The 69056-nt window shown below is 56.1% G+C and overlaps 1 protein-coding gene and 2 long non-coding RNA genes across 11 annotated transcripts; 2 read left to right on the top strand and 1 right to left on the bottom strand.

Moving 5' to 3' along the window:
* Positions 1-11502: 11502 nt before the first annotated feature.
* On the bottom strand, positions 11503-62613 carry FOXP4 (forkhead box P4). Of its 9 annotated transcripts, none has more exons than XM_042938710.1 (18): positions 62521-62613; positions 44323-44551; positions 32001-32090; positions 26038-26160; positions 25338-25424; positions 23883-24030; positions 23540-23753; positions 23187-23291; positions 22297-22384; positions 21213-21296; positions 20923-21130; positions 20764-20840; positions 19764-19865; positions 16865-16915; positions 16107-16228; positions 14543-14609; positions 13884-14053; positions 11503-13407 (listed from the first exon to the last, which is right to left on the bottom strand). In XM_042938710.1, exons 2-18 carry the CDS (start codon positions 44533-44535, stop codon positions 13260-13262), a joined length of 2097 nt encoding a protein of 698 aa, XP_042794644.1. In that variant the 5' UTR covers positions 44536-44551; positions 62521-62613; the 3' UTR covers positions 11503-13259. The 9 variants fall into 9 exon arrangements, with proteins under 9 accessions (XP_042794644.1, XP_042794647.1, XP_042794645.1 ...); XM_042938713.1 differs by having other exon boundaries at positions 20923-21094; XM_042938711.1 differs by having other exon boundaries at positions 23540-23750.
* On the top strand, positions 24983-28417 carry LOC122219896. The gene is made up of 3 exons (XR_006202601.1): positions 24983-25071; positions 26008-26119; positions 28237-28417. It is a non-coding gene; the product is annotated as an uncharacterized LOC122219896 (long non-coding RNA).
* LOC122219897 lies at positions 34766-37424 on the top strand. The gene is made up of 2 exons (XR_006202602.1): positions 34766-36262; positions 37225-37424. It is a non-coding gene; the product is annotated as an uncharacterized LOC122219897 (long non-coding RNA).
* Positions 62614-69056: the final 6443 nt, after the last annotated feature.

Genomic DNA, 69056 nt, shown 5'->3' with positions numbered 1-69056 from the left:
TGCTCACAGATCAGGTGGTAGAAATGTGCAGTTTTTCGGCAACACTGTTCCAGGCGCCTTTCTTGAGCTTCCTGCCCGTTGACAAGCAGGTTTGGCCGCAGCGGTGGCCTCTTCCTGATCCCTGGATGGCAGCCGTGGGGAGTGGGCTTGAACTCTGAGAGCCAGTGGGGCCTCAGCGGGGAGGAGCGCCCCGGGGGGTCCCCAGCGGCCACCTCCTCTTCTGGGAGATGCTCTTCTCCCTGCTTGGCAACATTACACAATGCCGGTAGGAGCCGTGCCTACTGTCTAACCTCTCCTCCTGGATGGCTTGTCTCCCCTCTGCACATTCCCGCTCCTCTCTCTTTAAAGCCTCTCCCCTAGAGAGCTGTCAGCTCCCAGAACGGTGGCCTCTATGCAGATGAGAAGGCAGTCTCTGGCGTTGCCGGAGCAGTGGACAGAGCATCCGGAGGTTGACAGCATCGCCCTGGAGCTGCCACTCACCCTCGGAACAATTGGGAACATGTCATTTCTTCTTTGTGGGCCTCCGTTTTCTAACCTGTAAAATGATAGACGCGAAATGAGAGGTCCCTCCCAGCTTGAACCTACCATGATTCATTCCACAAACCTGTAATTGAGGGCTTGCTGTCGGACAGGTACCGGGCTAGGTGCTGGGGCAACAAGATGAGTGGGGCCTGTCCCTGTCCCTACAGAAGTCACCTTCTAGAAGACAGGCAGGCGGAGAGGCATGGAATGCAACACAGAGGGCTATGGGCTGCAGTTGAAAGAATCAGCGGGTCGTAGCAAACTTGTTAAGAAAAGCAGCAGTCTCCTGGCCTCTCGGCCTTCCCTTCCCACTCCCTAGGCATGGCCGCTCTGAATTTTCTAGAGGATTCCTTTGAGTCATCATACCTGTAGAAAAGAGACGTGCATGGCTACTTCTGGGTTTTTCAGTGTTAAGTACCAGTTAAGTTCTTCTCACTCTATAAGGTGTAGATTAAATTCTCTTTCAGCTGCTTTTCCCCAGTGGGAGAGCAGTGCGGAAGCAGGGGCGGTGAGGAGGGACAGAGAATCCGAAGGAGGCTCCAGGCTCTGAGCTGTCAGCACGGAGCCCGACACGGGGCTCGAACCCACGAACTGCAAGATCATGACCTGAGCCGAAGTTGGATGCTTAACCAACTGAGCCACCCAGGCGCCCCAGGTTTGCTTAGTTTTCTTTATCCATGTGAGTGATTCACCCCCCAAATCTTTCCCAGTAGCATAGATTTTATCACAATATGCTTAAATTTCAGGCATCCTGTGCATTTTATCTTCTTGAAGAAATCTCTGCCTGAGAGAGCCCTTTGACTCTTCCTGGCAGACCCGGCTGTCCTCTGCTCCTGGGATGGGTCCCTAACCGCTCTCTGCTGCTGAACTTCTGTTCCTTTTCCTTGCTTTTGGTGGAACACACCCTCTCCCCTCCCACCGTGTCACTGGTAAACCGGAGTTGCTGCTTTTGGATAATTTGCATGTCTTGACACATTTTTATCCTACAGTTAATTAATAGTCTGGCAGGGTATGGAATTTTAGGTTGGAAATAATTTTCTCTTAGAACTTCAAAGGCAACAGATGCTCCATTGGCTTCTATTGCTGAACAACCAATGCCATTTTGAGTCCTGGTCCTTTAACGTGGCTCGGTTTTCTCTCTAAAAGTTTGTAAGATCTTCCCTTTGTCTCCTGCGTTCTGACATTCCACAGCCATGTGCTTTGGTGAGGGCACATTTTTACGCACTGTTGGGCCTATTCAGCTTGAAACTCACGCCATTCAATCCTGGGAAACGCTCTTCACTTACCTGTTCAGGGATTTTCTCTCCTCTGCTTTCTCAGTTTCTCTCTTTCCAGATTTCCTTTTGGTTAGATGATGGTCCATCTGAACCAGTCTTCTAGTTTCATCCTCTTCTCTGTTTTCCTTTGTTGTTTTGTTTGTTGTAGTTTGGAGAGGATATCTTTAACTTCCAGCTTTCCTGTTTGTTTCCATTTCTGTTATATATATAATTCCTTCCTTCCTTCCTTCCTTCCTTCCTTCCTTCCTTCCTTCCTTCCCTCCCTCCCTCCCTCCCTCCCTCCCTCCTTCCTTCCTTCCTTCCTTCCTTCCTTCCTCTTTCTTTCTTTCTTTCTTTCTTTCTTTCTTTCTTTCTTTCTTTCTTTCTAGAGATAGCATGAGTGGGGTTGGGGGCAGAGAGAGGGGGGGACAGAGGATCCGAAGCAGGCTCCATGATGACAGCAGCAAGCCCAAGGTGGGGCTTGAACTCATGAAACTTGAGATCACGACCTGAGCTGAAGTCAGTCACTCAACCGACTGAGCCACCCAGGTGCCCCTCTGTTATATTTTAATTTCTAAGACCTCATTTTGTTCTCTGAACATTTACTTTTATAACATTTCTTAAAAAAATTTCATGGGTATATTATCATATTTCTCTTAGAATAAATGACTTTAAAATTTTTTCCTTCTCTCTGCATAGCAGAGTCCTCCAAGTTGCTTTTGTTTGTTTTTTTTTTAAATGTATATTTATTTATTTTTGAGAGAGAGAGGGCTTGAGTGCACAAGCAGGGGAGGGACAGAGAGAGAGGGGAAGAGAATTCCAGGCAGGTTCTACACTCTCAGTGCAGAGCCCAACGCAGGGCTCCATCTCACAAATCATGAAATCATGACCTGAGCCAAAATCAAGAGTCTGACACTTAACTGCCTGAGCCACCCACGCACCCCTGTCTGCTTGTTTTGATCTCCCCCACTCCCCCCGTCTCTTTTTCCTATTAGATACTTTCCTTTTGGTCTATTGATCCTTGGATTTCTACTGAAGAATGGGACTCTCAAAGCTCTGTGCAGGGGGGTGGGCCTCTCCTGCCCTGTTCTTTAGAAATCTTGATGTCAGAGTCTTATACTTAATCCACCTGTGGTGTCCCTGCCTCAACTACATCAGTGTCCCCTGGTGCAAAGACCCCCCTGCCCCCCAACACACACAACCTCCCTACCATCAACATCTGGGCGCGTCTCAGTTCTCCTGGCTGCTGGCTCAGGACTCAGATTCCTGTGCCACCCTCTCCCCAACCTCCAAAAGTTGTTGCTGTCCTCTTCTGCTTGTTCTATTTGTTTCTACAAGTCCACACCTTAAAAAAAAAAAAAAAAAAAAAAAGGCCCCCTACCAGAGTTTAGCCGGGCTTTGGGCTGACTTGAAGGGAAATGTATGAGCCCAATCTACCACCTTTCATTACAAGTTGCTCCCACTGGATTTTCCGTTGTTATGTCAAAGCCAGCGTAACTGGGATCCATCCGTCACCTTCCGCCCGGGATAAACTCCTCCTCCGTCTCTCCTGATTTCCGCCGCAGGTGCCTCTGCTACCCTCTCTCGCCTGAGGGGGACCCCGCAGGGCCTCTTTCACACCTTTGTCTCCTGCCTCCAGCTTGAGGAGCATCCCACCTTCTTCCTACTTCCTTTCCAGAGGAAGCCAGCCACCCCCCAGATCGTCTGTCTCACACCCAGGCCTGAAGGAACAAAACAAAACAAAACAAAACAAAACAAAACAAAACAAACAACCTGCCATGCCTTGTCACTCTCTGCCCCAACAGATTTTGTCTAGAGCCGAAAGTCCATGCTTCTGAGTTGCTCAGGCAAGTTTCCACAATATGACTCCAGTCCGCCTCTCTGGGCTTAATACTCCGGCCACTTCTGATGGGCGTGGTCACTGGGAACACACTGGCCCCGCTTTGACTCTGTTCACTTGGTCTGTGTACCTCTCAAGGCCCAGCTTAAACCCTGCCGCCGACACACCGCTCCCCAAGGAAGCGCGCCCACCCTTTCTGGGTCCCCAGACTCAAAACAGAATGTTGTGTTTGCTTACATGTCTGTCTCTCTCTTGGGGGTTCTTGCAGAGAGGAGGGAATGGGTCTCGTCTTCCAGGGCCCGGCTTGGTGCCTTGTGTGCCATAAGTTCTCAGTAAGCATTGACTGAATGATTGACTTTATAACTGGACTTCATTAGTTATCCATGCCTGTCTATGCTGCCGGCTTCACGGTCACCGTGTATTTTTAAAATATTTTGGTTTTTTATAGTTTTTTTTTTTTTAAGTGTATTTATTTATTTTGAGAAAGAGAGAAAGAGCAAGTCAGGGAGGGCCAGCGAGGGAGAGAAAGAGAGAGAGAGAGAGAGAGAGAGAGAGAGAGAGAGAATCCCAAGCACGCTCTGCACCATCAGCTCGGAGCCTGACGTGAGGCTCGAACCCACAGACTGTGAGATCATGGCCTGAGCTGAAGTCGGACGCTCGAATGACGGAGTCACCCAGGCGCCCCGCCACCATATTAATAACAATTTATTAATTTCGATTTTTAGTAATTGAACTCCTTGAAAGTCTCCTAAGAAGGACTGTCTCCATATCAAGGATTGCTGACAGCAAGGGGGAGAAGAGTATGTTGTTTCACACGTTGCCTTATCTCGATTTCTTATTTTACTTCTTGATCTATCGGTGTTCTGTCAGCCTCCTGAGGGCAGGGCCTGTGCCTGGCTATTCAGCACCCAGCACTGGGCATAGAGGCACTCAGTAAAGATTTGTAGACTGACTGTGTGTGCTCCGGGTACGGGAAGAGAGAAGTGGGCCAGTTTGGGGTGAGTCTCTGGTACGGAGGCAAAATCAGGTAAGCCCCGCCAGGCCTGGGTCTGGCCCGGGGGTGGTAACGGCCTGTGGGAGAGAATGTCTGGGAACAGCCGGTCACAGCCATGTGTTCTTTGGGAAGCGGGGAGCAAGCGGAGGATGAGGAAGGTGTTAGATGGTGACAGAGAGAAAGGGGGGTGAGTGGCAGTTGGGTGAGGGTGGCGAGTGCAATGGCGGGAGGGCTGTAGTAGGTGGGAAGGCCTCCCTCCCATGGCTGCCTGGCCCCAGCCCTCCCTCCCACCGGCCTTCCTCCAGTTCCTCAGGACCTCACACCTTATAGTGTGCGTGGGGGAGCCACCCAGTCTTCCCTTCTCCCCCTGCGTGTCCTCAGTCCGGACCCAGACCTCAGCTCCAGGATGGGATGGGATGGGATTCCCACCCCCACTCCTTCCCCGGGCCGGATGTGAGCGCCATGATGGTTTCCAGACTCCCGTCTTCCTGAGCATCTGGGCCTGAGTCCTGGGAGAGCTAATGAAGACGGACAGTGAGCATCGGCTAGTCTGATGGAGGAGGGAAGGTGCACCCTCACACATACTCATAGGAATATCCAGCTTGATCCTCTCCTGCCCTCTCCCCCACTTAAAAATACAAAACAATTAAGGCGCCTGGGTGGCTCAGTTAAGCATCTGACTTCAGCTCAGGTCATAATCTCGCGGCTTGTGAGTTTGAGCCCCGCGTCGGGCTCTGTGCTGACAGCTCGGAGCCTTGAGCCTGCTTCCGATTCCGTGTCTCCCTCCCTCTCCGTTCTTACCCTGCTCGCACTCTGTCTCTCTCTCTCTCTCTCTCTCAAAAATAAGTAAACATTTTTAAAAATTTTAAAAATACAAAACAATACAGGGACCCCTGGATGGCTCAGTTGCCTGAGAGTCCAACTCTCGATTTCGGCTTGGGTCATGATCTCACAGCTTGTGAGATCAAGCCCTGTGTCGGGTTCTGCACTCACAGCACAGAGCCTCCTTGGGATTCTCTCTCTCTCAACCTCTCCTCTCTGCACCCCCCAAATAAAAATAAAAAACATTAAAAGATACATAACAATACACGAGATCATTACAGTTGAGAAAATCAATAAGAAAACCTTTTCCTGGCATTCCATGCTGTGTCCCCCTCCCCTCCGCCTCCAGGCGTCCCCTCTCTCCCCTGGCCACCAAACTCATCGAAAGAGAGACCTCACCTCTGCCTTCATCTCCACTCCACACACTGACTACTTAGCTCATCCCTGTCCTTGGAAACTGCTGTCCTAGGGGGCCAGAGGCTTCCCATTGCCAAGTCCATGGTGGTTGTGGGAGGGGATCTCCCAGGCCTTATAGCCCATGAGTCCCATCATTGCCTCGGGACTGCCCTCCCTCCTGCCTCTTCTTCCTCCTCGGCCCCGACCATCTCTGCCTTCTTTCACAGCCGTGCCTCTTGCCCTAGTGCCCCCAGCTCTAGAATGAATTATCAGTATACTTGAAGCCCCCTGAGTGCCCCTTCCCATCGCATTCCCCACCTTCCCCAGAGTGGCAGTGACCTGAACTTGTTATCCATCTGTCCTACAAATTACTTAAATGTTTGCTACATGCACATACACCCTTACATGACATATGGCATTATTATGCCTGTTTTCAAACACTATGTAAAGGGCAATACTCTCTCCATAGCTTTCTTCCCCTTCCTTTTTTCCCTCTCAAATGTACCCCACGGATACAGGCAGGTCTTACGCATTCCCTTTCTCTGCAGTTTAATATTCTACGTGAGAATGTGCCACACTTGGAATAGACCTTTAGGACATACCCAGTTGAGGCCATCCTGGACCTTTCTTTCAGGCAGCAACCCAGTCCCGTCTTCTGTTCCGCTGTTGTTCAAAAAGCCTCCTGCTGGCATTCTCCAGAGCACCCTCCCTATTTGGGACTTTGCCGCCTGCCACCTGCCAATATGGGTGGCCACCCGGTTGGCCCCCAAGCCCCAACATTTCACCCAGCCTATCCTCCCCACACCTACTTTCTCTCCAAACGGGACACGGATCCGTCACTACTTTGCTCTAAGCTCCTCCTGGGCACGCTGCCCCATGCCCCTGGCTTGGACCCCCAGCTTGGCCTGCGGGACCCCCTCACTGCCTGGCTCTCCCACCTTTCTAGTGTCATCTTCCAGTACCGCAGCCCCTGGGGTTTTCCGGCCTTTCCCCGAACATCCGAACCGGTCCCACCCCTGCCTTGACTCACGTATTGGCCTACATGGCAAGCTCTCCCGTTGTCTTTCCTTCCAGGCTCCTTGTAAGCCTCATCTTCTCCAAGAGCCCTTTCCTGAACGCCCTTCGAAGACCAAGCACGTAGTGCTGGAACCACTTGGAAGCCTAGCCCGCTATGTGTTTATTTAAATACGAGACTGTCCCCCTCTGATGGGAGCTCCTCAGTGACGCGGGCCACCCCTTGAAGCTTCTTCGGCAACCTCAGCAGCGTCAGCACTTGCGGGATACAAACAGGTGCAAGCTTGGTGCGCATGCTTCGTATCCGCTGTTCCTCTTAATTCTCTCCTTAACCTTCTGCGAGGTCAGGGCTCCTCACCACGTTAGAGATAAGGAAATCTGGCTGCAATTCACCTGCCCGAGGCCTCGCCCACTGCCGCAGGATGTGGATGTGCCTCGGCAATGATAGTGGCGGGCTGGGCTGCTGGCGGCCCCCTGGACTCCCTGCCCCTGCCCCTCCTGCCCCGATTGAACCCTTTGTCTCCTGCCACGAGAACCTTCCCCGAGCTCCAGCAAAGCTCCGCCGCAGACCTAAAACGTCGCTCCTCTCCCCTACATTTCCTCTCCCTACATCCCAGCCTCTCCGCCAGGGCCTCCTCCAGGAGCACTCTGATCCCCCTCACCCCCCATGGTGATTGGCATCCCAGACTACATTTTATTAACAGCTATTATGTGTCGCGGGCCTAATATGTGCCACTTTTCCTACACAGGAACAGCAAGCCAGAGATGATTATCTGGCTCCAGTCTTACAGATGAGGAAACGGAAGCCCGGCGAGGTCACGAAGTTTCCCAAAGCCACAGAGCCAGCAAGTAGCGGACGCAGGATTTAGACCCTCGTTGGGCTGACCCCCGCAGGACCTGAGTTTTCTTCCTTGGAGCACCGGGCGCTCAGCCCATCTCCGTCAGGTTCTCAGCCAGAGAACCAGCTCTCTGAGAGCAGAGACCCCTCCTGGAGTTCTCTGGTGTCCACCCACCCTTACCCACCCCACACGCTTGGCCCGTCCTAAAGCCCAGGCAGTGGCCTGAGGTAGACAGTCTGAGCTCCCGGTTCAAGAGCGGGAGGGGCACTGACCCCTAGTGCGGCTACAGGCCTTCTAGTCCGGGCCGGAAGTTCCGGAGTGCCCATCCCACCTCTGCACTACCCCGCCCCCACCCCCAACGGCCCCCACCCCCCTGGCCCCGGCCCCTCCTGGCTAGGACACAGGGCCTTTCAGCCCTGGCTGCCGCCATGACCACCTTCTCGGGAGGGGCTGTTTTTCTAAACTTTTGATCCCAGGAGGGAGGCAGACTGCAGGTGTGGAGAGGTCCTGGGCCTGTGTGATGGGACGTCTCTGTGACTACCGTGTGGTATGTGTCCCTGCCCTGGGTGTCCACAGGCTTAATTGCAGGCTTTAGGGGTGGAAGGGACCTCTCGGTGTAAACATAGCTCGAGTAGAGAGGGGCACGTGTGTGTGCCCGTGTGTGTCTGCACACGTGCTCAGGTGTATGCTTGTGTGTGGTCGTCGTGAATCCCCCACCTCAGACAAGGGCCTCTTTGTGTTCCCTGCTCAGACTCTCTGCTCCTTCAGAAGGCCCCCGGTTGCTTATTTTTATAGGGCGTTCCAGTCCTTCTCTCTCCCGTTCCCTCTGTCCCACAGTGGCTATTCCAACAAGCCCCGACTTACCTCATTCTGCCGAGAGAAGAACGGCAGCTGAGGGGCTCTTACCTCAGTTTCCCCCTTGGGAGTCTCCAAGAAGGTGGCGGGGGGGGGGGGGGCGGGGGGGAGAAGGCAAAGCAAATAGTGTCACTAAAACGCTGAGACTAAGCCACCGAGCCTCCCACCACAGTATTCCTTGTTCTCAATGCTTTGTCTGTTAATCTCTTTGATTCCTGGGTCTCAATGTCCTCATCGGTAAAATGGGGGTAATCATGGCATGTAACTCAGAGGTGTTGTGGGGGGATTACAGGAAACATAAAGTGTCTAGAATTGTGTCTGGCACACGAGAGCCCATTAAATGTTAGCAATTACCATTAAACATCTTTATTGAGCCTGTCTGCCCGGTATACTAGTCTTTAGAGACGACTTCCTTCTAGATCACTCAGTATTTCTCTTGCCTTCTCCCATTTCTGTTCAGGAGACTGCGTAGGTCACCAAGTTGGAGAGGTCCGCGAAGTCCCCACTCAACGGACGGAACCCTTTTCTGCCCTGGGCCAGAGGGGTGAAGGGTTGTTGTTCTCACCCTAGATAGAGCCCGTCCTCCCCACCTCCTCAGACCCGCAAGTTTGCCCAAAAGAGGAGCCCAAGGTCGGCTTTGGCTAAAGCGCCCTCTGCTGGTTGCTGGCAAAAGACCTTGAGCAGGGGTGGACACTTCATGGTAGAGGCAGGGAAGAGCTTTCTGAATGCGAGGGGGACTTCTGTCCAGTGCAGAGCCCAGAGCCCTACCTTCTCATCTCCAAAATATCTGGCTTGGGGTAGCCCTTTTTTGTTTGTTTGTTTGCCAGCCTGAGAACGGGCTCGGCAGATAGCCTCCCCTCTCCCCACCAGGGCAGAAATGCTAAGACCGGGATAAGCTGCCAGCCAGCTCTGACCACCTGCTCCCATTTCCCCAAACAGGAGGAAGGAGAGACAAGACCACACACACAGGGCATCCTGACAGCAAAGCACAATGAAGGGCTTAGGGGGTTGGTTCTTCTTTTGAAGAAGGTAATGGGAGAGGGCCCCATGTGGAACCTGGGAGACTAGAGAGAAAATGGGTTATTGGGTTGTAAGCCCAGTGCACTCAGAAGGTGGTGGCCCACAGCTGTCTCCTGTTGCTCATATTGTAAGCCCCTCTCCTCCTCAAAGCCCGAGATAGATCCTCCCTCCATGTCCAAGTGCACTGGCCAGACATTTGCTGTACCTCGGGGGGGGGGGGGGGGGGCGGTGGGAGGGAGGAATTAAAAACAAAAAAGCAGAAGAACACAAGTTAGACTGCAGGAAGGACTGTCCTGAGAGCGAGGCTGGGTGTAGTCTTGTCGCTTTAGTCTCTGGGGCTAGTTTGGAGGACAGAGACCTTGGTCTCCCAGGGTGGACTAAGGGAGCTGGGAGCTTGGCGCAGACACCCCAGGATTCTCTAGGGCTTTGTAGGGGGTTGGTGGGTCCCCGAGGGGAAGCGGCCGCAGTGAAATCATAGGGGATTGTTTTATTACATTGCAGGGGATGCTGCTGTCCCCAGACTACACACGCAGCCACTTCTCCTGGGCTGGCAGCCTCCACAGAGGGCAGGGAGGGCCACACGATGGCACATCGCACTGCTGCTTCTTGATACGGTGCTGGTGGGCGAGTCTGCGGGTGGAGGGTTCGGGGGCGAGGGGGGGGTGGATTCAGACTCCAGGCCGAGCTCCCCTGGCCTGACCCGCCCAGGCCATCTTGAGATGCCGGGAGGAGGTACTGGGAATTCACCCCAGGCTCTATGCAAGTGTCCAGGGGATTAGGGCAGGGGGAGGAGGTGGCCTGGACAGCAGTGAGAGAGAAAACAGGGGGAGAAAGAGGCAGAAGGTGACAGACAGTGGTCAAAAGCACTAGGAAAGGACAAGGCAGTCCTGAGACAAGAGAAGTCAGCGAAGACTCCCATTTCCAGATCCTGTATCCTTTCCCGCCCCACTTGCTCCCCCACCCCCAGCTTCGTTTTTGGGAAAGTTCTAGCAGTTTGGTGGCAAGGGCAACAGATTCCAACAGGGTTGCTTTCTCCACACCTACTCCTCTACCTCCCGGCTTCCCCCCCCGACCCGCCAGGTACACACATTCTGGGGGCTCCTGCCCCAGGACAGAGGTCTGGGGGCCTTGCCCTCAAGAAGGAAGTGTTTGGAAGGTGCTCGAGGTGCTGGAAGAAGGGAAGTGGTAGAGGACCCCGGTGGGTGCTGGGCACTGAGAAGGCCAGAGGGGGTCCCCCGTTGGGGAAGGACCAGGAAGTGCTGCGGGATGGAAGGCCAAGGGAGGTGTCAGGACACACGTTCGGGTTCACAGCTTCGATTTCCTTCCCTCCCTCCTCTAACCACCGAGGGCACCCCTACCTGTGGGTCAGGCTAACCCCCTTTCCTGGCAGAGCCAACCAGCACTACGACACAGACAGGGCACACAGCGGCAGGCCTGCACCCACTAACAGCCACCCCCCCCCCCCATGCATGTGCACACCCAGGCCCCTATCCAGGCCCCTACGGAGGCCGAGTGATGGGCCCAGAAGGGCACCTGGGCCTGCAAGCACAGGTCTCCAGGGGTGGTGGTCCTGCAGCAAGGATCATCTCCATCCCCGGAAGAAATCTCCCTGCTGAACCTACCCTTGAAGGAAGGGGTGGGGGCGGGCAGGAAGGAACAGTGACTTTGGGAGAAAAAATGGTGGAGAGACCTGGTTTGAAAGAAAATACCAGAGAACACCACCAGGGTGACAGTGGAAGAGGCAGGTGGGAGCTGATGATAGGTTCCCTGCCCCGCCCCCCCCCCCCCGCAGCCCCCCCACCCCCATGTCCTGGTCTGCTCATGCACTCCCAGAAAGCACCCCTAAGGAGCCCCCACTGTCCACAGGGCCTCCTTCCCCCAGCCCCTCAGAGCAATCTTTCCACTTCAGTGCCTTTCCCCCCTCACCCTGGTGACACACGCAGGGCCCGGTGAATAGAGGACGTTTAATATTTCTGTGCTGGTCAAACAGAACACAGGTGGGGAGTACATAGGGGAGGGGGCGGAGGGCCCCCTGCCTCTCAGGAGGGGTGGCTTGTGAAGGGGTGTATGTGGGGGGGTTCTTGGGAAATAGTCCAAGGAGGTCTTCTCAGCAAAGGGGCCTGGCCTGGGGTATCACGAGCATCCAACACACCCAGTCCATGGCCTAAGTCGGGGTCCCCCATAGGGGGTCTGTGGAGTCTCACTTCTTTTCCAGCTCCTTTGCTGGAATCCACACTCCCAGTGTGATGGGGGACTTGGTCCTAGCGAGGGGTCTGGAGAGCCCCCAGGAAGCAGCCCAGGGTTGGGACTGGGGCTCAAGGCCCACTGCCCGAGGAGAGGAGAGCCCCTCGGGATGCTGAGGGCAGCACACCTCCTTCCCTCTGCCCTCGGACCTTCCTCCTGGCTGGCCAAGAGCAGAAGTAGGGGTGAGCAGGGCCCCCAGCCTCTACTGAGTCCCAGGGTCCTCAGGGTGGGGTGGAGGAAGGGTGGAGAGAGGGTCTGGGCCACCAACAGACACTGTAAACTTTGGTTTAAAACAATAACTTAAGTGGAGGGAGGGCTTCCAGCCTGGGGCTAGGGACGGGGAGCAAGAAGGGTGGGGGTGGGGGTGGGAGGCCACAAAGGAAAAAGCCAACAAAAAGTTTTGGTTTTTGCTTCCGGCATAAGAAAGGTCTTTGGTCATCGGTTTAACTGGGGGTGGGGAGGGGGACTGAGGAGGGGTGAGGGAGGACTACCATGAGGGGACCTGTAGGCTGGGGGTGACCTGTTGGGTCACAGCAGTCACCTGTCCCTCAAGCCTGGTCTCAGCCTGGCCTCTCCCGTGACAGAGGCAGGATGCTTCCTGGGTGGCACTGGCAGCTTCAGCCTCGAGGGCCTCGCGGCTCCCCCTCCATCGGCCCACCCGGCACAGACCTCTGCGAGGAAGCCAGCACTGGGCCTCTTCCTCTGCTCCCTGGTGTGTGGGGGGCAGCCGAGGGGCACCCAGTGAATGGGGTGGAGGCCCAGTTCGGCCTGGGTTCCTGTCCGGGAGCGAGGCAGCCTTGCTCTCACAGACCCCGCAGGGCAGCAACACCCCAGCTGTGGTTCTTGAGTGGGCACAGCTCAGGGGGCCCGTTTCTTCTGGGGATGGTCTGGAACGTCAGCTCCCCCCCGCCCCAGCCCAGGCCAGGGCAGGGAGAGGAGGTGGGGGCTGGGGAGATTTCTTCACAGTACGGAAAAGAAGGTGAAAGGGGGCACAAATTAGGAAAGGGGGGGGGGCCTCTGGCCAGAAAACACTGCCAGAGCCAGGTGCGAGGGGCCCTGGGTTTGAGAGGGGTGGCTTAGCCCCGCCTGCGGGTCTCCATGGCGCTGAGGGGCCCTGTAGGGGAGAGCTGGTGGGGGAGGAGGGCCCTGCTGCTGGTGGTTGGGGGGAGGCGGTATTCAGATGTAGGGGAGGGTCTGAGGAAGGGTCTGGGCCCTCCGATTCCTCTGCCGGTCCCAGACCAGGGGTTTGGTGTCCCTTCGGGGGCAGGACCGTCGCTGCCCCCAAGCGTCTGTCAGTCAGGTCACGTTGGGAGTTGCTGGCCCAGCCTCCCCCACCCCCCCATCTGAGTCCTGGAAGTGCCTTGAGGTTTGGGTGGGGCTGAGGAGTGGGGGGGTAGGTGGGGCCTGGGTTCCGGAGGGAGGGGTCTCACCCCTGCCCTGCCTGCCCCTAGAGACCCTTAGGACAGTTCCTCTCCTGGCAGCTCCTCCTCCAGGTCCCTGTCTTCTGGAGGCCCCGCGGTGCTGGGGTTGGGGGGGCCCAGGGCGGGGCCTGGCCGCCGGTCTTCCTCTGCCTCGGCCGGCTCCTCTTTCACCTGCACCTGGTGGCTGTGACAGAAGGGATCGTGTGGGCACCCGGGGTGGGGGGGGGGGCATGTTCCCCAGCCTCCACAAACACCCAGAATTTGGGGGTGCAGTGGGGTGCCCGCAGCTCACTCCCCTAGGACCGCATCATCCCTGAGCCACTGGCGCCTGACGTCTTAGGTCTGATCTCCCCCAGAGCTCTCCTCCCAGGAAGGGGGATGTTGGGCTGGGCAGCGGTCGCCTCTGATTGGGGAGAAGACAGAGAACAGGGGGAGAGGAGGAAGGAGAGGAGGAAGAAAGCAGGAAGGAGGGAAATAAAAAGGAAGCGGAGAGAGGAGAATGAGAAGGGAGAGGGGAGGAGAGGCACCATGGGAAGGGAGAAAGAGAAGTCACTTGTCTGGGAAGACAGGTGTGTGTGGGAGGGTGTAAGAAGATAGAGACCCCACCTGCAGTGGTGTCTGAGGGGCCCCGGGGGTGGGGGATCCGTGCTGTGTGCTCACCTGTACTGGGGTGGGGAGAGGCGAGGGGGGCTGCTGCTACCATTGCTGGGCAGCGGCTCCACGGAGGTGCCCACGTCGTCGTGGCTGAGTGGAAGGAGGCTGCTGGCGGAGCCCGGGTTCAGCATGCCAGGGCTGTTGAGGAGGGGGAAGCTGCTCTCGGCCAGGGCAGCCTGGAGGGCACAGGGTTGGCCCCGTCAGCCAGCCCTATCCAGGCAGGTGCTGTCCCTTCCGTGTCCCTAGAAAGCCTCCAGGGCGTCCTGTGCTGGCAGATCTATCTTGGCAAGTCCCCAGCCCAGGCTCGGCCTTTCCCACACATCACCCCTCCCCTCCCAAGGCCAGACTGTGACCCTGACCCACTGCCTCACAACATTCCCGGGAACCTGGGAACGTGGGCCTGACCTATCCCTTCCCAGGAGGCAGAGGGCCCCGAGCCTGACGAGCCAGAGAAGGGGACACAGCTGATTATGCCGACCTCCCTCCCTGCTTTGGTGCCCCGAGTTGGGGTGGGGCAGAGGGCTGGGGTTTGGGCCCCTCGGAGTGGTCTTCCCCCTCCCAAGCCAGATGGGAGCTCTGCAGGGGAGAGTGGACGAAGGGCAGTGTGTGTGGGCAGGACAGCAAGGGGGCAAGAGGGAAAAGGGCTCCCGTCAGGGCACACTCACCTGGTAGCTGGCGTTAAGTGCTCCGTAACTGAGGCCCGAGATCATGTTCTTCACCAGGGTGGGGCTCCTGGAAGACAGAGAAGGCAGTGCTCCGTTCGTTCCTTCAGGCCTTGACCCTGACTAGGTCCTAGGTCGCCTTGCACTCGGCGATATTCCATTCCTGATGCTAGGAGGCTACGGCACGGTCAGCAGCGTCTGCCGAGCCCTGGGCGGGCTCCATCGCCCTCAACCCTCACGCTGACCCGGCATGGCATGGCACGTGCTGACAGCCCCCTTCCCGGGCCCTGGGCAGTGTCTCAGAGCCGGCAAGTGGGAACGGGGGTCCCTCCCGATGCCTGTCTTCACATCATGCCACCCCAGCAGTTTTTCTCTGCTGTCTCCATTTCCCAGTGCTTGGCGGACCCAAGCTAGAGCCCTGACCTCCCCAGTCTGTAATATCCACGCTATCTTGCCATACGGAATCGTGGGACATCTAATAACCCAGGGGCTTGGCTTGGCCTGTCCCCAGGTGCTCCACGCCAAAGGCTTGTCTGCCCAGGAAGGGGTTCAGGAGTTGGGTCAGGAAAAACCATGGCTCAAGGCTGTCCCTCTTCCATAGCAATTAATCCCCTACCCCCCATTTACAGAGCATCTGAGGGAGGTTAAGGAACTGACCCAAGCTCACCCAGCCAGTGAGAAGCAGAGGTGCATCTGAATCCAGGTCTTCTGACCAAGTGGGTAAAGAGACGTAAAGATAATGCCCCCATGTTTGGAGGGGGGCACTCAGAAGGGGATGGCTCTCCTTCCTTTTTCCAGGCCCCAACCCTGCCCAGCCCCCACAGCTGAGTGGGGTGGAGAGGCTCTTTTCCCAGGAGAAAGATCTTCGAGGGCAAAAGGCATTCACACAAATAGATATCCACCTACTTGCCTCACTTCTCTCCCCTTCCCAAAAGTCCTCTGGCCCAAGAAGCACGGGCAAAGGGTGGCCCACGTGAGGGACATCTGGGGTGGGAAGGCCACTGGGTGTTGGAAGGGAAGCCAAGGGGAGGTTTCGACCCACCCCCAGGTTCCGCAGTTTCCACTGAAAATGCTGCATGCTAGAGCGAATGCAAAAGGTGGGAGTTCAGAGACCCAGCTCTGCTGTGAATCTGCAGTACGGTGTGACCTTCCCCCAGCCCCTTGCCCTCTCTGGGTCTCCTTTCCCTATAAAACAGAGAGGTGGGGCCTGGGGTCCTCAGAGGTCAGCTCATCCTGTGATGAGATAGGGGAGTACGACTCTGAGGCTGACAGCCCCCTCACCAATGGCTACCTAGCTGGCATCTGCCCATGTCCCAGCTCCAGCCATGGCTACTTTGGGTCTCTGTCTCTGGTGCCAGGTCCCCCTAGGCTCCTTCCCCTCAGCCAGAAATAGGGACAGAATAAGACATACATGTCCTCTTTCTGATCACCTGCCACTTCCAGATTCTAGGCTCCCCACCCCCGAAGTGGGAAGGACTGGGTTCACATGGGTGTCCTGGAGAAAAATGGGGGGTGACCCGGTCCACGCCCCAGGCAGATGCCTCTGCTCGGGGCTGGGCCAACATACCCCGTCATCTTTGGCGGCCTCCGTTTCTGATACTCGCGCTCATCCACGGTCCACACGGCGCCCTTAACGTTCTCCACGCGCACGAAGCACTTGTGCAGGCTGAGGTTGTGCCGCACGGCATTCTAGGGGTGCGGAGACAGGGCGGGTGCTCAGAGGCCCCTTCCCCACTCAGGCAAGCACACACAGCAAAGTCCCTGTCCCACCATGTCCCACCTCCCCTGGCCCAAGGACAAGAAGGCTGCCCCAGGGAGGAGTCCCAGCCAGGGGCGAAGGCAGGCCTCTCTCCCGCCCTTGACCCAGGGACTGCCAGGGTCCTCAGAGCCCACAACCCATTTTACGATCTGCTCCCTTCTCCCTGCCATCTTTTGGAAAACCCTGTCTACCAACTAAATGCTATCTAGGTAGTAATAATTTGTTTTCCCGGCAGCATTGATCAGACACACGTAGCTGTTACTTGGGGCTCCTGATCACCAGGAGATCACACTCGGGCCCTGGCACATCAGTGACCTGTTATCTCAGGTGCATGCAGAATTTCCACTAGGCTTTAGAAGTTCTGGACATAAATCAGGAACCCTCGCTGCAACCTTCCTCAATTTCTAGGAGTGTGGGAACCATGACTTTGAGAACAGACAGCTTATTAAGAGCATGAGGTAAACAGCAGGCCTAATGCATACTTGTTGAAATACACGGGGAGAAAGGAGAGCATGGGTTTAGTAGCTGGGAGGCAGGAAGAGGAGAGAGAAAAGAGGAAAAGTCACCTTGTCGCTCCCACCTCCTCCTGGCAGGGTAACTTCAGGAATTGAGGCCATCTGAATTGTAGGACACTTGGGTGAGGGCGGGGGTGCTTGGCCCAATTTCCCCCGGGGCGGGGGGGGGGGGGCTAGACGAGGGCCCTAGCCCACCCACTCCCCGCATGGCCCTCAGTCCCGTCTCTGTGCTCTCCTCTCTCGGCTTCGCCCCCCCACCCCCAGCCATCCCTGTCCCTGTTACCTGTCCTCCCTCTGCTTCCCCCGCCTTGTCCCCATCCTTGTCTCCTCTTTACATTTCTAAACGGGGAAGAAAGCCGGCAGGGCGGGCAGCCCGTGCCCCTGGAGATCCCCTCTCCCTCTCTCCCTTCCAACTCTTGCCACTTGCAACTGGCCCGATTTCATTACCAATTTTAATTTGCCTCTAATTAAATCCTGTGTATTTTTCCGACTCGCTTGCTAATCCACGAGGGAGGCGGGCGGCTGGAGTGGAATCTCTTGGAGCGATAATTACAAAGGGCCTAATCACGCCGGGGCTCCTGCCTCGGAATAAATTTGCCCGCATTACGGGGCTCCGATCCTCCGCTTTGCAAATGAGAATGACCCCAATTTCCGAGGATGGCCTCACCGGGGCTTTTTTCCCTCATTTCGAAGCCTGATTCGTGATGAGAGACTAATTCGTTACGCTGAAACATTAACGGCAATTTAAGGGGTCTGGCGGGGGGCTGTGTAAACAAAAGGACGGGCCCACAACACGGGCCCTGAGAGGGGATGGACACAGGGGGCGGGCTGGTGAGGACCACTGGCTTGGCAGATGGCAGCTCTGTCCCCGGATGAACGGCAGCTGGCCTGGCCCACGCTGGTGCCCGACCCTTCTGCCCTGGTCTGAAGTGGACAGCAACTCAGGGTGTGGGCCAGAAAGGGTGAAGAGGGAGGAGGGGATGAGATACAGTTGAGAAGAGGCGGGGCCTCAAGGGGCAGACGAATGGGTGGAAAGTGGAAGGGGAACAGTTGGGTGTAGACAGGGTACGTTTCCTGAGGAACAGGGATGAAGCCTGGCTGCAAAAATCCTGAGGGTGAAAGTGGACCACGAGCAGGGACAGATTCTACTGTGCCACAGGTAGGGAGGGCACAGGTAGTGCCCTAAGTGGCAGAAACAGCAGCAGGGCACTAACTAGGAAGGTCAACTGCTCCCCCAGCTCCCGGTGTCGCACTGGGACCTACACTAGGTGAGGGGGGTGGAGGTGAAGACCTGGGAGTGAGAGACACATGACTGGGATGACCCTGGCTGGGTGACGACTGAAGGTGGCATGGGAGGCCAAAGGCACTGGGCTAAAGGGGAGAGGCTTCAAGATGGTCATTGAGGGGTTTCAGGAAGTCCCCCAAACCAGCTCCTTCTGATCTCAAGAAAGGACAATGGGGTGATACAGTTAAGAGAACAGGAAAGGAGGGTAGGTGGCTGAATGACACTCCGCCCCCAGAAGGAGGTTGTCTTATGAAGTGAGGCTCTATAGTCTCACCCCCAAAGACAGAAGATTACTCTGCATCATTAACATAAACGTTAGATAAAAACTGTAGTGATCCTTTATGTTTGCATAGAACTCTTCTCATTTATAAGACCAGGCATCCAAACTGGCCTGGAGGTTGGAGACCGGGCTAGATGGTCCCCACAAGGCCCTGCTGGCTCAGGGAGAGGGCAGGACTGTGGTTGGCAGGAAATGACATCATTCACAGCCAATCAGAGCAGCTGTCCCAGCCCAACAGCCTCTTTCCCAAGCTTTGGGAATTGGGCACAGGGATACGGAAGGTCATAGAGCAGTGTCTCCTGCTGCAGTTAGCACATTTTGGGGCAGAGGAGACCGGGCCCTGTGCAGACCCCACCCAATCCGGCACTGGTGGGGAGGGGGCCTCAATGACACTTGTTGAAACCTAGAGGGGTGGTGGGGCGGCAGCCTGTTTTGCTGCACTTTCCAAGATGGCCAGCAGGGGGACTCAAGAGCCAGGGATCCAATTAAGGTTCTGAGACCCAGGGACTCTTTCCCGGGTGTCTAACTTTCCCTGCAGGGTGCCAACAATCCCTTCTCCTCTCCCCTCCCCCTTCCCAGTTTAGATATCACCTCCCCACTCTGCTGCACAGACCCTCATACTCTCACCCATCTCTCTCTCTCTCTAACACACACACACACACACACACACACACACACACACACATCCCCTCCTGGCTATGGAAAACCAAATAGCTGAGTGCCCCAGTCCACATCTCAGTGTCCCATTTTTCTAGGGTCCCTCCCTTCCCTGCCTCTGGTCCCCTGAGAACACTCTATGGCTGAAGGTGCTGAAATGACTAATTGGATCGAGACAATTATCTTCCTGCCGCCATGGCAGAGCTGGGGAGAGGGTGTGAGCGCCTGTGTTTGTGCCCCAGCACAGTCTACGGGTCTTGCTTGGTCCATCCACGTGTCCGGGCCTGCACACTGCCCACCCCACCCTACGCTTCCGAACATGTACCTTTAGCCAAGATACCTAGACCCTTAGGGTCTCTTGAGGGTGTAACCTGGCTCTTCCTAACAGGCTTGGGCATTACGGACTCCTGGAGGCCCTACTTCATGGGGCTGGAGTCTCTGGGGCCTGTCGGGGAGCACTCCGGAGAAAGGAAACTTTCTTCCCAGAAGGAAGGCAGCACAAGGCTGGAAAGGAGGGGCTATTAAGAAGCAGTTTGAGAACATACTATATAGCCCATGCTGAAGTGGGGGTGGAGGGGCCCATGATGCGGCCTGGGCCCTGCTGGGGCCATTTTCGTAGAACTGCTCCTCCGAGGGGACTAAATGTTATGCACCCTTGGTCTCAAAGGGAGGTGGACATGTCCAAGGGTGACTGGGGCCCTTGGGAAGGAGGAAGGAGCATGCCTCACCTTCCAGGTGGCAGTGTTTCTCCGGAAATAGGCGAACATCCTGGTGAACCAGTTATAGATCTCATTCAGGGTCAGCTGCCTGTCGGGGGTTTCCAGAATGGCCTACGGGCAAGAGAGAAGCAAAGAGACCCTTAGTCTGGGCCTCGAAGGGTCACAGGCCTGTGTTCTCTCCCTTTTGCCTGGCCCAACTCTCACCCCGAGGAGAGAGGACACCCACTACAGAAGCCTGTGGGACAAGAGGACTGGTGGGTGCCTGTCGGTCCCCTGATGGGAGCAGGCTGGTTACAGCCCAGCCAGGGGCCAAAGAAAACACGAGCCTCAAGGGCTACGCACTTGTGCAAGCAGCACGTGACTTCCTTCTGGAGGGAAACTGGTTTCAAGCACCCCTGCCCTGGAGTGGGAATGAAGCAGCGTTCTCAGGAAAGAGATGTCCTCGGGGTGGGGGCCATTTGGAATTTATCCTAATTTTGGCAGAGGGCACCCAAAGCATGAGATGGGGTATGTATGCAGCACGTATGAGAATAAGTGTGAGGATGTGTGTCCCTGTGTGTGGAGATCAGAGCAAGCGGACGTACATGTAAACGTACGTTAAGCATTAAGGACATGAGGGAGGGAACACAGGGGTGTGTGTGTGTAAGAGGGTTGGGGGGAGCGGGAGAGGGGGCAGGCAGACAAAGGGTAAGCCTATGAGAAAATAATCTCCTAGAAGTGTATGTACATGGGAGTGAGAGAACGATTGACAGTGGGTATGAGCAACAAAAAATAATGCGTGTGCCCCCAGAGACATATCTGCACCAGCAGGTGCTGAGGCAAAGCCTGTGCCAGAGGCCGTACGGCTGGGAAGGAAAACCCATGTGCCAGGACAGGACAGGTGTGGGAGGGGAAGTCTCTCCTCTGGCCCTAGGACCCTCCTGGAGGCTGGGGCACTGAGGGTGTGTGTGTGTGTGTGTGTGTGTGCAGCCTGTGTGCCCTTCCCACCCCCTGTACCATCCACACTCACCTGGCGGATGAGGGAGGCATAGGTGAAGGGGGGCCTGACGTCAGCGTTCTTGTAGAACTCATGATTCTGGGCCAGCTCTGGGGGAGACAGGCAGAGGGTGAGGTAGCCAGCTGGGGAGTCCGGCTTGCGGGGGAAAATGACCCTCCCGGCAGTCCTTACCTGAGGAGATGGGGGAGCAGAACTTGTCGCTGCTCCTCCGCCGGGCGGGGCCCCCGCTGTGCAGGGAGGCAGAGCTGAGGCCGGGGGGCCGGAGGGGGGTGACAGGGGCAGCGGCCGAGGTGGGGGGGTGCACGAGACCATCTGGGAAGGAGTCTGCTGCAGACACGGTCACCTTGGAGAATGAGGAGGAGCCAGGGACCGGGTTCAGCTGTGAGCAATGGGGCGGGTGCTGAGACCAGCGCCAAGGGTGGGGGTCCCGGGAGGGCCGCAGGGAGAGGTGAGTCACTCACCGGCTGGCTGAAGGGCTTGGGCTCGGAGGGCCGCATGTGCAGGTGTGCCATCATGGCCTGCAGCCTCTCACTCTCCTTGGCGAGCTGTGAAGAGGCGGGAGGTGGACAGGGGCTGAGCCCCAGGGGCCTCCAGTCCTCTTACCCCTCCACCAGACACCCATGAAAACCCCTATTCCCACCACCCGTCTCCTCCACACCTCAGCGGTCCCCTACTGCTGGAAAGCCTCAGCTCCACCCTGCCCCCTCATACCCTCAAGGCCAGGGCCTGGGGCCGCCGCCCACTGCATAAAGCACCCCCCCCCCTTCCCCTCCACACTGTGTGTCCCAGGCTCAAGCTCAGCAAGCTGCTACAAGTCAGGGGCCTCCTTCCTCATGGCACAGGCCTTTTCTCCCCATCGAAGGCAGAGGCTGTGGTTGAACAACACCCAAGTTCAGTGGCACTTGTGTGTGAGAGGGTCCTCGCGCGATGAATGGAGACGTGGGAATGGATGAATGATTCATTCACCCCCATTCATAAATTCAATAGATCTTTCACAACTGCCCTCTCATGGCAGGGCGCTCTGCTAGGTGCCGGAGGGAAATGGGTTTATGCTGACTGGCTGCCTGACGGACTGCCCTGAACGGGCTTCAGAGTGCACGCTCGGGAGACAGACTGCCTAGGTTCTAATCCCCACTTGGCCACCCACTGGGTGAGTGACCAGAGGCAAGTTTCTTCACCTCTCTGGGCCTTAAGTTTCCGTATCTGTAGAGTGGGGATGGTAATAGTACCTGCCATATGAGGTTGTTTAGAAGATTCCTCGAGTTATACAGGTAAAGTATTTAAACCAGCACAAAGGGCGTGCTCAACGTGTTAGCTGTTAATGTTTTTATTGTTTTTATAAGGATGGCACTCTTCTGGCCACCCCCCCCCCGCCCCCCACCCCGGATTTGCTCAGAATCAGACTGCGATCACCTCGTGACCTCGGCTATCAGGAACAAGAAAGCATAAGATGACCCTTCCACGAGACCCTCTAAGCCCCTCCTGGAATGTCAGTGCTGTAGGTGGGGCAGGGCCCGGAGGTCCCCAGGTCCCTGCAGCGCACACCTGGATCTCCAGCTGTTGTACCACCTGCATCTGCACCCGGCACTGGGCTGTGCTCCGGTCATCCAGGGCGTGCTCTGTGTTGAGGTGTCTTGGGGGAGGGGGAGGGGGCAGAGAAGAGAAAGTTGGGCCTGGCTTTCCAGCTGCTACTACCCCCCCCCCCCCCCCCGCCACCGCCCCCGCCCCACCATCCCATGCTCTAATCCCACCCACGGCTTGGAAAGTAGACAGACCAAGGGATACAACGGGAAAGAGGTGGGAAAGAAAAAAACACCAAACAAAACAAAACAAAAAACGGGGCAACGGGGCAACGAAGGAAGCCGCCTTCTCGTCAGCCTCCTTTGATGTCTTTGCTAAAATCGCAGCTACAGAGAGATCTAATTGCAAATGAACTAATTAAGTAAACCTCTGACGAAGCGTGAAAACAATTTGTTTGACCCTGATGCTGCAAGGGTCTGGGAGACAGCGGAGTTAATCAGTCAGTGACAGAGCCTGGCACGGCTGTGGCAGCTGGCCGCCTGCTGCCAGCCGCCTGTCGGCCTCCCTCCCTGCCTGTCCACCGGCCTTCCGGCCTGTCACCAGGCCATCAGTCTCCGGGGCTGAGTCTGTGGGGAAGCTGGGGAGGGTGGTGGGGGGCGTCCTCTCCTGCTCCTCACACCCCCACCCTGCTGAGCTCTTGACAGCCTGGGGATGGGGTACACAGGGGCTGCAGGCCCTGCGACATATTGGAGGGGGGAGTGATCAGGGAGCTGGTGGGGGCAGGGAAGGAGCTAGGTACCCCAGGCGTGAGGACAGCAGGACAGCTGGCGGCTGGAGGCCCAAAGAGGGGCAAGCTAGGTGGCCGGCTGGGGAGTCAGGGGCCCCACGGAAAGGCTGCTGGGGGTGACACCTACTTGATAAACTGGCCAAGGTCTTCACACAGGGTCTCACAGCCTGGCCACTTACACTCTCCGTGTCCGTAGAGGGGGTGGGAGCCTGGCGTCTCCTCATGGGAGGAGCTAGGAGAGCAGGACGGAGGCAGTGGTCAGGGACCCTAAAGACTCCAACAGCCCTGGCTCCCCCCGGCAGTTGATGTTTCTGTCCCTACTATGGGTTTCCCAGAAGCCGGGAACAATTTCGTGTGCCCTGGGAGAGGGGTGAACATCCAGAACCCAGCTCCACCTCCCCACCCAATCCCTGGGGCTCCAGGGGCACCCCGGGGGCAGGGGCAGGTGTGCAGCACCCTCTCCCAACCTGGGCCCCGCACCTGTCTCTCCGAGGTGTGAGCACAGTGGGCTGTCCGTTGGGCAGGGTGTGGTGGGAGAGAGGGGGTGAAACTTTGGGGGGGGCGGCAAACGAGGTAGCGGTGGTGGCTGAGCCAGTGAGGTCCAGCCCCTCCTGCTTGACGCTGTCCTCGGCGGGCTGCCCGGGGGCACCCTCGCCCTTCCACAGCTGGGGCAAGTCCGTCGGGCACACGGCTGCTGCGGGAGAAAGAAAGGCGGGAGGCTGGCAGGGCCCCCGGAGAATCCAAGGGGCTTCCCACCTCACCCCAGGGGAGCGGGGGTGGGCCAGGTCAGGCGGGGGGGGGGGGGGGGGGGGGGCGCACTCACCTTGCGGGAGGGTCTGGAGGGGCCCTGAGGCTTGGCTGGGCTGCAGGCTGACCAGCCCCTGTCTCTGCAGGTTGAGCAAGTGCTGCTGCTGCAACTGTTGCATTTGCAGGAGCTGCTGCTGGAAGGCCAGCTGCTTGTTCCCCAGTGCCTGGTGGGGGGCCCGAGGGGGCGTGCAGAGAGGGGTGCCATCGGCCGAGGGCGAGCCGTCTGGCCCCCACCCTGCGGCGACCCCCTCCCAGGGCCTGTCAGCCCCCGGAGCTGTGGGAGCGGCGTCCGCGGCTGCTGCCTCTCTGCTCCCGGCCCAGCTTCCATAGGGCTGCATGCCTCCTCGCAGTAAACACACGCACGCACGCACGCACGCACGCGCGCAAACACACACAGCGGACCCAGACACGCAGCACGACGCCCTCCCTGCTCCCGCCCCCCTCCTTCCGCTGCCTCAGCTCCCCGCACCGCAGCTGTGCTCGCCTGGAAAGGGGGGGGTGGGGGGCTCTCATCACAATGATCGATGAGCCTGTCAGACTCCGGGGGCCACTCCCGCCTGGCGGGCACCCTTCCCACATGCCCGGGTGCCCCCCTTCTGCGCTGAGGAGGGGGCCTACCCCCTCCAGCTCCTCTCCTCGCCTGCTTCTTAGATACAAGGAATCAAAGAGTCTGACGAGACTTTCAAAGATCGGCATCGGCTGGTCATTGGGACCCAGGCCCAGGGAAGAGCCACATCGCTACTGCTCAGTGGCACGCTTGCTCGCTGTATGGGAGCTCTGCTCTCTCCCTCTCTCTCTGCCCGCCCCCCCTCCACCTCCTCCCCCCAACTCAGTTCTTCACACAGGCACTGACAAGTCTGGCCGTCAGCAAGTCTTTTCTGAGTCCCAGGAGCCAAGCAAGTCCTGGGTGCTTGGGAGGCAGGGACGGCTCTGCCTGCCTGCCCTGGGGGTGGGGTGGGGGGCTGGCTATTCAATAAACCCAGCCTAGAGATAATGCAGAGAATGCAACAATTACAAGACTGTTGAGGGGGAGGCTGCTGGGCTTTGGGGAAATGACTAGGCATCACCAGGGCAGCCTTCTGGGAAGAGGCAGCTCAGGACTTGGCTGTGGTTTGGCCAGCTGAAGGGGAGGCTCATGTCTAGGGCATGGAGGGAGAGCCAAGGGGCCTGGTATGGAAGCTCAGGAGACGCGTGGCCCAGATGAGGTGAGGGGATGCAGGCTAGGGAGTTCTCTGGAGGGGAAGGGCAGGATATGACAAGTGGCTGAGGCTGGGGCAGGGCTGGGGTGGGGGGGGGGTGCAAGTGGGTAGGAAAGGGGCCGACAACAAAGCAACCGGTCATGAGCAAGGACCGTCGGACGCTCATACACACATCTACACGCCCGTGTGCGAGGAACACAGCAGGGCTTAGCCTTCTGCTCTCGTTAATCCAACAACACAAGGGCACAGCCAGCCCTGTCCAAGCCCCTTACCTCTTTGGGTTGCTGCTTCCCAGCCTGCTGTTGGGTGAGGAGCTGTAAGTGGAGCTGCTCTTGCTGCTTCTTGTAATATTCCTGCAGCTGGGTGGAGGGTTGGGGTGGGAGCGGGGGGAGGGGAGAAAGGGGTGGCAGGGGTGGGAGTGGGTTACCACGGGCAGGGAACTGATGACCCTACAGCAACCCCAGCCTGCTGTTAACTGGGCTCCTAGAGGCAGAAGGAGGGAGTCTCACTGGGGCGGTGACACAGATACCCTGCAGGGAGATGTCTGCTCTCCTTAGTGGGCTCTGAGGGTCCCCAGCAGGGCCTGGATGGAGAGGCGGTGGAGAAGGGAGAGGGGGCTTCACCCACAGCTGTGAGCCCTCCCTGCCTCTTGGTGGGTCTCCTGAACAGGTCACAACAAGGTGCCAGGAGGTTCCAGTACTCTGCCCTTCCCTGGGGTTCTGGATATAGAGGTGGGGTCCGTACAAGGAGGAGTCTGGGGGTGCTGCTGTGGGACAGGCCTGACCTCTGACCTGTCCCCAGCGGCCCTGGAGGAATGCAGACCAGTCCAGCCTGAGCAGTCTCTCTGGTTCCTGCCACTGCTTTGGCCAGCAGTGATGTTGGCAGTAAACAGGGTGGGAGATGGGAAGCCAGCACCTACCCTGCCCCCCCCTCCTCTCTTAGACTTCCCAGCTGCCCCGGGGCCCGACTCACCTGCTGGAGCATGAGCGCTTGTTGCTGCTGGAGCAAGGCCTGCAGCTGTGGGGGTGACAGGATCTGCTGCATCTGTTGGGGGGTAAGCATCTGCGGCGACATCATGGCCACCGACACAGGCACCTGTGGGATTTGGCCCCATTAGCCTGCTCACCTCGATCCCACCCACAGTATGGCGGCATGGACTGGAGTGAGACTGCCTGGGTTCAAAATCTGGCTCTGCCACCCGCCAGCTGTGTGTCTTGCGACAAGTGACTTACCTCCCTGTTCTCTGTTTTCTGGTCGCTGAACAGGAAGGAGCGGTCAGTAGAACCCATAATGCTTCTCCCCCGGGGGACAGGCCACACCGGGCCCTTCCCAGTTCTTGCTCAGTCTAATCTGACAGCACTGTCTACAAGCTGGGCCTGGCCAGGAGGGCGGTCTGCAGCTATGGGAAGAACTCAGAAAGTGGCCCGCATGGCATGGGGACTCTGGCTCTGATCGTGGACATGTCACAGACTCTCACATACCTGTCTAGATGGCACACACAGGTGTAGTTAAGTCAAAGGGGGGGGGGGGCGGGTGGAAAGAACACCAGGCAGGGAGTTTGGAGGCACGCTGCTGCTGCTAGCCCTGGAATGAATTTGCTGTGTGACCTCTAGGCAAGTCACTTGGCATCTCTGGGGCGTCAGTTTCCTCAAATGTGAAACAGGGATTGAACTACAAGAGAGGACTCCCAGTAGGAACGTGCAGGAGTCTCAAAGTAGAGCAGCTTTCTATCCCCTGCCCTGGGTTAGGCCTCTGTGGGAGGCCTGCAGGACCTAGCTACCAGCAAGAGGTTCCTGGAAAAGCAATAACATCATTCTTTTCTCGGCCCCACCTCCCTGAAATCCCCAGGCTGGGGCAGTCATCGCCAGGGAGGCCCAAGTTGCAACGTTGTCTTCTCCCGTTGTTTTGGCAGGGCAGGTGCCCTGATGGGGCTCTATGCCAACCCCACCGCTCTGAGCCCGGCTTGTCTAATCTCCCCTCCCACGGCCAAGCCCTAGAAGCGCCCCCACAACCCCCCCTTTCCCACACACAGCAGGCACTGAGTGTTTGCACCCCTGAGCTGAAATACCTTCCCCAGCAGATCAGAGGCCCCTCTGCCAGCCCAGGGGTGGGGAGGGGTTCAGGCAGCCCAGTCAGGGAGGGGTATCCTGCAGGGACTTGTCCTGGGCAGGATGTGACAGGTTATGTCCTCAGGGGACTTGTGGCCCTGTCACCTCCCCCTCGCCTCATGGGTGGGGCAAGGGAGAGGAGTTGGTTCCCTTCTGGATCCCTGGCAGGGGCAGGACTCAGCCTCAAGCCACCAATTAGGGGCTTCCCTGACAGAGGAGCAGCAGGGGAAGTGTGGTGGATCCAGGGACATCGGGGAAGTCCCAATGCCCCCAATTCTTCTCCCCCACCCCCCACCAACAACTAGTGGCTGAGCCCCGGCCCTGGGCTTTTCTCCTTTATCCCAGTCATCTCTGTGCCAACAGCCTGGGGTGGGGCACACCCTAGCTCTTTAGCTGTGATGCTCTGTGTGAATGAAGGCTCCCAGGGGCCTCTAACGAGGAGCCTTAAATGGCAGGGTTGGGATTCACACCCAGGTCTGTGAACTCCATGGCTCCTGGTGTTTCTATGTCCCACACTGCCTTCTCCAGCCCAGAGCAGGTCTTGAGGAAGGTCTGGAAGAGTATGTGGAAACTGAACTTATCCAGGGAGCTGAGGGGTCAATGAGGCTGGAGATCCAAAGGCCAGCCTCCCTTTTTACAAGCATATTTGGAGGAGACTCTAGAAAGCCAGGGTGTAGGGGTCTTCTGGTCCTCACTCTCAGAGGGGCCAGGGCCGAGGGGGCAGACAATAGCACAGACCCACGCCCCTTGCAGGCTGTCCCCAACGCTGGGAGGTGGCTCAGCTGTCCTTTTTTTCCTCCTTCCATGGGGGTGCCCACCATGGTGGTACTGAGCTCAGTCCTGGATTCCTGGGGCAGGTGACCTAAGTTCCTGTCCCTGACACTGACCATCCTTTGTACCCCATCTCATCTCCTACCAGACCTCCAATTTCTAATTACATGCCTTTAGGCACCCAGACCCTAAGTTCTACAAACTTTTGAAGCTGGCTCCTTTGTGCATATTGTCTCACAAATCTTTACAGAACCCCGAGGAAGGAGGGTCTAATCCTCATACTATTTTACAGATGAGGAAACTGAGGCCTAGCGGAGTCAAATCACCTGCCCTTTCCTCAAAGGCACAATGGGAGAAGGGGTAAGTGAAAGTGATTTGTAGGCCATCAAATTCCATACAAATGCAGGGAAAACTACTTTTAAAAACATTCTGGGTTTTCCTCTTCTCTTTTCTCTTCTCCCCCTTTCCCTCTCTCTTCACCATGACTGCCCCTTAGGCCCGCCTGGAGCCCCGGAGGGTACTGCATGGCGAGGGTCCCCAAGGACCAGAGTTTGGGGCCTGTCATTCCCAGGGAGGACTCAATTTAGAGCTGGACATGGCCCAGGCAGGGAGGCAGACCAGACACCAGGGGATCTTTCCAGCCACTAGGGTTGTGAGTCACCGTGAGTGGCATGCAAGAAAGGATGTGGCATTTCCTTCCTTGGGGCTTTCCTACTTGGACGCAGGGGAATGGAAGAGATGACCTTGGAAGGCCTCCCTGGCCTCTGCCATTCCTGCCAAGTGGCCGAATAGCTGGCCGGAGAGGCGGCTGCAGAGATGTGGACGGATCACCTTGTGTGTACTTGTCCAGTGGGGCCAAGGGGGTCAAGAAAGGTCAGCGAAGTGGCTGCCGCATGCTGAGCTTCTGAACTGCCTGACCCCATCCGCCTCCTCCCGTGCCCCTTAGGGTCCTGAGAACTGAGTTAGAGCTCCCCTGGTGTCCCCACTGACCCCTCACCAGGCTAGGATGTGTCAGGATAGGCACTGTCAGCCTGTCAGCTCAGCAAGGCCCGTGAGTCACTATCTGGAGAGTGGCCAGGACAGCTAAATGCTTACTAAAGCCCTGGCAGTGCGAGCCCTGGGCTAAATGCCGACAGCTGCCTCCAGCCCTTCCCTCAGGGACCCTGCCCAGGCCCCTGAGTCCTCCACCCACCATGACTACAGTGTGCTGGGCTGGGTGGCCTGACATAGAGGCAGCTTATCTGGGACCTGAGGGTTGGGAGGCTGTGCACCCCATGGATGCGATTTGGTGCCAGAATCAAGGACCCAAATTCAACCTCTTAAGTGGGGTCTAAGGTCCTTGGCTCAGTGGAGACACCAGGCCAGACAGGCCAGACGGGCCAGAGCTTGGTCTAGGTTAAACTCCCTTGCAAATGACCAGAAGGAAGTCCGCAGGCTAGCTCTGGGCTGGAGCTGCAGCAAGGAAGAAGTAAAGAAGTGGTGGGGCGCCAAGATGAACTTCCAGAAATTCTAGAGAAGATGATACAGAGGCTGGACAGAGCTAAGGGGCCTGGCCCTAGCCTACCATCATCCCCTCCACCCCCCAAAACTCCCAGCTACCTTTGCTGCCTTCTATAATTGACCCCTCCCTGCCTGGGGGCCCAGACTGGGGCACAAACTAGGCCATCTCCAGGCTAGGGGTGGAGACTCCAATGGTGCTAGAAACTTCTGAAGCTGGCTGCAGGAGAGGGGTCCTGAACATGGTGGGGAGGTGAGTGGGCAGCCAATCCTGTCTTGAGATGGGGAACAGAGCAGTGTCATGTGGGGGCCACTGTTAAAGGGCCGCCACCTATCTCCTTCTTTTAACCATTTCACTCACAGAAAAGCTATTTCTAGGCCCTGCGACCCAATCAGACCCATTTCCTTAGAGATGATGAACCTAAGGGTAGAGAGAAGAGGCAAGGAAGGTATCCAGGGTTGGGGGAGAAGGAGGATCAAAGTCAGAGCTCCAGGCTCCTGGAGAAGTACAGACGTGGCCCCATGAACCCCATCTCCCCGAGCCCAGAGAATCATCCCTGGGGACTACTGGTGTTCACTACTGTGCAAAGCACACACAATGTCACAGTGTTGGCATTTAAGTTTAAATTCTGGAGCTAAGTTGTTTGGGGTCAAATCCTGGCTCTGTCCCTTATTAGCTGTGTGACTTTGGACACGTTACTTAACCTATCTGGGCCAAAGTTTCCTCATCTGCAAGACGGCTAATAATAATAGCATCTGTAGACCCCACAGGGTTGTGAGGATAGAGGGAGACAGAGGACACTCGTAAAGCACGTAGCGTCTGCCCCATGGTAAGCACTCTGTAAATGTTAGTTTCGTCAGCACTGAGTAAGTATTTGATGAATGGATGACTCAGTCAGTGATTAGGAGGAGGAGGCAAAGAGAGAGGAGGCCTGAGAAAAGGATCATTTGATCTGTCCCTCTGACCAAAATGTCTGCCATCCAGGGTCGCCCTTATTTGGCGGAAGGGGCCCTTCTCAGGAAGATTCCATGGTCTCCCTTCCCCTCTTAATGATTTCAGATCTCCTATGCCTCACGGCCAACGGTAAAGTCCTTTTTGATGCCTGACCTCGGTCTCTCCAACTACCATCTAGCTCCTTCCTTCTTGCCTTTGGGTCAGCAGGTCTCCTCTAGCTGGGGGAGCATTCCTGCTCCCCAGCCCACCCCTCCCTGTTCTTAGAAGGAGGTGGGAGGCTGGGCCCAGGGTGAGGATGACCCAGAGCAGTAGCCTGAAGACCACTTCAGACCCAGGGAATATGTGGGGGGTGGAGAGATCCCTAATTCAAAGAGACCCAGTCCGGATACCACACGAGCATGAGAACCTTCTACATCATTGCAGTGTGAGAACTTTCTCCTCTGCCCATTACTGACCTTCCAGATTTTGTTCTCACCTCCCCACCCAGACCACTACCCATCTTGACCCAACTCCTCCCCCTTGAGGGCTGTCTCATTAGGTTCAAGACTTTAAAAGAGGGCCCCTGCTCAGGCCCCACATCTGTCAGTCACCTTGAACTTCTTCAAAGCATTTTCCGGAACATAAGCTTGTTTGACATAAAGCTCAGATACTCCTCAGAGCACCAGAATCTTCCCCCCGCCCCCCACCCCCACAAAGTCTAGTCCTGGGTCCTCCAAGCACGGTGCACCCCACCCCTGCTTACCTCCTCACTTTCCTCCTTCCTTCAGCACCCCCTCCCCAAACTCCAGAGCGATCTGTGCTCACCCTTCCTCCCTTGGATAAACTTCCTTTCAAAGCCCTGCTTAATCCTCTCCCCAATTCCAAGCCTCCCCTGCTGCTGTGGGGAGGGGTAGGGGAGCCTGGAAACAAGGCTGCAGGGCCCGGGGAGGGGAGCTGGCTGCCCGAATCATGACCCACCCGACTCAGACCGCAATTCTCCCAAGTTCTTTGTGACACAAAAGGTAAACAGAAGGCCCGGCTTCCCTCCCCACCCTCCCACCCCCCCACCTCCCACAGATCTCCCCTCCCCCAGCCAGCCAGATGGGCCGGCAAGCTGGGGGAAGGGAGAGGGGGGGGGAAAAAAGGGCAGATTGTGCAAAGGAAAACAAAAGAGACAGAGAGACACCAAGAGACAGGAAACTGGGGGAGACAGAGTTGGTGGGTGAGAGATGGGGAGCAGCCTCTAAGAGAGAGCTGGGGAGAAAGGGACAGGCTGAGTGATTCACAAGGATGGGGAAGCAGAAAGCTGAGAAGGGATGGGGACCCTGAGGGCAGAGCCAGGGAAGGGAAGCCAGGGGAGAGAGAGCTGCAGCGCGTGGCCACAAACTCCGAGCCACAGACACAAAGAGGCTGAGCTGAGGAAGGCCTGGCTGATCAGGTGAAGCCAGAGAAAGAGAAGTTCTTCCATCCCATGCCTGCACTGGCTGCATTTGCTTCTGGAAAGCTGCGCATTTTGTGGCACTGGGGACTGGCAAGAGCAATCCTCCTGCTGGCCCTACCCCTCCCTCCGGGCCCAGTAACCCCCTCCCGACCTGCCCGGTCCCAGCCCACACCCTTCTCCTCACCTGCACCGCAGACTGCTTGCTGTCATTGCTGCCTGGGGAGCTCAGGCCCGAGGCCTGCTGCAGCAGGAACTGCCTGGCCACCTGGAGAGCCTGCAAGATAGGGGCCTGTCAGGGCAAGGTTTCCCTGCTCTAACAAAGGCCTGAAGGGCCCAGAGGGGGGTGGTCAGGGGTCAGTGCAGGACCTGGGTTTCAGGGAGAGTGGGGGGGGTGGGCAGCAAAGGGGATGAGGGCAGGCTAAGGTGGAAGGTCCTGGGGGTGAGTGAACAGGTCCCAGGGCCCACTTAGGCTTGGAGGTAAGGCCCAAAGTAGGAGTCCCTGAGAGAAGCCGCCAGGGCATGGGGATCAGAGCCTTTAGGTCCTGACTCTAGGACCTGAGAGGTTTGACTGGGACTCAGTGGGGGCAGCAAATGGAAGGGACAGCGGCCACGAAAGGACTCCAGGGGAAAGTGCAGCATTTGGACCCCAGGACTACAATAGGTACTACTTGCTGTACATCTATTACGAGTCAGGCCCTTCACACACAAGATCTCGTTGAATCCTTCCTGTGAGGCTGGGAGCCAGGGATTGATTATGTGTTCCATTCTACAGCTGAGGAAATGGAGTCTCCAGGAGGTAAAGGGACATGCCCAGGATCACACAGCCAGGTGTCAGAGACAGGATCTGAGCCCAGGAAGCCTTGGCTGGGTGGCGGGTCTGGAGGCTATGGGAGGGGCATTTACTCGGAGTCACTGCACAGAGTTGAGGGCCACGAGGGCGGAATCTCAGGGTCCGTGCACTGTGTGGCTTTCTGAGTCGGGGGATCTGGGTGCAGGCCCTCGTGGTATGGGGGAATTCGGTCAAATCCTCAAGGGTGTGTCTGAACTACCAGCGAGTAGCTCCGACCGCACTGTGGCAGTCCGGGCTCAGAGGCCCTGGTGGCTTGGACAGGACTGTGGGCCGGCAGGGTGTGGAGGCTGCAGGCGGAGCAGGTCCGGCCCATCCGTGAGCCTGGAAGGTGAGCAGCGAGAGGTCTGGTGGGAGAGTGGGGGGTCAGGGAGGCAGCCATAGGAAGTTCTCCATCCATAAGGACGGCCAGGCCCTCCATTGCCAGACTCTGAGTCACTATGTGGGGGGGGGGGGGGGGGGCGGGGTGGGGGGAGAGGGGGTAGAGGCAGGGGATGTGGGGACCTGTCCTGAATCCACATTCCAGGAGCACAACACCTGTCTCCCCCCACATTCCACAAAGATCTCCTTCGACACCCCAGGCAGTTGGGTCCCGGCCTTTGATAGGGGGCTCTGGCACCAGACAGACCTGGGTTTGAACCCCAGTTGTGCTGCTTCCCAGCAGTATGACCTCGGGCAAATTACTCTCTCCCTGGGCTTCAGTCTCTTCTGCGAAACCAGGACACTACCCATTTCTGAAACACCAGGGGGATGAAAGGACCCCTGCCTGGCATCAGGGTGGCATCACGAAGCGTCTGCCCCCTTCCCTTCTCGGGAATCTCGGTTCTCTTCCTGGGCTCTCTCCCTTGGCTCCTTCGGCCAGTCCCCAGCACGGCCTCCTGCCCAGTGCACTTATGTAACGAAGCATGCTCACCGCAGCTCCCTCACGTCTATCCACCCACACACTTGTTTGTCCCCGTGTGGACTTCTGCTCTCTGACCTCACCACCACCAAGGCAAACCTTACGCAGTGCAATATGGACACGCTCATACACACTCCCCACCCAGCGAATGCTCACGGGGGGCCCACTGCACGTATATACGCGTCCTTCGCGGCCCCTTCTTAACTGCCATTGAACAGCTGAGCCACCCCCAGGCTTAAGCCTAGCTCCCCTTGGCACGGTTTCCAAATACTCACTTGTGTACCTCGGGGCACATGCCCCCCAGCAAACCTGGAGTTCAGATGCCTTCCCCAGTCCCCCAGGTCCTAGACCTTCCCCAGCACCCCCTCCATTCCCCTAGGGAGGTGGCCTGGGCTTTCTTCTCCCAGATTGACTTCAGAAAGTAGAAATCTGACCTGAGTCAAAAGGCTCTGAGGGGCTTTGAAAAGAGGGAGATGGGGTGAGGGAAGGAAGGGAGGTGGCCACGTGGTCATCAGGAAAGAGCCCCTGCCTCTATCTGCCTTAGTGACCTCCTCCAGGTCTATGGGAGTCAGACGGATGCTCTTTGTCCTCCAAAAGTGGAGGTGGGGTAGAGAGGTAGGAGGTCACAGGTCAGGGGGCAAGCTGGGGGAAGAGGAAGGCTTGGAGAAGCTGGCCAGCCCAGGCAACCCAGAGTGGGGAGAGGGGAGCTGCAGGGGAGGGGCTTCCAGGGGAAGTTGGGGGGAGTTGGATTCACTCCCCACAGACTCTCTTGCTTTGTGGTCCCCTGGAGCACGAAATTACAAGATTTGTAGGAAAAAACGACAGGCCTGATAGTCTCAATCGGCGACAGGCCCTTCACTCGCCTTCGTGCCCTCCTCCCACTCGGGGCCTCCCCTGCAGGCCAGGTGACAGGGAGCCCAGCTACAGCCCCACTCACTTCTTCCTTCACATTACTGAGCGCCTGCTGTGTGCCAGGTGCTGAGACACACAGAAGCCAACGCTGGCCTGCCCCAGGACCCGTGGCTGCGGGGCTGTGACGACGGCCGCCCCTCAGAGCCTGAGTAGAGGCGAGCACAGGGCACCACAGCCCGGAGAAGGCAGAGGCACTGGCTGCACTGCCTGGATTCCCGAAGGGCGGGCTCCTCAGGAGGACAGGAGGCTGGCATAGTGACCCCCGCCGTACAGAGGAGTGAAATGGCCCAGCAAGTCCCGGGAGCTTGAAACCATTCCTGGGCTGGCAGCTGGAAAGTCTGGAGGAGCCCACAGGGGCCCTCAGGTCATTAGGGTCAGAGTGCCTGCAGGCACTCCATTCATTCATTCATTCATTCATTCATTCATTTGTTCATTCAGTCTCTCACATTCGTGGCCACCCACCTTGCACAGGCCCTGTGCTCAGAGGAGACAGGGAGGTGATGGTACACAGGGTTGTCTCGTGCAATTTGCTTACAGAGCTCAGCCCTGACGCAACTGAGAGTGGCATGGGTACCATCTAAAAGTCACGCTGTGCGTACCCAGAGTTAAGGGTGATGGGCAGACCCTGGACTTGGGGCCCAAGCTCCCCTCCCCAGATGGCCTGGACAAGGAAGGCCCTGACTGCTGCGTCCTCCAGTGTTGCTCCATTCCCCACTCCCTGCCACCGTCCACACATCCAGAGCCCCAGCTGGGGACAGCACTCTGGAAACTAGGGGTTCCCTCTGGCCCAGGATTCCCTCCTCCAGGGCAGTCACCCAAGGGATCAGGTAGAGCTGAGACTTTCTAAAGCCCCACCTGACTCCTAGCCACCACTCTGACATGCCAGGCATCCTCAATACTGGCTGCTGGCCCTGAGGCCTGATGACATCACCACTGCCTGCTGCTGAGAGCCGTGGGCAATGATGGCCCCCAACCCTGGACAGATCCAGCCCCACCTTCTCTGCTGATGCCGACCAGGTCATAGCCCCCCTGAAGACACCGATGTTATGAAATGTACCTGTGAGCCCCCTCCCCAGCAGCAGGCACACCTGCGAAATTCACTTTGGTCTAGGCTGAACAGGGTTGGCAGGGCAGGTGGACAAAGAGCTAGCATCGGTATAGGGCCTTCTAGATCTTGCTGAAGCACGGGTCACTGTCTCCATCTTACAGACAAGGAAACTGAGACCCAAGGTCCCGCGGCCAGGAAATGGAGTCCACACACCTCTGATGCCCCAGCTCCCTTCACCCACTGGAGGGCCTTCACGATGCTGTGCATGGTCTCTCAGGGCCTGTGAATCTCTCCCCTAAGCCTGTGTGCTTTCCGCTGTCTACGTGTGAAAGGGAGGTAAAACTGGTTCAGGCCAGTAGACACGACCAAGGCAGGACTCTTCAGAAAGCCAGGCTCAATGTCCCTTCCCTGAGGGCCAGAGATATCCGAAGACAGCCTTGGGTGGCAAAAGGCATTCAGAATCCCACACCAAGGAGGAGCCATCATGGCAAACCTAGGAGGGAGGGAAGGAGAGGGAGAGGGGGCTCAGGGGCAGAATAGAAAACTTGGAGTCATCTGGCCTCTTAAATCCCCTCTCTCCACCCCTTGGACCTAAAACCTAATCTTCAGCTCTGGGGGACTTGGGCGGATAAGGTCTAGTTTTCCTCAAAAGGAGGCAACGGTGGGCCATTCAGTTCATGGACGCTGGTGGACATCTGGATGCACATCCCGGCTCCACCATACACTGGGTGACCTTGGGTAAGTCACCTCACCTCGCCGAGCTTCAGCTTCTGTCTCTGCAAAGTAGGAAGAACCCTGTCCTTAACCCCCAGGGTTGTTGTGAAGCGTACACGAGGCACATGGTAGTACTTACCACAGTGCCTGGCGCCCAGCGGGCCCTGAGCGGACATCAACTTTTGTCGTTACTATTAATCTGCCACCTTCCCAGGCAGCTCCCGGTCACTTGTCCAGTGCCACCCAGCAGGACTTGCTAACCAAACCCTCCTCAGGGCTACACCGCCCCCCTTTCCCCCTCAAGCCTAAGAACGGTCTTGCTAATGAAGGCGAACTCTCCTCCCCCCACCGCCCATTCAGAAGTCATTAGCAGGATCTCCACAATTAGGAACAAATGGCTTATAACGGACAGGCATCCAGGGAGGGCGGCTGGGATGGAGGGGAACGAAGCCAGAGCTCTGAGGGCCACGGGGGCCCGCTCTGAAAAGAAAAACAAGTCTCGGAGCAGTAGGGTCTCCGCTCCGCAGGATGAGACCACACCCTCATTTCTGTCTCTGGAAATTCAGCGGGGAGGGACAGGCATACTCTCCATGGGAGCCAGGTGCAGGGCTGTTCACTGGCCCCTTCCCCAGGCTGAGGATTAGGAGGGCGGGGATGGGGTGCTCAGAGACAAGCCTGAAGGGCTGAACTTTGAGAATGGAGCGGCAGAATCAGCCAGACCTGGCAGGCTGGAAGCGTTAGAGCCATCTGGTCTCGTGTTTTCTAAACTGCTGGTCATGAGCTAATGGTGGGTCATAATATCAATGTAGGGGGTCCAAAAAATAGGGACACACACACCAGTATGTAAGAAAGCATCAGAGTTATTAGGGTAAGCATAAGTATTGTTTCATGGAATGGTGTGTGCTAGGGCTCCACGTAAAATGTATCTCTTACGGTAGCTCTTAAGCTAAATGGTTTGTGAAGCATAGCTGTGGTTTGCTTCATAGAGGTGGCGATGGAGACACAGAGAGGGGCAGCGACATGCCCGAAGCCACACCGGAGCGGAAGCAGAGCCTGAATGGGCTCTGTGCAGGGAAGAGGAACCAGGAGCGGCCAGGCAAGATGGAGGACCTTCTAGCAAATTCTGGTTCCATTTGGATCGTGGTGAGGGGCGGGCAAAATAAAATCCAAACTTCTTTTGTCTGCATATAGCTAATTTGGGCAAAACTGAGAAAGAAATTATCTTGATATAGTTACTTTCAACTGGGGCTGGCTAGATTTAGGGGAAGGGGCATGAGGAGGTGATGGGGGGGCGGGGGGGGGTGGGTTAGCCTATCCCAAACCCAAAGAGAGCCCCAGGAAAGCCCATCACCTGTCCCCCGCCGCATGGCCACAGTAGGACTCTCTATTCACTTATTGATAATTCAGCGAGTATTTGTGAAGCCCCATGGGGCGCTCGCACTGTCCTAGACACCGGGGACACAGGGCATTTGCTTTAACGGGGATTACATTCTAATGGGATGAAGCATATACTAAAGCAAAGCCAAGCGGGTGAAGACATGGTGGTTAGCGTCACACAGAGAGGCTGGCCAGGGAAGGCCGCTGTGAGGGTGGGGAGGGAACCCTTTCAGGAGAGTCTTCGTGGTGAACAAAAGAGCCCTGACGTGGGACTCAGCTGGGAGCATTATAAACTATGAAGGCCAGTTCAGCCGTGCTGAGTGACCTAAGAGGAAGTCCCAGAGGTGAGCAGGAGCCAGATCATGGAGGGACCGTGGTTTTCTTTCTCTCTTTGAAAACATTTTTTTAACATTTATTTATTTATTTTTGAGAGCGAGAGAGAGCACGAGCACAAGCAGTGGAGGGGCAGAGAGAGAGAGAGAGAGAGAGAGAGACAGAGAGAGGAAGACACAGGATCCAAAGCAGGCTGCAGGTTCCGAGCTGTCAGCACAGAGCCTGATGCGGGGCTCGAACCCACGAACCGTGAGATCATGACCTGAGCTGAAGTTGGACGCTGAGCCACCCAGGTGCCCCATCTTTCTTTCTTTTTTTTTAATTAAAAAAAAAAAAAAAAAAAAAAAATATATATATATATATATATATATATATATATATATATATATATATATATTTATTTATTTTAGAGAGAGTGTGTGTGAGTGGGTAAGAGGGGCAGAGAGAGAGAGGGAGAGAGAGAGAGAATCCCAAGCAGGTTCCACGATCAGTGCGGAGCCCTACATGGGGGCTCGATCCCATAACCCTGGGATCATGACCTGAGCCGAAATCAAGGGTCAGATACTCACTGCATCTGGGCAATACTTCATGCTTGAGGAAAAAATGCCAGAGGATTTTAAGGAGGGAGTGATATAATCTCTGAGGGTAGATACATAACCCACTCCTAGTAAACAGTAGGTGCTTAATAAGAACTTGTTGATTTGAATTAAATAGGAAGCATTTTTTGGTCTACTGCTTGAAATGCAAGTCCTCTGAGGCCAGAGAGTGGAGGAAAGGGGCCCAGGGAGAAGGGTCAGAGGTCAGTGGTCCCAACCACTAAAGGTACTGACCTAGAGAGATCCAGGTTCTCTACCAGCCCTGCTTTGTCCTCCAGCAGAGACATAAAAATTAAATGACACAGAGAAGGGGGGCAAGGAGGATGGGGAAGAGGAGACCATAAAACCCCCGAAGTGATTCTACACCTTTTTCCCTTGGAAAAAAAAAAAAAAAAAAAAAAAAAGCTTTTTGGAAAGGCTGTAAATTTTTTTTACACCAACCTCGTAAAAATGACATCGGCGCATTCTCAAATTAGAACCATTAAAATGAAAACCAGCAACGCACTGATACAAGCAGGCCCAGCCCACGTGGGTGGGAGACTCGGAGCCTGGGTGCACAGCCGGGTTTCAGGCCCCTTTTCTCACCAACGCCAGGAATGGCCGGCCTCCCACCTCCGGGAGATGAGAATTAACAAGTGACCCCAACTGCTCTGAAGCGGCTAAGGGGCTCCTCTGTGGCTCCCTCATTCCCTCCTGGCTCTGCGGGGGTGGCTTGATCGCTTGGGACGCCTCCCAGACCCACAGCAGCTGTGGGGTCTCTGGAAGTGGGTGTCTCTCCAGGTCTGGGATCAGAGCCACTGTGCGCCCAGCTGCTACCCTCACACCAGTGCTTATATAGGGAGCTCAAGTGTGGGGCACAGAGCGGGACATGTAGGGGCATGCGAGTCCCTTCCCAAGGACTCTCACCGGGCTTCTCAGAATAAAGGGGCTCCCCTGGTGCAAAACTAGCTGGCCCACCAAGGGGTAGCCCTGGGATGTGACCCTCTCCACTTTAATCTTTCACACTCAGAAGAGGAAACATTCAGCCACCACTCCCCCATATTCTCCCTTCTGTCTCCAAATTCCCAATGAGTAAGGACAAGAACCCTGGGGTTGGCATGGGAAAGAGGAAGTCTCAGAATTCCATACCAGAAGGGAAGGCTAGCGGTAGAGTGGGCTGGTTCCCTCCCAGTCCCAGCAAAGCAAGGACCTGGGCCCCTTTTCCTGGGCCCCTTTTCCTGGGCCCAGGGCCTCTCCTCTGCCTTTTCCACCCTTCTTGCCCTAGCACCCTCCTGGGGACTTGGAGGCAGACACATAAAACAGGGTGGCCTTTGGCTTAGTAACCCAGGAAGGATATAAGAAGGGGGTTAAGGCCTTCTCCCTGCACAACCCCAAAGAATGCCTTCCCGCTGGGCCCTACTCACCGGCCCTCTGTTCCAGCAACGGTGGGAAAGTAGTTTCCACATGCTATGCTACAGCTGTTGGAGAGTCAAGGGCTTCACTGACAAGTTCCTAAGTCTCCTCTCTGGGGCGCTGGGGCCCCAACTCTCCCTTCAGGCCCCCCGCCCCCGCGCCTCCTGGGGAGGAGCTCATTCTACCAAAAGAAGAGTCCAAAAGGTGTGGGACCAGAGAGGAAGAGTAAATCTGGGGCATGAGTCCCAGGGAGAAATGGGCCCCAGACCCGAAGGCTGAAGACCACTGAGGACTGTGTGTGAGGTGGGGGGTGTCTGTGCTAATTCACCCTAGAAGGCTCCCCTTTCCACCCCATCCCCCTAAGTAGCCTGGGCAGAGGACAGCCAGATGGGGGAAGGAAACAAAAATGTCTTCCATTCTTCTTTTCCTCCTCGCCCTGACGTCCCCCCACCCCGACCATCTCTTAGGAGGGGGTGAGTTAAAAGCCCATTAATGTGCAGAGCCCCCCAACGTCTTTGAATCTCCTCACAGGATGTGAACAGGGTGGGATTTGGCCTCGGTTGCCACAGCAACTGTGGTGGGAGTTCCCAGACGCTAGGCAACCCTCCTGTGACCCTCGCTGACCTGTCACCCCCGAAACCCGAGGACAATGGAAGTGCAGGCTCCGGAGGCCCAGGACGCCTTTCAGCGCAGCCGCCAGCAGCCCTGCCAGCCCCCACCCTGCCTGGCCCAGCCCTCCCGGCCCCAGGTCCAGCTCTCCTGGGCCAGAGCGGCCTGGCCCGTCCCCAAGGCCTCTGTAGGCCCTCCACCTCCCACACTCGTCCCGGCCCTCACTGCCCCCCATCACAGAGCTCAAAGGGTATCCGTGCAGTCCCTGGGGAAAGCCCCCACACACTGGGAACATTTCATACAGGTGAAGCCAGAATAGGAGGAAATGCAAGGGCAACCTTCAAAGAAAAAAGCCATCAGAGGGAAATAAGGGAGGAAGGAGCCATGAGGAAGGAGACTCTGCCTTGGTGAAGGAAGGGGACGGGAACGGGAGGTGGCTGGCAGGTCTGTTGGGTCCAGGGTATTCTTTAATAGCTGCTGGGGATCATCACCTCCAGCTGGCTGGCCAGCAGGGTGCTGGTATAAATAAGGTGCGATGCTTGTTTGCTGAATGAATGCACACTCCAAGGCCTTCTTCTCGGGGAACGTTCTCCATAAGGGGGTGAGACTGGAGACCCCATGAAAGCCCCAAGGACAGAGTGGAGGTGGTGTGGCTCTATCACTCATCCATAAGCGGGTTGACAGGAGGGAGCCGGAAGCTGGGGCCTTGACGGCTGAAACGGGGCAGCCGGCCACGGACCCTCTCTCTAGTCAGATGGGGCCTGGCAGCCACGCCATGTCACCCCCTTACTCCCACCCCCCAGCCTCTGTTTAAACAAGCTCCCGGCCTGCTGTTGCATGGAAACGAGTGCCTGATCTTGTTCCAAAGTGATGCGGCCACCGTCTCTAGTACTGTTTGTTTCAGCCTGAAGTCCTGTCACTGGCCTAACTTCTGACTTGCCCTGTTTATCTCTCTCTCCTCTGTCAACTCATTACTCCCAAAGGCTAAGACTGCATTTCCAGGGCTTGTTTACCTAGAGTGGAGGGACAGAGACCAACAGGCAGATGGAAACAGGGAGAGGGGCTTGGCGGCCCAAGGAGGCGGGATGGGACTAATGCACAGACTGTACACCCACCCCCAACCTCCCTCTACAGTGGCTCCTTAGGGCCGGCAGTGTTGCTTTTGTTTGTTTATTTTAAGAGCTTTTAGGGTTGGGAATAGAGTCCTCTCATACACTCACCAGCAGACGTTTAATTTAGCACCTACTATGCTCCAGGCCTTACTCCCTCCACTTCCTACAAGGGACTGTGTGAGGTGGCAGCAGCCAAAAGGAGGCTGTGTTGAGCCCTGAACTAGGAATTGGGAGACCTGAGGTCTAGCTGCAGCTGTTCCTGTGTCACCTGGACCAGCCAGTGCCCCCCTCACCTGTGAAATGGGAATAATAGTAACACCCACTTCCCAGGGCTGGGGAGGCAGCTAAATGACACCATGTAGGAGAAAGACCCAAAGCACCAAACAGAGGCAAGGTATTTGTTGGTTTGTCCTCAAAGGACTTCCTGGATGGGATGGAGGAGAGGGAGGAGGAACCCGTTGGGCCAGGCTTTCTTCCCTAGTTATTCTACTCCACAAACAATCAGGAACATTTGTTGTTGGGGGTACCAGAGAGTGTTACCCCTGAAGCTTTCCTCAAAGCCTTGCTCGTACGGGGGTAGAAGGACCGTCCACAGACTTTCCTTTTAATTGAAACATTTATAATTGTAATTTTGCAGGGTTCTCTCATAGTTTGGAGCCAATAGAACCTTTTTAAAGTCTCAAATATTTTCCTTGGCCCCAGGCCCCAGGCCCATAGTGAGCCCAAATGGATAAAACAGCCGTCCGCCTGCCTCCAAAGCTCCACCCCAGTTTATTTGTGAAACAGATATAGGATTTTCCAGGACTTTGGGATAGTCCCCAAAACAAACAGGAATAACTAGAACGTGGAATATAGATGGCAAAACATGGCTTGTGTGCAATGCAGAATGAAGAAACCTGATCAGTACAGACAGTTCTGTCTCTCCCTGCCCTACACATCTCCCCAGTTATAGAGATATCTGTGTTTACTCTGCAGTTTTAAGTAATTGTTTTAAAAGACACTTTCCAGTTTCAGTATTCCCCCCACAGCCCATCCCCCACCACATTCAAATCTTTCCTAGCTCTGTGTGCATAGAGGTGAGGGAGGGGAAGAGGTGGCTGTATAAAATGGGTGGCCTTGGAGACTTCCGGTGGGGTGTGTTTGTTATTTTCCTAAGGGGTAGGTTTTGCCCTTTGACATTCTGTCCCCGGTAGGTGGCACAGACTCTGAGGGTCTCTTCCGCAGAGATCCTGCTTAGGAAGTCTTGGGAGATGCCAGCAAACTCCCCAGGGCTATCTCCCCAGGGAAAGGTGACAGGTCCTTCCTGTTCCCGTGTCCGTAGTCTGCAAGAGGAAGTGATTTCTAAAGTCCTCAGTTCGGTTAGTATCCACATCAACCACGCACTGTGTGCAGGGATCTCACACTCAAATTGCACCTGATCCTAAAAACCCTGTACTTTAGGGTGTCAAGGAGGCCAAGGCTCAGGGAGGGCCCATGACTAGGTCAAGGTCACACTGCTGGTAAGAGGCTGGCTGGGACTTAACCTGGGTTTGTTCAGTTTGTGTTAGTGGTGGCTGAGCAACTCAGTACAGGGTGCTGGGCTTCCAGTCTGACCTTGGGCTCCACAAGTGTGGTGGGAAAGGGCCCCTTAGGGGCTATGCAGTTGAGGGAGGAGCCCCAGCGTGAGCCTGGGAGAGATCGTGAGGGCAATATGGGTACACACATCTGTGCATGCTTGAGGCATGGGCGGGGACTACATGTAGACCCGACTTTTCCACATTCCCAGCAGAGCCCCCAAGGGGCTGTGCCGCCAGTGTGCCTGGCTGAGCAGTCAAATGAGAGGAGAATCCCAAGGCTGAGGCTGGCTGGGCCGGTTCTCCTGAACTTGTCAAGCATGATTCTCCATTTTTCCAGGGGTGGGGCCATGGGGCCAGGGCCTGGGGCCCCTGCTCTGTCATCATCCAACCAGGCTCCCCACCCCAGAGCCTCTGGAACGTCAGCAGCTGGTCTTAAACTCCTGAACTCTGCAGTTGAGGGTGGGAATGACGAAGGGGGGAAATGGGAAGGGGGATGCAGATAGGGATCCCCAGTCTGAGCCCTAAAAATGGAGGCCTGACTTTGCCTGTTGCTCTTGGCCTTTTCCTAGCTGCTTTGGACTCTGGTGCCTGGAAGTTTAATTTCTTCACAGCTTGGGTCAGGGGCCCAGGCAGACATGGAGGTGGGGAATGTTTTACAATACAAATAAAGTGAAGACAGTGTATACACAGCCCCCTTCCTCCAAGGGGCATGCACCTAAAGTGGGGTCTCCCTCTCCCAACGCTGTTCACTTAGCCAGTGTGCAGGAGGAGAGCCCAGGCGCCCAGCCATCCCAGACGCACACTCTCCAGCCTACTGCCCAGGCATCTGTCTTGGTGGGTCCTTCTGAGACTGCCCTAAGCTCCCTGACCTCGGAGCCTCCTGGGTCCCACTTCTCCTGGGAGCCCCCGATCTCCCTCTGCCTGCCCCAAGGTGGCCACTAGAATTCGAGGGAGCAGGAGTCCTTGGAGGGCTGGCCCTTTTCAAGAAGGTTGAAAGTGAGGCTGCTGGGCAGTCAGCCTGGGGCCCACGTCGACGTCAGGAGGGAGAGGGAAGAGGCCAGGCAAGCCCCCTCTCCTCCCGGTGGCCGGGAAGGGGCGGCTGCTCCTACCTGTTGCTGCTGGAAGTGCAGCAGCTCCGCGGGGCTCATCTCGCCGTTGCTGTCGGCGCCCCCAGCTGCGTCCCTGCCCGCGCCGCCTCCGCCGGTGCCCGAAGCCCCGGCCCCGCCGCCGCCGCCACCATCCGCCTGCCCGGAGATGCTGCCCACGCCGTTCTGACCAGACGGAGCCGACCTGATTGTCTCCGAGGCGGATTCCACCATCATGTCGCTCTAGCGGGACCTAGTGGGGGAGGAGAGACGTGGGGGAGGGGCTGAGACTCCAGGCTGGACAGGGTTCTACCCCAGGGGCGGCCACCGAAACCCCTCAACACCAACAAAAAGCCCCTTAACCATACCCCCCCCCCCCCCCCCGCAACATCACACTACCGCTATCCTCCCCAGTCCTAGGGCATCGCCTCCTCCTCAACCTCCTGGAAGCAGCTCCTGGGAACCCTCTTGGGGGGCGGCCCCCCCTCCCAATGTCACCCTCTCCCCTCCGCCCCAGGGAGGGGGCAGCTTCAGGCTGAGGCGACCCCACTGCCCTCCTCCCCCACATTTTCTAGACTTCCAGGAGACCTTGGCAGGGAAGGGGAGGAGGTGATGCTTTCACCCCTGCCCCTGGGGAGGGTGGCATCAGAAACCTGTTTTGGCCTCTCCCTCCAGGCCAGGGCCGTGGGGAAGCTAGGGTCCAGCTAGGATAGCAAAGGGATAGGTTGCACCCCAGCCCCACCAACATGAATGACCTCTCTGTATGTTCCCCATAGATAGAGACCAACCAGGGCAGGGCCTCCTTATAGGGTCTCCTTCCCCAGGACCCAGAAAGGCTCTAATCTATGTTTGTTCCATAGTAAAAATGGTTGCCCTTTTGCCCAGCACCTACTGGGAGCCACTCAGGTGGGCCTGGAGGTGTGCAGGGAAGGCAGCCAGTGGTCCCACGTCTCTGACCTTCCATTCTAAAGCCCTCAGCCCAGCACCTGGCCAAAAGTAGACACCCAATAACGTTCACTGTTTCTACAAGCACCATGGTTCCTTCTTTTACCGATGGGAAAACCGAGAGTCCAGAAAGGTCGGGGCAAAGAGTCAAGGTCTGAATCCTGTGCCCTCCCTCCCTCCCTTCCCTAGCTGCTTTTCAACGAGTGGTGGAAACATTCCCAGAAAGAGAGGGAATGTTTGGAGCGGTCAAAGGTAGCCAGGCAAAGGAGGAGGCCCGAGCTTCCTTCTACCACTCAAGGAGGTTCCCACATCTTTGGGGCAGGGGCAGGGGGCATGTAGGAGCACACTGTGACGCAGATAGGGGGCTTTAGCATCCAGGGCTGCTTTCAAAGTCTGCAGTGTCCCCAGTCCCCGGCTATCCCCAAAGCCATAGTCCCTTGAGAGGAACGTGGATTGCAGTTAAAAGGGACCTGGTTGGTACCCATCACTGATCTTTGACTCAGGTCTTAAACTCCCTTAAACCTCGGGTGCCTGGCTGGCTCAGTCGGAAGAGCATGTGACTTCTGATCTCAACGGGCCCCACGTTGGGTATAGAGATTACTTAAAAAACAACAACAACAACAAACTCAGCCCTAACCCTCAGTTTGTCTGTAAAAGTTATTAATTTCAGCCTCTTAAGAGTTCTGTGAGGAGTAAATACAACAGTACACGTAAACCACTCAGGGGTATCTACTCCAATCCACCCCTTCTCCACCTGCCCTATTTGTAAGGCTGAAGACTCTCAGGCTTAGAGAGGCCAAGACCACATAGAGCTTGAGGAGTCTATGGAAGCCAGCCAGTGTTCTTTCTTCCCTTCTTGATCCCTTTTTGGCCTAGGCAGACCCACAACCACATGGGACTCCCCACAGGTAAATGGATGAGGGCCTTTGCAGGAAGCAGACCAGAAAGCTGCTGGGAGAGACTGGATTATTTCTCTGGGTCTCTTGGCCCGAAAATTCTCTCCCTTCACTCCGGAAGAACTCTTTTCCCTCGCTCTGCTGGGCCACTTGCTGTTTTTGTCCCTGCTGGAAGCAGAGTTGGGAGCCGTGTGAGGGTATTGGAGGGATTGGTGGGGGCGGGGGGACGGAGAGGTGCTAAGGGGTTCACGGGGAGCCCACCGGTCACGTGTGCCACATCGCTGCTCTTGTGGCCCCTCTCCATCTGTGACTCTAGGTTTCTTTGTCCTAGTGGATGGATCTGTGTGGCTTCCTGGGTGACCCTGTGCTGTTAGCGTGTCCCATGTTTGTGCATTTCTGTGTGTTTCCAAGGGCTTGTCTCCCCAGCGCCCACCCCCAGTGGCCTCTCCCACTCCTGAGTTCTGAGAGGAGGTGGGCCAGGGGCGAGGGTGAGGTTGGGGGCGATGGTTCGGAAGAGATTGAGCACTTGGTCCCAGGCCTTAATGGCCATGTCAGCCCGAGGGCCAGTGGCTGCCAAATGATGGATGGGGCGGGCGCCATCCTCCACCCGTCAGAGCACAGGGCCCCAGCCCCCTCCTCCGAGCCACCCACCCTGATCCCTGCCATCGGCCTACAGAGCACCTTCCCCCACTCAGGCCTGGGCCCCAGCTACACATCAGGGGGATGGGGAGACAGCAGAGGCCCACTCTGCTTCCTCTCCCCGAATCCTGGCCCTGCTCGGGGTGGAGAGCAGCTGCCTGCCTTGATTCCAAGTCTAGCTTCTCTGAGATCTGAGAACTCCTGGGCCCCAGGGGACAAAGACTAGAGCCTCAGGGGTGTGTGTGTGTGCAAAGGAGAAAGGAAAGAGAATCCAGCACTTTCCCTGGGGTAAAGGAGAGTGCCCTCCCTTCCAACACTCACGCACACACACAGTATAAAGTTGTAGATCAGACAGCAAGTTTGGAAAAAGGGAGAAAAAAGGAAGGAGGCTCCTAACAGAGGTGTCCCTTTCTTTTCCGTCTTTTTATGGGGGGGGGGGGGAGGGTGGGTAACAGAGCGACACCCAGTGAACAACATAATTGCTGCAATGTGGCGTGTAATAATAGCTATTCAGGGGCCGATCATTCATATTAAACAGGGTGAAGCAAGCCTCTCATTTGCATGCTTGAGATTATATGCATTTGAAAAGTCATTTCCGCAGGGTGTATGAATGGCATTAATTCCCATGTGGCACGCTCTGCCCTCTCCCGGGGCTTTCACCTCCTTCCATGCTCCCACCCGCCCACCAACATACACCCAAACCTGCACGTGTTCCCTGTATCTCCGCAACCTTACCTCCTCTACCCTGGGACAACCCTGCCCTCTGAAGATGAGCACACCAGCAGCCTCATGCCTCCTGCCCATCTCTCCGCTGGGCATTCCAACAGCACTGGGGTGTTCCCTGCACGGTGGGTGAGCAGGCTCAGAGGGCCAGACAGCCAGGCACAGGGTGCAGACGCAGGCCTTTACAGCAATGCCCAGAGAGCCCGGACTCTGGCTAAGGAGAAGGCAGGGGCCTGGGCTCAGCCACAACCAGCTGTGAATCCTTTGCCTTCCTCCTCCTTTGGGGCTCAATTTCCCCCTCTCTGCATGGAGAGGTGGTCTTGAAGGTCTTATCTAACTTTGAAGCTCCAGGAGTAAAACTCCCTCTTCCAGCAGGTGCACCTGAAGCCACAGTGTTCTAGGGCCGGTGGGAGCCACCAAGGGTCCATTTGAATTACAGCTGTGGTCCCTCGCCCAAAGAAGGGCTCCACCCAACGTCGACCTGAGCTTCCTCCTCTGGTAATGGGGTGGGGGGCCCCCTCCTTTTTTCACTCTGGCCCTTCCCTCTCTCTCCACACACTCCTCCCCCAGTCACCTGTTTCCTCAGCAAAGAGCAGCAGACACCTGCAGATGAGGAGAGAAGCTCTGGGAAGGAGACCATCTGGTTTCAAGGGCCAGCTCTGTGACCTTGGGCAAGTCACTGCCCCTTGCCCAAGTCACTGGTTTGGTCTTTCTTCCTTCGCACAGCAAGTAAGGGGGAAATTAGATCTTTCTAGGATTCGCTAAACATGGGGCCCTCATCCCCCACCCTCCGCCTTCCCTGACCCCTCTTCTACCACGTGTTGGGGGCAGGGGAAAGCGACTCAGGCTGGGTTGTTTTATGTGGCCTAGGATTTCTCTCTGGTTCTCTAGTCCCGCCCTTAGGCAGCTCCCTGTCTCCTTTCTCTCAGGGAACCCCTTGGGGAACCCGGGCACCTCAGCCTGGGGCCAGGCCCCGAAGCTCCCGCAGACATTGTCGGAAGGAAGGAAGCTGGGTCAAAGCCGCAGCCTTCTCTTCCTCTCTGGGGGAGGCAGCGGGCCCCTGGGGGCTCCCACTTCCCCTGAGGCTCGTGGCCCTTCGAAGAACCCCAGGGGGCACTTAACAAGGGAGGCCTCCTTGTAACTTTTCTGGTCCGCCTTGTCCCCTCCCAGGCCGGAAGTGACGAGTTCTACCCACCTTGCGGCTAAAAGGAGAACCCAAGGACTAGGGTGTTTTGGGGTGAGACGAAGAGGGACGGGGAGCCCCACACGCGGAGAAACCTTTGTGCCTTTCCCGCGGGCACATATGGTGAAGGGAGTATTAATTACCGTAGCTTTTTAATTAACAATCGCTTAATCTGAGCGGTAACATTTGCCACGACACCCTGTGCCTCGCCGTGAACCCGCGCCGCCCGCCCTGCCAACTCATCAATTAATTTTTATTGACGTTTTCTTCCCCAAACAGGCACAATACCAGGGTTTTCCAATTAACACCTCCGCGATCTCTAATTAGTGCAATTAACAGACTGATGGATGCCCGGAGTTTACCCGCGAGGGAGGGAGGAGGGAAGGGGGCGGGGCAGACCCCAGCGCACACGTGCATGCGCGCAGCTGGACAGCCCGAGGAGGCACTCCTAGCTTTAATCCGAGCAAAGCCGGTGGGGGCGTGACCACAGGTAACCTGTACCCATAGCAATGGTGGCGGTTTGAGATGAAATAAGTACACACGGTTTCCAGCGCTCCGCAAACCCATAACCTAGGCGGAGAGACAGCTGAAAGCCTGAGACTGGAAGTTGGGAAACCCGGCATCTTAGCCCCAGGTCTGTATCACCAACTTGCTGTGTGACTTGAGCCAAGTTCATTCCCCTCTTTTCTCCTCTGTATAACGGGGAAAACTAGACTAGATGCAGCTATCTATTTACAATGTACACCCCTATCAGCTTCCAAGGAAGGTCAGGAAGCAGATTGCAATAAAAGGCGGATGAAGCTTCTTAAAATACAATGTCACTGGGTAGTAGAAAGGGAGAACGAATGGACCAAAACCTTAAGCCAGAGGATCTCAAACTTGAATGCATCAGAATTACCTTGGTGGGCTTGTTAGAACACAGATTACTGGGCCACAGGCCCAGAGTTTCTGATTCAGTAGGTTGGGACCCAGCCTGAGAATTTTCATTTCTAAAAAGTTTCCACTTAAATGTTGAGGCCGCTCATCCAAGACGACAGGTGTCCCGGATTATGGCCACTGACTTTAGTTTATGAGCTGCCTGGTGGCCAAAATGAGATGATCCATCTCCAAGGCCATTTATTCATTCAATAGGGATTTAGTGCCTGCTTAAGACAGACACTGAGGGCAGCACCTGGCTGGCTCAGTTGGTGGAGCATGTGACTCTTGATCTCAGGGTGGTGAGTTCGAGCCCCACAATGGGTAAAGAGCTTACTTTAAAAAAAATAAAATAAAAGAAGACAAACAGTGAGGATCTATTTTTCAGGAAGGAACCTGGAATTTGGTCCCTGCCCTTTGCAGGTTTAAAAATCTTGAACAAGGGGTGCCTGGGTGGCTCAGTCGCCCGACTTCGGCTCAGGTCATGATCTCATGGTTCGTGGGTTCAAGCCCCACGTCGGGCTCTGTGCTGACAGCTCAGCGCCTGGAGCCTGCTTCAGATTCTGTGTCTCCCTCTCTTCCCCTCCCCTGCTCACGCTCTCTCAAAAATAAATAAATGTTAAAAAACAGTTTTTAAAAAATAAAAAATAAAAAATCTTGAACAAGCCAGTACAGTAGTGGCCAGCATAGTGTCCTAGATGCTTCGAGGGCAACTTGTAATAACGGGGGTCCTACTCCCCGCACCCCTTTTTACTAGGTAAATCTAGCATTTGTCTTTTTTTTTCCCAGAATTTCCCCTTCTTTTGTTTTTTTAATTTTTAAATTTATTTTGAGAGAGAGCATGAGATCATGACCTGAGCCAAAATCAAGAGTCGGACCCTTAACCAACTGGGCCACCCAGGGGCCCCAGGCATTTGTCATTTTGAACATTTAGCCACTAGTAGAGTTTTGGCCATGAACGGAGTTCTTCTTCTCTCTCTTCCAGTGGATGGCCTGGGGCGTATTTCACCAGCAATGACCCTCCATCCGTTCACTGGTTCCACATATAGGTAAACGCCTACAGCGTGCCATGCTCTGAATATGCAGACCTTCTATGCTGGGGCTTATGGTTCCGTTGAGGGGAGGCAGATGATAAATAAGGACGCAAATAAATAGATAGGCTCAAATAAAGTAGGTTCTATCAAATGCTGAGTACAGGGAATAAACAGGGGAATCTAATTTAAACGGGGCGGGGGCGGCGCAAGGAAGGCCTTCTTTTTAAGGAAATGGCATTTATGCTCAGAAATGAGAGATGAGTAGGTGTTGGCCAGGCGAAGTGTACACTGAATGCAGGGGAAACAGCATATGCAAAGGCCCTTCTTTTATAAGAGAGGTTGCCAGTTTCAGACTTCTCCAGAGCTACAAGTCCTTGAAATGGACATACTGCTAGATTACATAAAAAGACGTGGGTACCACAGGGAACAGAGCATGAAGACAGCTTATATTTCCTTCTCTCTTTGCCTTTTTTTCTAGCTGTCCTACTATCAGATCTTACTTGTGTCAGGGACATAAAGCAGAGGGCTTTTCAGAGCAATAAGCACTGACCTTACAAGTAACTGAAGGATGCCTTCCCAATTTGTCATCCAAAGGCCCCGGGATCTCCCTCCCTCATTCAGCTCAGGCCCCCAAGGCCTACTGGCTCAGGCTACCGGAAGAGCTGAGGGTTCGTTCAGGCGGCAGCCACCTTTGGCCTTGGCCCTCCTTTGCTAGCCACTCATTTGCCATCCTACCTGCTGGCCCTTTTCTCGTCTCTTATTATCTTTGTAATGAGAGCACTGAGCAGTGAGGTCACCAGTCTGAGCCTTGGTTTCCTGATTTGGGGCTAATACCAATAAGCCTTCCTTTCAGGGTTGCTGTGATATCAAATAAAATACACCGCAGGAAGAAGGCATTCAGAGAAGGGTAGTTAGTATAATTATGGGGGCCCAGAAGGACCTGCTACAACTCAACTCTGAGTGGGCTATGGATTATGAGCCCATCCCCTTACCACAGCTCTTGGTTCAGCATTTGAGGAAAGTGAGGTAGGGCCCATGGGTGAGAATGTCTCTATAGTTCCAAAATGGGTCCCCAAACCAGAGAAGGATGATGTGAGTCTCATCACTGCCTGGCTTTCTGACTAAGCCAATTCCCCCCAAGAAGATGGGGGCTCTCCTGGGTTCCAGAAAAAGCTTAACCCCTCTCCAAGCCCATGTCCTGCCTGTCCTTCGCGACTCTCCCTAAATGACACACTAGCAGCCACCTGCCCCAATGTTAGCGACCATTCAACCTCTCAGCACAAAACTTCAGGGCCCGAGGAGCTTCGTGCAGGTGGCAGGGTGAGGACATGCCTCTCTAAAAGGCGGCAACGAGCCTCTGTGATTTGGAAGGTGAGCTGCCATCCTGGGCTGTTCCAAGTTCTCCGAGTTTCAAATAACTTTATTTCCCAATCGTAAAAGTAACAATTTGGTAGAAAATTTTGAAGAGGGGGGAAAAAAAAAGTACAAAGAAAAAAAAGTCATACCCATAATTCTGCCACCCAGGGAGCTGGCCTTTTGGGATCTACCCCTTCTCTTCGTGTTCACCCTCTTTGGCATATAAACATTTAAAAAGTGAAATTGGGGTCATAATCTGTACATGGTTTGAATTTTCCTATTTTTCCACTCACCACTTACTATCATAACCATTTCCACATGACATCAAATATTTTAAGCAACAGTTTTTAGTGGCCACATAGTTGCTCGAATGGGCTGCGTGTTCCAGAACTTAGTTAGCCAATCGCCCAGAGTTGGATATCTAGACCGTTACCAATTTTTTTTTTTTTTACTATGACTCTGCAATAAACACCCTTCTGTGAACGGAATACTCTACATTTCTAACTATTTGTTTACAATACATGTTTAGGTAGAACTGCCTCTTTTTAAGGCTGTTAATGCATTTGTTCCCCACTTGATGTCCAAAAACTTGGTACCAATTTTATCCTCCCTTCAGCAATGCACCCATATCCTGGAGGACTTATAAGCCCCTCACCTTTTCAGCATTTTCCCTCCATTTTCCTCAGGTCTGTCTCCAGAAGACTCTCAGATCCTGTATAAAGTTCTCAAAATGCAACACTGTCAAGTCTGGGTGAGTTTACAGGGTACAGCTGGCTGGTGGCCCTCTGAACACAGGGGGGTCTGGGCATATGGAGGGAAGAAAGCACAGCCCTTGCTTTTGGGGGGCTTACCAGTTGGTGGAGGAGAAAGGGAGACATGCAGGCAAACAGGGTGTTAAAACAACAACAACAAAACAAAAACAGTACCTAGGCTCCACCCTGGATCAATTAAATTGGACTCTGGGGTGTGGGACCCAGGCGTGGATAATTTTAAAATCTTTTCCAAGTATTCTAAACTTCAACTGCAGCCAGGGTTGAGAACCTCTGCTCTATACAACACACAACTTTACAAATGTTATGTTAAATTGACACGGGGGGGGGGGGGGGGGGGGGGGGGGTGGGGGGTGGGGGTGGGGGGATGGGCGGGCTGGCTATGGGTGCCTGGAGGGAATGGGGATACTCTGGGAAGGCTCCTCTGGTGGGAGGTGACTTCTAAGCTGAGTCACAAGGAAGTGAAGCCTGGGCACACAATTTGTGACTCTATTTTATTTTAATAACAACCATTCCACTCACAGAGTCCTTGGAAGCCCTTTCCCACACCCCTGTCATCTCCCCTCTTCATACAATCTGGCATGCATTTGACGGACGAAGGAACCATTCTTTGAAGATGCCTAGTGACTTGACGAGGTCACCTGGCTGCTAGAAGTCTGAGCCAAACTGAAACCCTACAGCTCTTCTGACTCCCAAACCAGTGCTCTTCTCCTGACTCCCACCTCAGAAGCCGCAAGCCTCGCTTGGGGCAGTCACTCTGCAACCTCCCTGGGATGTGAACCTTTCCTCACCACTGCCACCCACCCACCCCTGCACAGTGGACTTTCTCCCCTGGCTCTGGCCCTAAAATGCTTCCACCAGGCCCTAGCAAGGTGGCCTCCCTCAGCACTCCTTTCTACAACCAGACCAAGAGGAAGAATTAACAATGAAAAAAAAAAAAGGAAGAAAGAAAGAAAAAAGAAAGAGAACCAAAGATCCCACTCCATCTCATTAAGAAAGTAAACATAAGAGCCATCTAAGTGTCTAATTAAGCTTCTAATTAGTCCCTGCTTGTTACTAATGCAAATTAGATTACTCCGCTTAACTACAGCATGTCCACAACACCCTTGTTAATTGCGGCCTTTTGAAATTAAATTACTCCCTAATTAGCATATCAAAGCCATTGATTCGGAGCTGGGAAAGATGAGGGCAAGAGAAGCCGAATGCCAAGTTTGGTTAATCAGAGATGGCTAATTAAATAGTGACGTCTTACGTGGGGGGGCCTGCTGGTGAAGGGGTGGGGGCGACTCATCCAGGGCCTGAGTGGCCATCTGGAGCCTGGTTCTGGTAGTGCCCTTGGCACCAGGGGGCTCCCGTGAGCAAAGGAGGGGCTCTGGCCAGCCTGGGACAGATCACTGGTCTGGCCCTTCCTGGGGCCTTGACTGCTTTAGGCCTAACCTGTCCCTGACAGGCCCTGGGCCCTCTCTCTGTCTCCCCTCACGATATTTAGGTGTGGCATTTACAGGGATCTTGGGTACCAACTCAAGGGGCATCTAAAACACAGCCACATCCGAATACATAAGATTCAGCATCCTTCCTCACCTCTTTCCCTGTTCCAAATGAGTTCCAGAAAGGTGACTTATGTGTAGTTCTTCTCTAGTCCCCACCTGAGATTCCATTCTTGGAAGAGAGTCTCCCCTCTCCCCAACAAAAAGTAAATAAGTTTGGGGGACAGGGAAGAGGGTGATGATGACTTTCACAGACAGGCTCACCTGGGCAGGGATGGGCTGGTTTTAGCTTCAAACAGGCTCCTGGAGACACAAGACCCTATAATTCCTGCCATGGTAGAAAACAGGACAATTGCCCCCCACCATCCGTTTTTAACAGGTGTGTGGGAATTCGATTGGGGTCAGGGTGTCCTTAAAGGTCTTCTCTGAGCTCTAGTAGAGAGCTTGCAGAGTCTCGGAGACCACCCCCCTTCCCCCAGCTCTTCCTCGAAGAATACTGAAGACAGGTGAAATCTCCAAGACAGAACTACTAACCAAAATGCCCTCAGGGGCAAGGCTGGTCACCTAGGAGGGCAGGTGAGAAGTGCAGGGCACTCAATCCCAGTCTGTCCTTACCACACCCAGAAATGCAGGCTGACTGTTGACAGGGTTCTGGTTTTTCAAAAGAGGCTAAAGTGGGGATATTTATGTGAAATGTGCCATTGTAATAAACTTTGTGTGGGCCAACAAAAAACTCATAGGGGTAAAGTTAGTCAATTTGTGACCTCGGCCCTTGTGGCCAGCATTCCAGACAGGCAGGTTCCAGGTAACTATGTGGCCCTGGGCAAGTTACATTTCCACTCTAGCCCCGGGTCCCTCACTCGCCAATTGAGAGTAACGTGTATCACTGCCTAGAGGATCTCTCAGGGGTGTTATGAGGATCAGAACAAGAAAGTATGTGAAATGGCAAGGCCCGGCTCCTCAGTCAGGGTCTGGTGACCACTTAGTTGTACCCTGTACCTGCCACAGCCCCCTCCCAGATCAGGATGTCTTCTAGAACCTTCCTCCTTCATCTTCCATTTACCTTCTTGTTCCTTCAGATGCCTGCCTCAGCTCTTGGGCAGCCAGGAGGTAGCACACATCTGTGCCCTCGCCCCCTACAGTGATCGGCTCTAGCAGGGGCAATAGCTCCTAACTGCCTCTTCTAAAAAAAGATGAATGAACAAAATCCTGATGGCTGACATGTCCCTAGCCTGGTCCTCCAGTGTCCCCTCCCCCATCTAGGGTGTGGGTGTCTAGTGGGAGAGGCTCCTTGGAGTCTGTCCCTAGTTCTCCCTCCCCCAGTCCTCCTCTCCAAGTTTCTCACCAGCAGCCCCCGGAGTGCACAGGGTCAGGGTCAGGGTCAGGGCCAAATTCCCAAAGGGTGAGGTTTTGTTGATTTAAGGAGGGGTGGAACAGGGCCCAGGAGAGAGGACCTATCCCCCTCCCCAGCTCAGAAAGGGTGAAGCCCAGGGAGTGTCCAGTCCGTGGGTACCATCCAAGCCAAACTGGGCAAAAGGGTTCCCAGCGGTGGTTTTAGAAAATAAGTGGAATAAAAGCAAGGCAGAAACAGAGAAATGGGGGGGGGGGGGAGGCTGTCCTGATGTGAGGGGGAGGGCAGAACGGCGGCATACAAGGGCCAAGCTGCAGCCTGCCTTGCTGAGCTCTCTCTCCCAACGAGATTCAATTAATTGATAACAAGAGGCATCAAATTAATTTCTGGAGGATGTGAGATTCTGATGAAGGGAAATCTCGTCGATGGAGATCGGGCAGGAGGGGGGGCGGGCAGCACCCCCTTTTAATCAGGCTCCACTGACTAATTGGGAAGGAGGAGACCTGGCTGGGCCTCGGGTCGCCTGCCCCATGTTCCACAGCGCCCCTTTTGGGAAAGAGTGGCAGAGGCAGTAGGCTCCGGGCGCGGGAACAAAGGGGGAGTGCACTGAGACCTTCCAGTCTCTTCTCTGCCCGATGCCCAACCCGCAGTTTCGGCCTGCAGAGGCCCGGGAGAGGAGCCCACAGGTGATCGATCCCTCGTCCTCTGTGCAGTTAGGAAAGCCGAGGCCCAGAGAGAAGTTGGCCATGCCTAAGGTCTTAGAATTAGGAAACTGGTAGCAGTGTGACGACTGGTGAATCCAGACCTTGTTTATCACCCAGACCTGCGAAGTCAATCGCCAAGAGAGTAGAGTGCAGCACACGGGCACAGGCCGCCCTCCCAGTGGCTAAAAGACAAGCAGCCCCCCTCCCAACGTTCCCTAGACCCCCAGGCCCTGGGTGGAGTGGGCCCCGTGCCCCAGGCTCTTTCTCCATGCTGCATCTCCGAGCTCAGGTCTAAGAGATTAAGGAGCTTCCTGCAACTTGCACTGATGCGCTCGCAGAAGCTCAGGAAAAGGCTGGGGAGGCAAGCAACCCAAAGCAAGCGTGCTGAGCTGGGGCGGGGAGACCAGTAGCCCTGGCTCTCAGGGGTTGTGGGGGGTGGGGCGGATATCCTGGAGGCTTCCTAAAGGAGGGATTCTCCCAAGAGGACCAACTCTACATCCTTAACAAGACCCCACCTTCCCAAGCGCCTCCTGCTCTGATCCAGTGGTGTGGAAGCCTTGAGAAGATAGGGAGCTTCTCCAGCGCTCCGGCTTTGCTCCCTAAGTGCTTACAGCTGCAGCCACTCCCTGGGTGTCCCACAAATCCTGCCATTCAACCTCTCCCCCAAATCTCTCCCCAGATTTGCGCACACCCTTCCTTGCAGGGTGCGAATGCACATCTGCCCAGGGCACTTTTGAAGGAAAGGAGGAAGTACACTGCTACCCTTTTTTTGGACCACTTTCTTTCAGCCTCCGTCTCCCGGAAGGGTGGGCTCCAGAGCTGGGGGACCCAATCGGAGGGAGCTCACTGGGTTGAGGAAATAAGAATGGGCGCCCCCCTCTCCCACCCACCCCCACTCCAGTTCCCCTTCACACAGTGCAGCCCTCCTGAGGGCTCTCCCAGGCCAATGCAGGCAGCCGGCTGCCCCTGGGGGGCATCAGGGCCAGAGCACAACAGTCCCTATCTGCAAGATCAGCCCTGGGGCACCTGCTCCATTTCTGATTTTCCAAGTTGCCACGGACCGAGTCACCTCTAATTAAACCTCTTCCCCTCGGCCCTCTTGCTTGCCACTGCACACAGTAAGTGCTCCACAATGTTTGTGGAGTGGAGACCAGGACTCCCTGAGTCACCTGCCTTCTTAGTCACCATCATTTGTCCCTCCTTTGCTGTCAGTGAGAATTCTAGGTAACTTCCACCTACCTTGAACAAATGCCAGAGAATCGCTATTCTACCCACTCCACTCTTACTGTCTGAGGAAAACCCACCGTCTCACCCCCATTTGCCCGGCAGCCCAGGTCAGGTGCCACTGGAATCAGTTCTGAGTGGGAGAGAAAACATTATTTACCTCTGTCCAGTACCACCAGTGAGCCCAATGGCCCTCAGGTCCCAGCTCTAGAGGCTCCAGCTGGGCAGAGGATGGGCACAGGATGACCGGTGAGGTCAGCAGAGCTACTGAGATTCTGGGCCCAGGCTGCATGGTTCTGGTCAGGGTGGGGAGAAGGTGTTGGGAGGCCCTGGACTGAGGGACAGCCTGGCAAAGGCCCGGAAAGGAGGAGATTTGGGACAAGGATCGAGGGAAGGAAGGCCTCCACGAGACCCAGGCCTGGATGGCCCCCTCAAGGCACAGGATGCTTGGTCTCACAGCCCAACATCCCATGGCCCTGTCTACATGCGCACTTTCTGTGCTGGGAGCTCTAGATTTCTAGCTCAGGCAGGCATGCCCCGAGCTCAGACTCCTGAGGGACCTGCCCAGACCACTGCATCGGCAGCCACAAGGTTTGGAGTCACAGGGTTCCTTCCTGCTGTGATCCTGGCAAGGTGGGACTGGCAATGGGTAAAGAAGGTATGCGTTCCCATGGACAATCCAGTAAGGCAGTGCAAAAAGCCAGAAGCTTTAAGTTGAAGTTTCTTTTTGCTTCTTTGAGATGATCCATCCATAGTAGGTCCCAAATTGATCTCAGATGGGTGGCCAAACTTGCCTTCCAGAAGACTGTGTAGGCTAGGGTTCCAAGCCCCAGAAGTCTCCTGGTGCCAGCCATTTTTCCTCCTCTACACCCCAGGGGAATTCTCCCTCCCGTTTCTTATTTGTCTCTATGAGCACCTTAAAAGGGCATGGTGGGGGGTGGGGGGTAATGTATGACTGGACTGTTCCGGGGTTGTGTGTGGGTGGGAAATGCCAGATTCTGAACCTAGACCCTCCCCGCTTAAAGGGAAGGCAGGAGAAGAGAACATAGCCTTGTCACCGGAGGGGAGAGGGGCGGCCCAGGCCTGAGTTTGTAAAGGAGTGAGGGGGGAGTTGACAGGCCCTCCGCATCCCCTCCTTTCTCCCTTCCCCACGGCAGAGCCCCAAGCTGTACTGGCTGCACCAGGAGTTGGGAGCCCCATATTTTATTGCCAGCTTCACCACTAACTCGCTGTGGAACATCAGACAAGTTGCTTCTTCTCTCTGGGCTTCATTTTCCCAGCCCATGAGATGGAGGTTAAAACTCAAGCAATTCCAACATGCTGTCCGCTGTGCAGGCTGGCGGTGCTGGGAATCTAATGATAAAAGTCACCGTTGGTCAGCGCTACCATGTGCCAGGCACCGTGGTACAGACTTTACATACACTCTCCCGTTCGACTCCCAAAAGGATCCTCTAAGGTGGATATTATTGACCCACTTTACACATAAGCAAACTGAGGTTCCAAGAGCTTAATTGAGTTCCCCAGAGTCCCGTCACTGCTGGCCAGTTCCAAAGCCTTTTCCACTCTGACCCATGGTCTGCCCTGGGCAGGCCCTGAGTTCCTTGCCCTGGGATCCAGAGTTCTGGAACCAAGTCCAAGGAAACCATTTCAGCCAATGGAATCCTGTCAAAAGTGGCATCTGCCTGGCCTTGGTCTAGGGAAGCTGGGAGAGTTACATGGCGTGGAGCTCCTTGGGTAGAAGAAATTAGTATTTTGCACAGTTGAGGCTAGTAGGAAAGTAAAGACACTGTGCTCAGGATAGGCGTGGAGGGGCCTGGATTTCAGCTGGAGAGACAAGCAAACCACCAAGGCGGTGGGGTGGTGTAGTGAAGGGTTAGGATGTAGGAAAGGCGGGTGCAGCCATTGCCAGACCGGGCCGCTGGCGGAGCAGGGAAGTCTTCTTGAGGAAATGACCCCTCCTTCCCCTCACGTCTCACACCTCTCCTCTGAAACAGACACCCTGCTCCCACTCTCCTCTCCCTGATGTGATATCTTACCTGTCTGTCCTACCCTGACAATATGAGGATCAGAGAGCAGACCCCAGCCTTCACGGCTTGGGCACTCTAGTGCCCAGCCTGGGACCTGCCGGACAGAGTAGGGGGGCTCAGCAAACACTTAGGGTATTACTGCATCGAAGGAAGCCCCCCACCCCCACGTCCTCTGGCTTTCTTCCCCCTAAGGAAGAGGTGTGTTTGGAGTAGGGGCCCAGCAGGATATGCACATTCCTGGCAAGAAGGGACCTACCTGCCGGCAGCCAGAAAGGAAGTTTCTGGCCAAAGGCGGAGGAAAGGGGGTGGGGGTGTTGGTGTGTAGGTGTGAGAAGGGCACCCCCACAAAGGGACAGGGGCTGTCACAAGTTGAGCCCAACCTGCCCCTACCCCTGGCATACCCCAGCACTGGTGTCAGACCTTTCTCTCCCCAGGACTCAGTGGTTCCCCAATTCTATAAGTCCTGGGAAACCTGCCCAGGATTGGAAGAAGGATAGAAAACCCCACCCAGAGACCCAACGGCTTAGTGCCAAAGAAGAAGGTTCCTGTGGTCTCCCCTAACTTAGTGCTAAGGCTGGGACCAGGGTAAGGTAGTGGCCGGAGGGTCTGGGAGGAGATTCAGATCCTATTGGGGTCCTGAGTATGTCTGGGGGACAGGGCACCCACAGCATCGCTTCCTCCCCATGCTACCTTGCCCCGTTGACAAGAGTGGTTAACACCCCATAGGGAATCCGCCCCCCCCCCCCCCCCAGCCCCAGGGCACATCCCTGCTTTTGAGAGGCTCAGATCTAAGGTAGCCAGAGCAAGCAAGCTGTTCAGGTGCCTACAACAGTCTCAGGACCCTCCCTCCAGCCTGCCAGGTGACGAAGAGCCCCAGAACCCCCGGCAAGACAAAGTTTCTTAAGTTTAAAACAAAACAAAGCCAGCCTGCAGACTTCCCCCATCCCCAAAGCAATTTTCTGCGGGGGTAGCATGCGAGGCTTGTCTGGGATAGGGGCTGTCTGAAGCCAATGTCTCTCTCTGGGGGGCATTGGAGACACTGCCATCCCTGCCTTCCGGCCCCTGCGACCACCCGCTAGCTCACCAGGAGAGACACTCAGGGGCTTGAAATGCTCAGCATGGAAGCGTTCAGTCCCAGTTCTCTGCTGAAAGTGAGTTTCTGGGTTCAAGCCTGGGTTACCCACTCCGTTTGCCCGGTGGGACTGGTCAAACCCTCTAGCAGCTACACGCCATATAGACGGCAGGCTGCCCCTTCTTCCTGCGTGGGAGATGGCGCACCCTGGCCAGTCTCTGGCTCCAACCCCAAGCTGCCCCTCAAGCTTCACTCCTGGGGCCTTAATCCCAGACCCAACACAGCTCACCCTGGGACAATCCAGGTGGTGCTTTAAGCCGGGGGATAAAGATGTTGAAGTTCAAGTAAAAACCCGCATTGGCCAAAACGCTCCTGGGCTTTCTCAGGAACCCCCCCACCCCCACTGCGTGACAGCTTCATACTCCGGTTTGCTCTTTCAGGTCCCCACCTGAACCCCTGCTCCAGCCTCCGCGGCCAATCCGCAGGGAGACCCGGTGCTAGGGTGCGAGGCACGCGGTGATCTCCAGACGCCTTAAACCCCAGGCGCCCAGTGAGGGAGGAAATCCACCAGGCGGGGGTTGGCAAGAGAAGCGGGGGTGCAAAAGGGATGAGCCGGTCGCTCTGCAGGCTCAGGGGAGCCGCATGCCCATATCATCTTCCCCCAACCTAGATAGTCTGGGTGAGACGCGGACGTGTTCACGAGGTGTCCCAATTGTAGAGAAGGAATCCGCAGCTGTTAGGGCCTCTGTCTCAGAATCCGCGTCCCGCGAAATCACACCGTTCTTTGCCGGGGAGGCCGGGACCCCGGGTCGCTCAGGGAGCCCCGCATTCTAGCGCCACAGGCTTTGCCCGGGCTCAGCTCCAAGTTAGTTTGTTTGGCGTTGATGGGGAGCGCGAGGCCAGAGCGCCACGGGGTGACCGCCGGTCAAAGAGAGGCGTCCGTGGGGGGGGTCGTCCCGCTTGGGCTTGGTCACTTGGGAACCCTCTTCCCTGGAAAGAACCCTGCTGCCATCCTCCCTTTCTCCCCACCATGGTGAGGTCGAGGGGGGGGGGGGTGGGGGTGGTTCTCCCTAAATGCGGTGAATAAAGGTATCTGCCGGGTCCGTCCCCCGCCCTCCAGCACAGGCGCACAAAATCACGGGGGCCGTTTCCAGACGTTCTCAAGTCCCCAAGAAGTTTTCCGCTCAATCTCCGAGCTGACCGAGCGATGGAGAAAAGGGGTTGACTGGCCCCGGAGCCTCCAAGGTGCGACCCCAAGAAAAACAAGTCTGCCTCTCACTCGAGGAGACGCGGCGGGTGCCACCGAGGTCCCCCCCCCCCCCCATCTGCCTCCGGCGCGTCTCGGGGAGTGCTGGACAGACTGGGGTTGGGGGAGCTGGCGCTACCACTTCCCTCCCCAGCTCTGGAAAGTCCGGGCCGGGAAGTACTCTTTGTTTGACTCGGTCGGGGGACCGGGGGGGGGGGGGGTCGCGCCCCCTTACACCCCACTCCCAGCGGCCAGGCCGGGAGGGGGCGGGGCCCAGATTCTGGGGGGGAAGGGCGGGCCTCAGTAGCCTTTCCAGCCAGCACCCCCGCCCCAGCCGACCTCCGGCTGCCCCCACCTCCCGCCGCCGCGCAGCAGCCCCCACCTGTTCCCAAGGCGGCTCTGGGCCGCGGGGGCCCGGGCCGGGGGCGGGGTGTGGTGGCGGCGCGGGGTCAGGGCGCCGCAGCCGGCCCCGGCTGGAACAAAGTGCGCCGGCCTGGGCCCGGCTCCTCCCGGCGCCCGGCGCGTCTCCGGCGGGCAGTTTGCAAACACAAAGTGAGCCAGTGAGCGGGGAGAGAGTGCGCGAGCTAGGGAGTTGGTCTGGTCGCCAGCCCAGCCCCCACCCGCGTCCCCGGGCTCGGCCCGCCACCTACCTGTCCGGCCCGGCCGCTCCGTGCGGGCTCCGGCCCGTCAGCCCGCGCGGGGCATGGGGCTCGCTCGGGTCGCAGCCCGGGCCCGCCGCCGCCCGCTGGGGCTGCCCCTCCGCGCCGCCCGGCGCCGCGCAGCTCCCGGGCGTCCTCCCTCCGCGCCGCGCCGCGCCGGCCGCCGCGCGCCTTAGCCCCGCCGGGGCATCGCACTTTGTGGGCAGCTCGGCTCGCTCCGGCGGTGCTCCTCCTTCCCGATCCTCCCGCGACGCTCGTTCGCTCGCTCCGGCTCCGGGGCTCCGGGACCCCGGCGTCCCCGCCCCCGGCCCAGCCCTGGTTCCGGCCCGGGCTCCTCCCCGCCGCGCCGCCGCCGCCTGCGCCGCGCCCTCCTCGCGGGCTGGGGGCTCCGTCCCGGCCGCGGGCCGCGCTGTCCGGTCCGCAGGGGCGGCCGGCTCTGGACTCCGAGGGGCTGCGACTGAGCCCGGGCTGCGAGTGGCTGCGAGCGGGCGGCGCGCGGGCGGGGCGGGAGGGGGCGGGGGACGCGGGGTGGAGGGGGAAGGAGGGAGCGCGCGGAGAGCCGAGGAGGAGGGAGCGAGCGAGCGGCGGAGGGAGGGGAGACCAACTTCTAGCGCTACCATAATTCGCCTAAAGCAGGTGCAGCCGCTTTCACCCGGCCAGGCCGCCGCGGCGGGCGAGAGAACACCACGTGGAGCGAACTTTAGGGGAAGGAAAGTGGGGACTTGGGGAGAAGACACGGGACTGCGGACCTGAGAAAGGCGGGAGGTGGAGAGACCCCAGGGATCCTCTCTGCCCTCGCGAATCCTGTGGCGCGCTTGGCAAACCCCAGCTTTTCCCTGGAGTCTGGAGGTACGGCCGAGCCCTGCTCCCACACGGTTCATTGGTTCCCAGCGGGCTGCGCTCGGCGCGGGGAGTGGCCGGGGGCTCGGAGCCCGGGGCCGGTGTCGGCCCGGGTTCTTCCTGGCCTCCTTCCTGCTCGCCACTGCGTGGGGGCTGGAGGTGAGCTTTCTGACCCGGGGGTGGGGGAGGCGGGGAGGCTCCTTCTGGGCTTTGTGAACGCTCACCCCCGGCGAGCGCTGACTCCCTTTCCGGAAGGGGAATTTCCCAGAAAGTGCTCTGCGAACCGGTGAAGAAGGGGCCCAAAGCCGGATACACGCGGGAGAAGCGAGGTGCAAAGTCGAGGCAGTTATCCGGGCAAATTAGATTACAAACAAAGCTCAGCGCAGAGCCTTTGCCTGGGGGGCTGGAAGGGTGGGGTGGGGGGCTGGAGAGACAGTGGTGGAGGCAGTGGCGTGTGTTGGGTTTCGGTGGGGGCAGGGATGGGGTGGGGGGAGTCCAGATGGGGAAAGGCCCGAATTCCAACGCAGAAGGGTTTGCTGGTAGCAGCCGCTCTGCTCAGAGACCCGTGGAAATCTGAATAAATCTTCCACCCCCAAACATCTCCTGTCTGTCTCCGTGTTGCGCGTGGGGAGAGGTGAAGGACGCCCCCAGAGATCTTCAAGGAGTGCCCGTGAGCAAGGGAGGGAGGGCCTTGCTGCGGGAGGAGGGCAGGAAGACGGTGGTTCTTGAAGGCTCTCCTGGTCCAAATCACAGGAGGCAGGTGGAGATAGGGCAGGCACATTGAGGCCCCTGTGGAATGTGAGCTGGGGGTCCTCAGGGTAAGTCAGTCCTGTGGCCTGGGGAGAGAAGGATTTCTCGGAGGAGAAAGTCTTTCCAACGGGGCTTGGAAGAAAAGGATCTCAGGAGAGGAGGCTCCCTTTTGGGTTGTTCATCAATTATTCCATCCCTCTTCTGTTGGGTACAAATAGTCAGAAGTAGTTGTAAGTTAGTGGTGCCTGTCCAGGTCCAGAATCCTATGTATTTGCCTTGCTGTGTGGGCGTGATGGGCATATTTAGGTCCAGCTGGAACCATCAGGTATCTAGGTGTGAGATTGTTGGAAGGAGTGTTCTAAGGGTCATTCATGTGGGCGCCACAGTGTCCTTCCCAGCGCAGCCATGGCAGTAGCAATAACCACAGCAAACGTTCGAGTCCTGCCACAGGCCAGGCAGAAGACATGTGTCATCTTCTCAATAACCTGATGAGGTGGATAGTGCCGTCATGCCCATTTTACAGAGGAGAAAGCTGAGGCACGGAAAGATGAAGTCACCTGCCCAGGCTTACAGAGCTGGTAAGTGGTGAAGCAGGATTCCAACCGGAGCCGCTTCCATGAGGACAGGGAAGAACCTCACGGAAGCTTCTAGAACAGTACTGCTCGGGTCTTACCTGAGGAGGAGTGCGGTTGCGGAGGAAGGAAGCTCTTGATAACGTGATCCAATTTATCTTCCATGGGGAGTCAGCTCTGGTGGGAGTCAGGATGGGTGGACAGGTCTGGGCCAGGCGTGGGGTTGGCAGGCCCTCGTGTAAGCCCAGCTGGGCAGTGGCCGTGCCCCTCAGGCCTCCTTCTCATCATTTTTGCAGAGGCTTGGGGTGGGGTGACATCTCAGGACTTTCAATGGAAAAGAAGGGATTTTTGCAGAGGGGAGGTGGGGTGGGCTTCTCCACCTCTTTTCTGGCTCTCAGCCCCAACAAGTCCTTTCCACATGGCTTTCTTGCAGCAGCCCTCTGTACCTCCCACACGGGCTCCCTTGCCCCAACAGAGTTCCCTGGGTTGTTTTGGCTTTCATTTCAGGTTACCGGTCATCTCCAGGCCAGCTCAGTTTCCAGCACCCTGTGAGTCACATTAGGGACACGAGAGAGGCAAAGATCCTGTGTTATCCTCCCCTAAAGGGCATTTTGGTGAGGAAGGCGAGGCCTCACCAGAAAAAGGTACAGAATTAACACCGTGAAATCAAAGCAGCCAGTTCAAAGCTTTTCCTTCTGGTACAAGAGCTCTGAGAAAAGGTTCAAAAGAGTAGCCCTTGGGGGCGCCTGGGTGGCTCAGTCGGTTAAGCAGCTGACCTCGGCTCAGGTCATGATCTCACGGTTCGGTTCGTGGGTTCAAGCCCTGCGTCGGGCTCTGTGCTCACAGCTCAGAGCCTGGAGCTGGCTTCAGATTGGGCTGGTGTGAGGCGGCCTTGGGTTGAACTTCAGCCTCTGTCTTTGCCAGCAGTGTAACCCGGGCAAGTTACGTTATGTCTGGGCGTTAGTTTCCTCGTCCACAACACTGAGAGAATGGCTCCTTAGGTGGTTGGCAGGAAAGGGCACGGGCAAATCATCCAGCTTTCCACAAATGCTCCCTTTCCCTTTTGTAAATCCCAGTTTCCTCACCTACAAATGCAGAATTCCGACCTCACAAAAATGCACATCATGCATATAACAGCCGTTGATCCTTACTAGCTGCTGGCTGCATGCCAGCCACTTGACTCACATGCTTTTGACCTCTATCACCCCAGACATGGTGGCTCTTCTCATTTTATAAGTGAGGGACTTGAGGTTCAGAGAGGTCAAGCAACTTGCCCCACGCCACACAGCTGGGAGGTATTGCAACAGGGGTGGGCTCCCAGATCTTCCTGCTCCCAAGCAGAAGCTCCTCCCCCGGGGTCCACTGCCTCCCTGTTGTGGGGATGAAGTGGGCTAGTGGGTGAGCTCATTCCTCATACCAGCCTGACGCTCCTGCGTGGTGGTGGGTGTGTGTCCAAAAATAGTATTCTCGTTAATCCCACAGTCCCAACACATCTAGGCCCAGATACTTGATGTTTCCGTTCATCTGACCGACTGGGTCTTAACTTTTTTTCCCTCAGCCTTATTGCGGAATTAAACTTTCCAGCCTAACACGGCAACTCCAGTCCTAAAATGCAGACATGTTCACCAGAAGACGTACACAAGCATGTGCCCAGCAGCACTGCGATAAGTAGACGTATCAGGGTATTCTCATACACGGGCGAATACTTGGCAAGGAGAATGAATAAGCCATTGCCACGCACAGCACCGTGGAGGAATCTCATGCACAGAATGTTGTGCATAAGAACAAGACAAGCCGTAAGAGAAAGCAGCCAGTGTGAATCCATTTATCTGAAATTCAAAAATTGGTCGGATTGATAACATTAGAACTCAGGAGAGAGGGGACATGACTGGGAGAGGGTACAAAGGGGTTCCGGGGTGGGGGGGTGGGGGATCTGGGCATGGGCATGTTCTGAGTTTTTTTTTTTATTTTTTTTTTATGTTTATTAGAGAGAGAGAGAGAGCACGTGCGAGTGGGGAGGGGCAGAGAGAGAGGGAGACACAGAATCTGAAGCAGGCTCCAGGCTCTGAGCTGTCAGCACAGAGCCCATCACGGGGCTCAAACCCACACACCGTGAGATCATGACCTGAGCCGAAATCAAGAATCGGAGGCTCCACTGACCGAGCCACCCAGATGCCCCTGTTCTGGGTTTTTTGGATTTGGGAGTTGGTGGCACGGTTCTGTTCACTGTGTGAAAATTACTTGAGCTGATGTGTCCTTCTGATTTGTGTGCCTTTCTTCATGCTCAACTAAAAAGCTTCAGCGTTGTTGCTGTTAGAATTGAGGACCTCTCCATATCCCTTTTAGTCTTTCTCTATCCTTCCCTTGCCAGAGGTAGCCACTTCCTTGCAGTTGGAGGGATCCCTCCCAAATTAAGTTTTATACTATTCATCATTTAGTGTCGCTTGGGTATCATGAAATTTTAAATAGAAGGTATCTTTCTGCTCCTTGCTTTTACTTTTTGTTCTTGGTGTTTATTACTGAACTCCATGCTGGGGAGATTAATTTAGGTTTGCTACATGTATCTCTAGGTCAATCATTGAAAAGGCTGGTGGAGAGCATTCCACTCTAGCAGGTGCCCTGGTTTCCTTGCCCAGCCTCCCAGTGATGGACAGTTGAGTTGTTTCCAACCTTTGGCCATTGTGGTCACACTGCAGTGGGCTTCCTTCTGTGTCCACCTCCCCTCCCCCATCCCACCCCCAGAGCCTTCTGTTTCTCTTTCCTCCTTTGCCTCCTGCTCAATCAAGTTGTTCCCCTTTCCGCCTGTGGTTCCTCCACTCTGGAATCTTCTCCCCTCCTCATTTCCCAGCTGCTCCTCCCCACCCTGCTTCCCAGTCTTTCTGACTCAGAAAGACCCCGGGTCCGTGCTGGGTGGAGGTGGGGGAGGGATGGAAGGGGGCAGCCTTTTCCTTTGCCACAAAGGCCTCTGTTCCGCAAGATAAATGATGATTTAAACAAAGAAATATTTCATTAAGGGTTGATATCTTAATGAACTGTGCCAGGAACCCTCAAGACACTCTCTAGACACACACACACACCCCTTAAGGGAGGCTCCTAGCCCTGGGGGGGGGGGGGGGGAAGCTTTATCAGTTTACCATATTGCCCTGAGTAGAGGACCATGCACTGTGTGGGGAACCATCCCAAGGGGCTATGAGGTGGAGGGCACTTAGGACTGGGGGCGGAACCCAGTTGCCCTGCTTGGTGCTAGGCTGGCCGCGTGCCTGGGCCCTGGGAGATATTTGTAGGGCCCCCTGCAGTCACTTTTAGGGACTCAGAGACTTGGGCCTTGTCCATAGGGTGGCGGGCATGGGACTCTAGGCTAATTGGTGGAAAATCAGTCATTAAGGACCAGGAAATGAACAATAACTTGACAAGCAGTGGACAATTTTCCATCAATTAGAAAACAGTGTCTTTGGGTCAAATGAGACTTCTCTGTGGAGAGATTTCCCTGGAGGGATAGAGCAGGACACACACCAGGAGCACACCCATTGCCCTTCCCCTCCCCTGTGCATGGCACCCTGCCATTCACGGAAGAAGGGGTGTGCCTGGCGACAAGGCAAGGAGCAGGCTCAGAGGACAGAACCCCTTCTCCCTTCATCCCCTTTGGGAGCTGCCCCATGATTTCCTTCCTTGTGAAGACGCTTGGATTTTAATCCCAATTCTGTCACTTTCTAGCCTGAAATCCCAAAGCTGAGGGGCCGGTGGGGGGTTACTGGGTTTTTTCAGCTGCTGAATGGAGAGACACATGATCAGGCAGAGAAGTGGGGAGGCATGGTGTAAGTCACGTGGGCTTCTCAGTCTCAGCACTGGGTAGATTGGAGCTGGGTTGTTATTCCTTGATTACCTGTCCGGCTTGCACCTCCTTCCCTCTCCCCTTCCGCGCTCCTGTTACAATGCCTTGTTGGCTAACTTTTATTCAGTAAGCACCTAAGAACTTGTAACACATTCTGTTGTTTGTTAACTGTTTAATCATTTATGCCTCATCTCTCCAACTACATAAGAAACTGAGGTCAGCAGCTTACAATTGTAGTCATTTTGGAATTTCCTGTTGCACCCAGCACAGTGTGTTTTGCATAGTACGTGCACAGTAAATGCTTGTTGATTGCATTTTATTATGATTAGATACTTTAGAGCAGAGCTTAAAGAAAAAAAAGCCTGATACACTGCAGAGCAAGTTGGTGCCCTGAAGGCATCGGCTGGGGGTTGGTTGTAGAACTTGGGCAGGAAATGTGTCTTCACTGATGGAGGGACAGGGCTGGGGGCGTCAAGGGAGCTGGGGTAGGACAAGGTGGCACTCTCACACCCTCAGAGGCACCCCTCCTCCCA

Source organism: Panthera leo, chromosome B2, assembly GCF_018350215.1.
Source record: "Panthera leo isolate Ple1 chromosome B2, P.leo_Ple1_pat1.1, whole genome shotgun sequence".
Classification (NCBI taxonomy): domain Eukaryota; kingdom Metazoa; phylum Chordata; class Mammalia; order Carnivora; family Felidae; genus Panthera; species Panthera leo.
This window is presented reverse-complemented; position numbering and strand designations above follow the sequence as displayed.

Excerpts from the sequence above, each read along its gene's own strand:
- FOXP4 (XM_042938710.1), bottom strand. The coding sequence starts at position 44,535 with ATGATGGTGGAATCCGCCTCGGAGACAATCAGGTCGGCTCCGTCTGGT. Across the intron at positions 26,161-32,000 it reads GCAAGCAGTCTGCGGTGCAG|GTGCCTGTGTCGGTGGCCAT; the intron begins GTGAGGAGAAGG and ends CAAATCCCACAG. Across the intron at positions 14,054-14,542 it reads CACTTAACGCCAGCTACCAG|GCTGCCCTGGCCGAGAGCAG; the intron begins GTGAGTGTGCCC and ends TGTGCCCTCCAG.